Source organism: Orbicella faveolata, unplaced genomic scaffold, assembly GCF_042242905.1.
Source record: "Orbicella faveolata isolate gen_17 unplaced genomic scaffold, um_ofav_v1 contig_3, whole genome shotgun sequence".
Taxonomy (NCBI): domain Eukaryota; kingdom Metazoa; phylum Cnidaria; class Anthozoa; order Scleractinia; family Merulinidae; genus Orbicella; species Orbicella faveolata.
Genome location: NW_028301558.1, coordinates 994,720 through 1,065,102, shown reverse-complemented (window position 1 = coordinate 1,065,102; position 70,383 = coordinate 994,720). Strand labels below are relative to the sequence as shown.

General features: G+C 39.6%; 5 protein-coding genes, 2 long non-coding RNA genes and 1 pseudogene across 9 annotated transcripts; 4 read left to right on the top strand and 4 right to left on the bottom strand.

The window, feature by feature from the left end:
- Positions 1-28,339: 28,339 nt before the first annotated feature.
- Positions 28,340-31,268, top strand: LOC149106004 (uncharacterized). Its single transcript, XM_089297324.1, has 2 exons — positions 28,340-28,692; positions 30,826-31,268. The coding sequence occupies exons 1-2, from the start codon at positions 28,624-28,626 to the stop codon at positions 31,111-31,113; spliced, it is 357 nt and encodes a 118-aa protein (XP_089153450.1). The 5' UTR covers positions 28,340-28,623; the 3' UTR covers positions 31,114-31,268.
- A 147-nt stretch (positions 31,269-31,415) lies between these two features.
- LOC149106003 (uncharacterized) lies at positions 31,416-35,570 on the top strand. Of its 3 annotated transcripts, XM_089297323.1 has the most exons (6): positions 31,416-31,479; positions 32,254-32,301; positions 32,674-32,730; positions 33,436-33,483; positions 33,730-33,776; positions 34,824-35,570. In XM_089297323.1, the coding sequence occupies exons 1-6, from the start codon at positions 31,471-31,473 to the stop codon at positions 34,903-34,905; spliced, it is 291 nt and encodes a 96-aa protein (XP_089153449.1). In that variant the 5' UTR covers positions 31,416-31,470; the 3' UTR covers positions 34,906-35,570. The 3 variants fall into 3 exon arrangements, with proteins under 3 accessions (XP_089153449.1, XP_089153447.1, XP_089153448.1); XM_089297321.1 differs by lacking the exon at positions 31,416-31,479 and having other exon boundaries at positions 32,084-32,301; XM_089297322.1 differs by lacking the exons at positions 31,416-31,479; positions 33,436-33,483 and having other exon boundaries at positions 32,084-32,301.
- A 1,620-nt stretch (positions 35,571-37,190) lies between these two features.
- On the top strand, positions 37,191-38,584 carry LOC149106002 (uncharacterized). The gene is made up of 2 exons (XM_089297309.1): positions 37,191-37,244; positions 38,037-38,584. The coding sequence occupies exon 2, from the start codon at positions 38,171-38,173 to the stop codon at positions 38,552-38,554; it is 384 nt and encodes a 127-aa protein (XP_089153435.1). The 5' UTR covers positions 37,191-37,244; positions 38,037-38,170; the 3' UTR covers positions 38,555-38,584.
- On the bottom strand, positions 37,609-39,047 carry LOC149106001 (uncharacterized). Its single transcript, XR_016209584.1, has 2 exons — positions 38,805-39,047; positions 37,609-37,774 (listed from the first exon to the last, which is right to left on the bottom strand). It is a non-coding gene; the product is annotated as an uncharacterized LOC149106001 (long non-coding RNA).
- A 1,715-nt stretch (positions 39,048-40,762) lies between these two features.
- Positions 40,763-44,585, bottom strand: LOC110057932 (uncharacterized). The gene is made up of 7 exons (XM_089297306.1): positions 44,403-44,585; positions 43,493-43,558; positions 42,805-42,953; positions 42,495-42,576; positions 42,062-42,264; positions 41,722-41,814; positions 40,763-41,066 (listed from the first exon to the last, which is right to left on the bottom strand). Exons 4-7 carry the CDS (start codon positions 42,562-42,564, stop codon positions 40,812-40,814), a joined length of 621 nt encoding a protein of 206 aa, XP_089153432.1. The 5' UTR covers positions 42,565-42,576; positions 42,805-42,953; positions 43,493-43,558; positions 44,403-44,585; the 3' UTR covers positions 40,763-40,811.
- Positions 44,586-45,812: 1,227 nt separating this feature from the next.
- On the bottom strand, positions 45,813-48,514 carry LOC149106000 (uncharacterized). Its single transcript, XM_089297328.1, has 4 exons — positions 47,310-48,514; positions 46,635-46,869; positions 46,408-46,516; positions 45,813-45,936 (listed from the first exon to the last, which is right to left on the bottom strand). Exons 1-4 carry the CDS (start codon positions 48,315-48,317, stop codon positions 45,813-45,815), a joined length of 1,476 nt encoding a protein of 491 aa, XP_089153454.1. The 5' UTR covers positions 48,318-48,514.
- An 888-nt stretch (positions 48,515-49,402) lies between these two features.
- Positions 49,403-51,682, bottom strand: LOC149105999 (uncharacterized; annotated as a pseudogene).
- A 388-nt stretch (positions 51,683-52,070) lies between these two features.
- On the top strand, positions 52,071-53,970 carry LOC149105998 (uncharacterized). The gene is made up of 2 exons (XR_016209585.1): positions 52,071-52,125; positions 53,382-53,970. It is a non-coding gene; the product is annotated as an uncharacterized LOC149105998 (long non-coding RNA).
- The last annotated feature ends 16,413 nt before the right edge of the window (positions 53,971-70,383 follow it).

Below are 70,383 nucleotides of genomic sequence, written 5' to 3'. Positions count from 1 at the left end.
TAGTAGCAGTAGTAGCAGTAGTAGCAGTAGTAGCAGTAGTAGCAGTAGTAGCAGTAGTAGCAGTAGTAGCAGTAGTAGCAGTAGTAGCAGTAGTAGCAGTAGTAGCAGTAGTAGCAGTAGTAGCAGTAGTAGCAGTAGTAGCAGTAGTAGCAGTAGTAGCAGTAGTAGCAGTAGTAGCAGTAGTAGCAGTAGTAGCAGTAGTAGCAGTAGTAGCAGTAGTAGCAGTAGTAGCAGTAGTAGCAGTAGTAGCAGTAGTAGCAGTAGTAGCAGTAGTAGCAGTAGTAGCAGTAGTAGCAGTAGTAGCAGTAGTAGCAGTAGTAGCAGTAGTAGCAGTAGTAGCAGTAGTAGCAGTAGTAGCAGTAGTAGCAGTAGTAGCAGTAGTAGCAGTAGTAGCAGTAGTAGCAGTAGTAGCAGTAGTAGCAGTAGTAGCAGTAGTAGCAGTAGTAGCAGTAGTAGCAGTAGTAGCAGTAGTAGCAGTAGTAGCAGTAGTAGCAGTAGTAGCAGTAGTAGCAGTAGTAGCAGTAGTAGCAGTAGTAGCAGTAGTAGCAGTAGTAGCAGTAGTAGCAGTAGTAGCAGTAGTAGCAGTAGTAGCAGTAGTAGCAGTAGTAGCAGTAGTAGCAGTAGTAGCAGTAGTAGCAGTAGTAGCAGTAGTAGCAGTAGTAGCAGTAGTAGCAGTAGTAGCAGTAGTAGCAGTAGTAGCAGTAGTAGCAGTAGTAGCAGTAGTAGCAGTAGTAGCAGTAGTAGCAGTAGTAGCAGTAGTAGCAGTAGTAGCAGTAGTAGCAGTAGTAGCAGTAGTAGCAGTAGTAGCAGTAGTAGCAGTAGTAGCAGTAGTAGCAGTAGTAGCAGTAGTAGCAGTAGTAGCAGTAGTAGCAGTAGTAGCAGTAGTAGCAGTAGTAGCAGTAGTAGCAGTAGTAGCAGTAGTAGCAGTAGTAGCAGTAGTAGCAGTAGTAGCAGTAGTAGCAGTAGTAGCAGTAGTAGCAGTAGTAGCAGTAGTAGCAGTAGTAGCAGTAGTAGCAGTAGTAGCAGTAGTAGCAGTAGTAGCAGTAGTAGCAGTAGTAGCAGTAGTAGCAGTAGTAGCAGTAGTAGCAGTAGTAGTAGTAGTAGTAGTAGTAGTAGTAGTAGTAGTAGTAGTAGTAGTAGTAGTAGTAGTAGTAGTAGTAGTAGTAGTAGTAGTAGTAGTAGTAGTAGTAGTAGTAGTAGTAGTAGTAGTAGTAGTAGTAGTAGTAGTAGTAGTAGTAGTAGTAGTAGTAGTAGTAAGACTTGTTTTTACTAGGGTAGCATTTGACAGTAATAAAACTGATAACCTAATGGCCCTCAACATAAATGTACCAAAGTATTTTAACAGGTCTAACAAGAATCAGTTAACAAATTATTTAAGTAGATACTATATTCAAAATAGTAAGATTACATGGCACTATTTCCAGTGTAACAACAGTCAAGTAATTTACACATACGAAGAACTAGTTCCTAGGAAACGCAGCACCTGCGTATACAACAACAACGATAAGAAAGGCAACATTTGATCAGCTAGTCAAGGAGCAAGTCCATAATGTCAATGTATCCCAAACACCTAAACCATTATCTTACCATTATCTTTTTACCCATTATTACAACGAATAAATATGGTTGGGAATTTATATCTTGCTTGCATTTTTATTGTTTTACAATTTTGACCAACTTTGGGTGGAATTCCAGGAACTTGGGCGATATTTCCCAGCCCTAGGATTCTAAACTAATTTGAGAAGACTTTGGTTTTCAGTGAAATGGCCAGAAGGAAAATTTTTGAACGCTTACTTATGGACAGTCTGGCCGACATATTAGCTCACTTAGTGACTATGACTGGAAAGTCGCCGAGAGCGGGCTACGCGCAGCGCTATTTTGACCAACTTTGGGTCAATTTAGAGGAACTTGGGTGATATTTCCCAGCACTAGGGACTTTAAACTGATTTTAGTAAGACCTTGGTTTCTAGAGAAATGGGCAGGTAAGAATTTTTGACCACTTACTTAGTAGCAGTCTAGCAAAAATATTAACTCACCTAGCAACTATGACTAGAAAGTCGCCGAGATTGGGCTACCGGCAGCGCGATCTTGACCAACTTTGGATGGATTTCCAACAACTTGGGCGATATTTCCCAGCGCTAGGGACTCTAAACTAATTCGAGAAGACTTTGGATTCTAGTGAAATGACCAGAAAAATATTTTTGAAGTTTTACTTATGGACAGTCTGGCCAAAATATTAACTTACTTAATGACTATGACTAGAAAGTCGCCGAGACCGGGCTACGCGCAGCGCGATTTATACCAAGTTTGGGTCCATATCCAGGAACTTGGGCGATATTTTCCAGTCCTAGGGACTCGAAACTAATTCCAGAAGACCTTGGTTTTCAGTGAAATGGCGAGAAAAGGTGTTTTGAACGCTTACTTATGAGCAGTCTGGCCGAAATATTAACACACTTAGTGACTATGACCAGAAAGTCGCCGAAACCGAGCTACGCGCAGCGCGATTTATACCAACTTTGGGTCGATTACCAGGGACTTGGGCGATATTTCCCAGCCCTAAGGAGTCTAAACTAATATGAGAAGACATTGGTTTTTAGGAAAATTGCCAGACGAAAAATTTTTGGACGCTTACTTATCAGCAGTCTGGCCAAAATAATAACTCACTTAGTGACTATGACTAGACCGGGCTACGCGCAGCGTGATTTTGACCAGAAGAAAAATCGACCAGAGGAAATCGACTAAAAGTTGGTCAAAATCGCGTTGCGCGTAGCCCGGTCGCGGCGATTTTCTGGTCATAGTCACTAAGGGAGTTATTATTTCGGCCAGACTGCTCATAAGTAAGCGTTCAAAACTTTTTCTTCTGGCCAGTTTATTGAAAACCAAAGTCTTCTCGAATTTCTTTAGAGTCTTTAGGGCTGGGAAATATCGCCCAAGTGTTTGGAAATCGACCCAAAGTTGGTTGATTGGTTGATTGTTGAGTTGTTGAGTTTTTTTCCATAAATAACCAGAAGAAATGTTTGAAATTCATTACAAAACTGATTGGGGGCGAGGTCTATAATCACGGTGAAAAATGGTTAAGGGCTCTTTTTATGACTGGATATGTTGTATGCAAGCACACTAACAAGACTCAACATCTGAGACGTTGTCAGATGTGATACTGTCAAGCAAACCCAACTCTTTAAACAATGTGTGGCCATAAATTTACTTTGACTTTTATCCAGAATGCCTGGGATTTAATGGGCCGGACGTCCATAAATATCTACAAGTAATTAGGCAACAAGAATTGCAAGCTTCGTTAATAAGGGATTTATTACGCAACTGAAAATGTTCAGAAAAATGCCACGAAAGCCGACTAGTCGCATACTCGCGCCTGATGTTAAACAAAACAGAAGGGAAAAAGAGTTGGAAAGAAAACAAAACGAGTGTTTCGTGTGATCAAAGCAAGCTCTTTCAGAAACGCCATAACACTAACGAAAATCTTTAACAGTGATCGTGGGGGATCATTCTGGACAGTGCCCGGTCCAATACTTAGGGAATACTGTGCCAGCAATGAAGCAATTTGATTGGTTAATCTGAGTTCTTAACCCTCTGAACTAACTTAGTGATGAAATATAAACTAGTTATGTAACGTTTTCTCTTGGTATACATTGAAATATCCCACTTGTATTCACTTGGTATATACAAAGAAAATACAAGTGACACAAGAGAAAGCGCTACATAAGCGTTGCGTGCGAAAGGATACCCCCTATTCCCTCCCCGTTTACACCTGCTATGCAGGATGTATACATGGCTTATCATTATAAAAATAACAAAAATATCATTACAGCCGTAAAATAATGTTTTCAGTGACACGGCTGCAAAGGTAACAGAAAAGAAATACCACAATGTACAGCAAACACAAATTAATTTTTATTCCTAAAGCATTCCAAAGCAAACAGAGGATGGTAATATTATCTAAAAAAAAGCTGGAAACACATCCATATCTACGAAGAGGAAAACAAAAGGAGCAATGTCAATAACAGGCCAAAATACTCAATACTTCTCATGAACACTACTATTAAGCTGCATTTAGCCAAGTCTTGCCATCACCTCGAGTATTCGTTTTTTTTTTCAATAAAAGGTCATTTACAATGCGAAACAGCATCTCGGTAATCGATCAACAGATTATTACAAACAATTCCTGCTCTAGCCAGTGCCGGAACCTAAGGATTAATTCACCATGCATATGGAATGTCATTCATTTTTATCTTGTTCAGTGTCAACTAAACTGCAATATTAATTCTCAATACTGATGTTCATTCAGCTCCATCTTGCTCATTTCAGAACTAAGATAGTAATTCTCCACATTAATTGTCATTCAGTTTTATCTTGCCCAGTGTCAGAACTTAAATAGTAAATCTCCATACTGAATGTCGTTCAGTTTTATCTTGTCCGTTGGCAGAACTGATATTGCAATTCTCCATACTGATTGCTGTTCAGTCTTATCTTGTCCAATGTCAGAATTGATATTGCAATTCTCCATACTGATTACTGTTCAGTTTTATCTTGTCCAGTGTCAGAACTGATATTGTTGTAATTCTCCATAATGATTGTCGTTCAGTTTTATCTTGTCCATTGTCAGAACTGATATTGTTGTAATTCTCCATACTGATTGTCGTTCAGTTCTATGTTGTCCAGAGTCAAAATTAATATTGCAATATTCCATACTGATTGTCCTTCAGTTTTATCTTGGTCAGTGTCAAAAATGATATTGTTGTAATTCTCCCTTCTCATTCTCATTCATTTCTATCTTGTCCACTGTCAGAATTGTTATTGCAATTCTCCATACTGATTGTCGTTGAGTTTTAACTTGTCCAGTGTCAAAACTGATATCATTGCAATTCTGCATACTGATTGTCGTTCAGTTTTATCTTGTCCATTTTCAGAACTGTTATTGTTGTAATTCTCCATACCGATTGTCATTCATTTCTATCTTGTCCAGTGTCAGAACTGATATTGTTGTAATTTTCCATGTTGATTGTCGTTCAGTTTTATCTTGCCCATTTTCAGAACTAATGTGGTTGTAACTCTCCACCCTGACTGCTGTTCAGTTTTATCTTGTTTAGTGTCAGAACTGATATTGTTATAATTCTACACACTGACTGCCCTTCAGTTTGATCTTTTTCAGTGCCACAACTGATATTGTTGTAATTCTCATTACGAATTGTCATTCAGTTTTATTTTTTGCAGTGTCAGATCTGAAAATGTTGTAATTTACCATGCTGATTGTCACTTTTTATCTTGTCTACTGTCAGAACTGATAATGATGTAATTCTCCACACTGACTGCCGTTCAGTTTTATCTTGTTCAGTGTCAGAACTGGTATTGTTTAATTCTCCAAACTGACTGTCATTCAGTTTTATCTTTTGCAGTGTCAGAACTGATGTGGTTGTAATGATCTATACTGACCACTGCTCAGTTTTATCGTGTCCGTTGTCAGAACTGATACTATTGTTGCAATTCTCCATACTGACTGTCGTTCAGTATTATCTTGTCCAGTGTCACAATTGATATTGCAATTCTCCATACTGATTGCTGTTCAGCTTTATCTTGTCCAGTGTCAGAACTGATATTGGTGTAATTCTCCACACTGACTGCCGTTCAGTTTTATCTTGCTTAGTGTCAGATCTGATATTGTTGTAATTCTTCATACTGATTGTCATTCAGTTTTATCTTGTCCAGTGTCAGAACTGATTTTGCTGTAATTCTCCATACTGACTGCCGTTCAGTTTTATTTTCTTCGTTGTCAGAACTATTTTTTTTAATTCTCCATACTGATTGTCGTTTAGTTTTATCTTGTAAAGTGTCAGAATTGATATTGCAATTCTCCATAGAGATTGTCGTTCAGTTTTATCTTGTCCAGTATCAGAACTGATATTCTTGTAATTCACCAAACTGATTGTCATTCATTTTTATCTTGTCCAGTATCAGAAATGATGTTGTTGTAATTCTCTACACTAACTCCTGTTCGGTTTCATCTTGTCCTCTGTCAGAACTAATATTGTTCTAATTCTCCACGCTGACTGCGGTTGAGTTTTATCTTGTCCATCACCAGAACGATTGTTTTAATTCTCCATAGTAATTGTCATTTAGTTTTATCTTGTCCAGTGTCAGAGCTGGTATTGTAGTAATTTTCCATACTGATCGTCATTCAGTTTTATCTTGTCCAGTGTCAAAACTGATATTGTTGTAATTCTCCATCCTGACTGTCGTTCAGTTTTACCCTGCCCATTGCCAACACTGATATTGTTCTAATTCTCCATACCGATTGTCAGTCATTTTTATCTTGTCCAGTGTCAGAACTGGTATTGCTATTCTCCATAGTGACTGTCCTCCTTTTTTATCTTGTCCAGTGTCAGAACTGATATTGTTGTAATTCTCCATGTTGATTATCGTTCACTTTTATGTTGTCCGGTGTCAGAACTGATATTGCTGTAATTCTCCCTACTGATTATGATTCATTTTCATTTTGTCCCGTGTCAGAACTAATATTGTTGTAATCCCCCACACTGACTGCTGTTCAGTTTTATCTTGTTCAGTGTCAGAACTGATATTGTTGTAATTCTCCACACTGACTGCCCTTCAGATTTCTCTTGTCCGTTGTCAGAATGATTGTTGTAATTCTCCATACTGCTTGTATTTCAGTTTTATCTTGTCAAGTTCAGAATTAATATTGCAGTTCTCGATATAGGTTGCCGTTCAGTTTTATCTTGTCCAGTATCAGAACTGATATTGATGTAATTCACCATACTGATTGTCATTTAATCTTATCTTGTCCAGTGTCAGAACTGATATTGTTGTAATTCGCCACACTGACTGCCATTTAATTTTTTCTTGTCCAGTGTCAAAAACTCATATTGATGTAATTCTCCACACTGACTGCCATTTCTCTTTATCTTGTTCAGTGTCAAAACTGATATTGTTTAATTCTCCATACTGATTGTCATTCAGTTTTTTCTTTTGCAGAGTCAGATGTGATATTGTTGTAATTCACCATGCTGATTGTCATTTATTTTTATCTTGTCCAATGGCAAAACTGATATTGATGTAATTCTCCACACTGACTGCCGTTTACTTTTATCTTCTTTAGTGTCAGAACTGATATTGTTCAATTCTCCATATTGATTGTCATTCAGTTTTATCTTTTGCAGTGTCAGAACTGATATTGTTGTAATTCTCTATACTGACTGCCATTTAGTTTTATCTTGTCCATTGTCAGAACTATTCATGTAATTCTTCATACTGCATGTCGTTCAGTTTTAACTTGTCCAGAGTTAGAATTGCTATTGTTGTACATGTAGTTCTCCCTACTGGTTGTTGTTCATTTTTATCTTGTCCAGTGTCAGAACTGATATTGTTGTAATTCTCCACACTGTCTCCCGTTCAGTTTTATTTTAATCAGTGTCAGAACTGATATTGCTGTAATTCTCCATACTGATAGTTGTTCAGTTTTATGTTGTCCAAGTTGGAACTGATAGTGCTGTAATTAACTTTCTTATATCTCTTAGTTAGTACACGTGCTGTGATTGGTCAATTTATCAGGCCGTACTCTCCTGTACGGCACACTAAAATTTAAAGCTGGTTTTGTTGAAAAACTGTTTTGTGATTTATCGCCAAGTGTTCCTAACTTTCATAGCAAGTAAACATTTAAGACTTTTTTTACTCTAAATTGTGTATTAAAGCATGCTAACAACTTAAAAACAATTTCAAATTGACTCGTTTTGATTTTGAGGTGCATCAGAAATTTGAAGGCATTCCGCTTAAATAGAAATCATTCCTGAGCCCGTCATACACACAATGGAGATATAATAAATATCTTACTAACCTCGTTTTCTCGGTCTGTACCGTAAGTTACGGATCCTCGTTTTTTCCCCTTCGATTTATGGCCTGCGTGCTTTGCCCTTGAGCCATAAATTAAAGGGGAAAAAAACTCGGTCCGTAACTTATGGTACGGCCCTCAAACTCGGCTAGTAAGAGGTATATACAGATTGTCATTCATTTTGTATTTTGTCCAGTGTCAGAACTGACATTGTTCTAATTTTTCACACTGACTGCCGCTCAGTTTTATCTTGTTCAGTGTCAGAACTGATATTGTTGTAATTCTCCATACTGATTTTTATCCAGTTTTATCTTTTGCAGTGTCAGAGCTGATATTGTTGAAATTCACCATACTGATTGTCCTTCATTTTTATCTTGTCCAGTGTCAGAACTGATATTGTTGTAATTCTCCCTACTGATTCTCATTCATTTTTATCTTGTCCGTTGTCAGAACTTTTGTTGTAATTTTCCATACTGATTGTTGTTCAGTTCTATCTTCTCCAGTGTCAGAATTAATATTCCAATTCTCCATACTCATTATCCTTCATTTTTGTCTTGTCCATTGTCAGAACTAATATTGTTGTAATTCTCCGTACTGACTACCGTTCAATTTTACCTTGCTCGTTGTCAGAAATCATATTGTTCTAATTCTCCACAATGACTGCCGTTCAGTTTTCTCTTGTCTGTTATCAGAACTATTGTTGTATTTTTCCATACTGATTGTCGTAAAGTTTTATCTTGTCCAGTGTCAGAACTGATATTGTTGTAATTCTCCATACTGATTGTTGTTCTGTTCTGTCTTGTCTAGTGTCAGAATTAATATTGCAATTTTCCATACTCATTCTTCATTTTTATCTTGTCTATTGTCAGAACTGATAATGTTGTAATTCTTCATACTGATTGTCATTCAGGTCTATGTTGTCGAGAGTCAGAATTAATATTGCAATTCTTTATACTGATTGCCCTTTGTTTTTATCTTGTCCAGTGTCAGAACTGATATTGTTGTAATTCTCCCTACTGATTCTCATTCATTTTTATCTTGTCCAGTGTCAGAGTTGATATTGCAATTTTCCATACTGATTGTCCTTTAGTTTTGTCTTGTCCAGAGTGAGAACTGATATTGTTGTAATTCTCCATACTGATTGTGTTGTTCAGTTTCATCTTGTCCATTGTCAGAACTCATATTGTTGTAATTCTCCATACCGATAGTCATTCATTTTTTATCCAGTGTCAGAACTGATATTGTCCGGTGTGAGAACTGATGTTGTTGTAATTCTCCATGTTGATTGTCATTCAGTTTTATGTTGTCCAGTGTCAGAACTGATAATGTTGTACTTCTCCACACTGACTGCCATTCAGTTTTATCTTGTCTGTGTTCAGAAGAATTGTTGTAATTCTTCATACTGATTGTCCTCCAGTTTTATCTTGTCAAGTGTGAGAATAAATATTGCAATTCTCCATACAGGTTGTCGTTCAGTTTTATCTTGTCCAGTATCAGAACTAATATCGTTGAATTCACCATCCAAATTGTCATTCAATTTTATCTTGTCCAGTGTCAGAACTGAGATTGTTGTAATTCTCTCTACTTAGTGCCATTCAGTTTTGTGTTGTCCAGTCTCAGAACTGATAATGTTGTACTTCTCCACACTGACTGCCATTCAGTTTTATCTTGTCCGTTGTCAAAAGAATTGTTGTAATTCTTCATGCTGATTGTCGCTCAGTTTTATCTTGTCAAGTGTGAGAATAAATATTGCAATTCTCCATACAGATTGTCATTTAGTTTTATCTCGTCCAGTGTCAGAACCGATATTGGAATTCTCTATACTGATTGTCCTTCATTTTTATCTTGTCCAGTGTCATAACTGATATTTTTGTAATTCTCCTCACTGACTGCCATTCAGTCTTACCTTGTTCCTTGGTTAATCATTTTAACCTTAGTTGGAAGTAGATTTTTAATCCTAGTTCTAGTTTAAAACCTTAGTTTTAGTCTCACGTTTTTATTTTTTATTACTTCTGTATTTTAGACATTAATTTTAATGTATATTTTAGACTTGTATTTTTTAGAGGACCCTCCTGGAAACCACCTTCAGGTGATTGGAGGCCTCCTTTTAAAATATCAGTTTATTATTATTTTTTTATTATTATCATTAAATCCTCAGTAGTTACAAGACATCGTATTGATCACAGTTTCAGGAATATTAATAACATATCCAAATTAGGGAACTCTTTCCTCAATACCAGTGCTTTCCTTATCACCACAAATGTTCCCAAAGTAAGATTTGCAATGCTGTCAGATAAATGTCACATAGCAGATAGCAGTGGCTTCATTCATTTCTACCCATTCATTAAACTTAAAATTTTCAACAGATTTTCCTTCTTTATTAAGGAAAAAACAAAGTTGAGATAACAGTGACCCATAATGTTCTCCAGCTTTTACAGGTATTAAACCAGTCGTGCTAAATATTTTCCTTGACTCTTCTTCAAAATGCCAATTTTCCCTAAATTAACAAAAAATTCATTGACCTTAGAAGAATTTTTTCCTGACCATTTCCTGACCTGGTGTGGCACCCCTGTTTTAACTATTACACAGAAAGCTAAACCATAAAATTTATCGAGAAATGAGGCTCCCAACCATCACCCAATTCACAGATTCTGACATCAGACTTATTACCTTAGAAAAAGCACTTCACTAACAACTGGTTCAAGTTCAGCAGTAACTTTCCTTGAAACCCTCAACAACTACCATCCCTCTATCAAATTCACCATAGAAGTGGACACCAATACAGTTGACTCTTGTTATAGTGCACATCCTTGAGATCGTCATTTGTTGCCGTTATAGCAGGGCTGCCTGCAGTACAGGGGTGAGATGAAAATGACTCAATACAAGTCATATAAACCCACATGCAGTGCACATACTGCTTTGTGCTTTTAAGCAAAAAATTGTAATATATGTAGTATAGGTCAAAATAGTGTACAAACTACCAGTAGTAAACACTCCAAGACAACAGAACAATGACAAATCACTCAATACATTCAAGGTGTCCCTCGTAACGATTGAGAAACACTAAAAGAATCAGTGTGGGATCATATGAAGTGTTCACAATTTTGCAATAGGGATAGGATAATAGCCATAAATCAATGGCTGCTCCATCATTCAACTCTCTGCCAGACAGTGTCAGAAAATTTACAGATTAATTTTCATTCATTAAGGCCATAAGACACCGTCTGTTTCAGAAAGTGATTAAGATTTATTATTAAGATTTAATAATAAATGCTATTTTCATTCTAACACTTAGTAGTTTGTAGTCCATTGTATTAGTTTTAATATTAGCTTTAATGTTTCAGTTTTAATATCCTATTATATTTTTTTCTGAGATTTTTACAGTTGGTGTGATATCACAGGATTTTTACCGACTTAACTAAGTGCAGATGTAGTTATATTCTATTTTGCCAATTTTGACATCTAAATTATGGTTTTTCATATATAGCCTCTATCAGTAACATCAGGCTGTCCATAATAGCAGGGGGTCTGCAAGGCAAGAGTTGTCTGTAGTGTGCTACCAGTTATTGCAAAAGAAAGGCTGCAAACTAGAAAGGAAAGATCTCTCGCCTTATTGTAAAAGCTTTGCCAACTTATTACCACTAAGGCAATGGATCAACACCGTATGCTACACAAAATGACAGCAGCTGCCAACAATTTTTCTCTTAAGAACATGAAAGATGACTGATTGATACTTTCAGCAGGGCTCGACTTTCAGGAAAAAACCTTGGGGCCAGCTGGCCCCTTAGTTTTCATATTAATTTTAGTCACCAGCAAAAGTATTTCAGTCAGCAAAAAGCATGGAAAGGTAGTTGCCAGTGAAAAAATTGGGTTGCATTGGTGACCCCAGCAGTCACAACGTTGAGCTCTGATCAGCTTACAAGCACCAATCCTCGCCCACGCCGAAATCTGGGGAAGTTCTCTCTCTGATGTTGCTGAGGAAGGAAGGTTTCAAGAGCTAATCAGAGAAACTTCTCCAAGCTAAATGCAATGCCACATGGCCAGGGCAAAGGCCACAAAAAGACTGCAAGTCAGATGAAAATGATGACCAGTCTCCACAATGCCCTGTACCCTACAGGCATGATGAGTCCATTGTTGCTAAGACATGTTTTCTTTGTTTCTTCTTTTAGTCTTCGACCACAATTTGGATGCATTTTGTGTTTAAAAAAAATCAGTTCATAGGCCATCATCCTGTTCAATATAACTAAACAAAATCCAGTAACAAAATTAATTAAGGACCATGGCACAGGTGTAGCTTATTCATCTTTTTTATTTAAGTTTGCAATAAATTATTTTCATTTGCATGAAAATAATTGAGTGATGTTTCTTCTATGCACCTTTCATTATTATATACCAGTAATTTGTCATCATGTCATTATTGTGGAAATTATTTCATTTCATTTTAATTGTTATGTGTACCGGTTTGTACCAACTGATTCCTATAAATGGCTTGTTCTTTTCAGGGTGTTTTCACGAAACCTGTGAAGCAAACTATTTCTTGATGAATATAACATAATATTGTCTACTGCATACAATATTTCATAAAGGCAACTATTTCAGTTTAATTATTACTTTAGCATATTTAACTTTGTATCATCTCATTACACCAGAATCTCTCGTTGCCAACAACAATTGTAATCTATTGGCAGTGTTTAAAACAGCTATTTCATCTACCAAAGGCAGCCCTAAAAGCTGATTACTGAATAACATTCCCTAACAGTCCCTGGTGCAGTTGCAATTTTAAGATCCACTGGACAACGTTTTATGTCCAAAGTCAAGCTGGCTTCACCTCTTGACTGCAAGAGAGGAATTATGCACACATTAGTGCAACAGACCTTTGACTTGGGCATGGCTGAAAAAGCTGAGGGTGGGCTGATTGCAGGAGATAGATAAATCAGGTACACAAATGATGGACCTGAAGGGGAATAAAATTGTATGTTCCAATCAAGCAGCCATGTAAGGTGCAAGACTTAGCCAAAGTTTCTGTCAACATCAGCCTGTTGAGAAATATTTTTCACACTTGATTTGCAAAAGAAATGTGACTGTATGTTTCAGCATGCTGCAGTTTGTTGTTTTCTGTTGAAGTCATCTCAACTCAAACGATGTTTTTGAATTAAAGTCAACAAAAGCAAATCATTCTGTAAAAGCTGAACGTTGAGGGCAGGAAGGTTAATGTATATAATATTACTCGGCATTCTTTACCAGGATAATTGAGTCATAGAACGACCAACCACTTGTCGTTATAGCAGGCAATTTCTCAGCTTTCAAAAATGAACTTGAAGTTCACTTAGGTATTTATATAATTTTACTTTTGCAAAACGCTTGCATATGATTTTTACTATCTTACTATTATATTGGTGTTGCTTTTCTTCCCTTCATTCATGTTTGTAATTTCAAGGAAGTTTTCAATTATGGCCAACCTCACTTACTTCCTTGCAGGGTGCCTATTTACTTCTGTTTGTGACTAATCATTTGTCATTGCTTTGTTTTACTCTTTCATCTTGTTACTTCTATTAATTTGTATATTTGTATTGTACTTTCTAGTGTTACACGAGCCCTTTAATTGGTGCAAAGTTTACAGATCTAGAACAAGAAGAAGTCCTAGGTCCACAACCTACAATTACAAAATAAATGTCAAAGAGTTACCTCCAACAGTAATAATAATAGTAATAATCATAATGTCTTTATTCATTTGATAAAAATGCATATCAAGTGTTACAATTAATAAAAGATAAAATGATTAAAAAGATATCTAAAAAGCAGTTTTGCCTCCAGCAATGTCCCCAACAATATATGCTCTCTTTCCATGGTCTTCATGAAGCAACCGACTGTTGACATACTACCCACAGTAATCCTGTGCCTGTGCTGCTCTCCTCCAAACCCCAAGCTTCTCAGCTAAACACCCTGGGTAGTCCAACACAGGAGAGCATAACAGAAACAGCCCCTGAACCAATGGCAGCACCATCTCAAAATATATCAGACTGTCCAGTCGACCAACCAAGTCCAATGTTATATAGTAAAGGGAAAGTGACTTGCCCTCAGTCTGGATCAAATACCCAATAAGGCATGAAACAAAACAACCGAGATTAGATCAGGCTGTATGTCCAAACTACTTGTGTGCATAGACCTGTGCACTACCATTTCAGCCATCAGTATGGGGGCATGAAATGGTGACATCCCAACATTACAATGGACACGGTGTGCAGTATGCATAGTGGTGAGGCAGAGACTGGCCGTTCTCTTAATACTGGAATCTTGAAAGCCAATAACTAATATCTCATGATTAAACTTTCACACAGGTCCTCAAATTCACAGGATTCTGCCAGCTGGCCCACTCACATCATAATCAATCAATAACCTCATGTTCAGCTTGATTGTTGAATTCATCAAAACTTCAGGACAACTCGGATTAATATTAATCCATGGATTATAATAATAATAGATTATTATAATTCAGTAATAGATTAAGGCAAGGCAAAAAAATTGGAAGGATTAGATTATTAAGATCATTTGGATTAATATTAATCTCAGAAATTAAAAAGTTGCGACAGGCCTGCACAACTCCCATTGTACCCAAATGCGTATTTTTTGCCTTTAGCGTTTGTCATGTACTTACGCATTGTTTAGACTCATTTTTATTGCAAGATTTGTTTGAAGTCTCTACATGTTTGCTTTCAAGGGACAAAATACGAAGCTTTCCGTGAACATTTTACTTACTTGCATTATATATTATGACGCCGGGCCAGGCTGTGATAAGAACTGTTTGCAAGCAGTAGGTACATCCTTATCACAGAAATCATACTATTTGTCCTCGAATGGTTTTCTTCGGAGATGCTGTAGCTTTACTTCAAGAAAGCTATATGTTTCTCTAGATACAAATTTTATGGATTGTTGAAGCAGTTGAACAGTTGACATCATTGTCCCAGGTTAGAAGTGGCAACATTCTCATTACAGTGAATAACAAGACATGTATAAAGTATCATTATCAACGCATACAGGATATATTATCAGCAAGGTCACTTGCCAACATAATGCTAGGGTTCTTCCGTACAGCTGAGATTGGTGGCAGCTCTTCAGTAAGTCAGGCGCCCACGTGGACCTCATCAGCTAACCCACCAGCAACAATAGCCCCTTCTATGACATCAATCCTGAAACCCTGTCCTTCATCACAAACTCCTACTCTAAGTCCAGTATATACGTAGACGGTCCATTTTATGAAATGCTCCCAAGGAAATGGCAATCTCTATGGATCCAACTCAGAAAGGCTAAGTCTTTCAGCAATAACTGGAAGGGATTCACAGATTTCCTTTGATGACGTGCGTACTGACATCCATTTCACTTTGTTATTTTTTAAGTTACTCAAGATCTTTATTCTATTCTACATTAAGAATTTTCATGGCCCTGCAAAAAAGTCAGTTGCAACTGTACTGTATTACCAGCAGAGCTGACACAACTGCCAACTTCTGCTACTAAAATATCATAACCATTAATAAAGATTGCAAAAGTTGACTGAGTGTAACAACATAAAAGAGTTTTCTTCACAAACTACTAGCACAAGAAGCATATCCATTGTGGTTGGAATAGAATATTTTCTTTATTGACAGACTTGTACAAATTTGTGCCGCCAGGTCTGTGTCATATGAACGAAATATTTCCACAGCTTATATAGTTATGTAAAGCGATTGATACCATTATTTAACAAATTGCCAAGAGATAGTGATAAGGATGCCTTAGATTGTTAAATGATGTCAATCTTCAGAAGCTTTGGTCAAAGATTAATCCTAGGTAGGAATAATATTAATGCTACAAAGGATTAATAGGAATCCTATGTAGGATTGATATTTATCAGATTAATATTAATCTTACATAAGATTAATATTAATCCTGATTAATTAAGGCATGGCTCGAACCTCAGTAAAGGATTATAATAATCTATTACTGGATTATAATGATCTATTACTGGATTATAATAATCCATTGCTGGATTATAATAATCATTAGGATTAACATTAATTCGATCGATATTAATGCCAGTTGTTCTGAAACTTGACCCCTTAAAATAACATGTTTCTGTGGCATAAAATGGTTGCTTAACTGAGGAATACAGAATCTTTTCAGGGTGTTCCTGATCTGCATCTGTTAAGATAGCAATATTCATAACTTCAAATTCACAGTTCTGGTGCTTTTGAAGGCAAAAATTCCTTGATCACACTCTGCTACTAATACACAAATTTGCTGCCTCTTGTCCCTTCTGACACCAGATTGAAGCTTGAGATATTCAAGAGGTGAGTGACACTAACACAAATAAAACCCAGGAAGCCATAGATATAATTCTGCCCTTTGTTATAGATCCTTTGGGTTAAACATGCGATGCTTTATAATCTTCTTTAATGAAAAGTTGTTGAGATCATAGGATTTGCATAAGAGGGGAGCTGGAGGTCTGCTCATCTACCATGACTAATCTTCAGTAGAATTTTGTTCTTGCAGAGTAATTTTCAAATTCTTTTTGTCTCAAAATTTCTTTTGAGACGAAAAGGCATGATATAAGATTGCTGTTTTTCCACTTAGTTGAAACATACCATTTCTTATATTGAGGCCTTACATTCATGCATTCAAGCATACAATGTGTGGTTATGTGTACATGTACATCTGCGCACTCTGTGTGATCCCTGCCTTGCAGAGGACTTTTCACAGCTTTAGACTATTTGGTCTAACCATCCCTGATTGCTCAGAGCGTGAAATGTTAAACTGGATGATAGAGTATATTATTTTCAAATCAATACTCTATCGTCTCTCTATAAAAATTAAAATAAAAAAAAAGATTATGGGGAATTTTTATCATCTAATCCTTACAAAGACACTTGTAAACAGCTGTTTCTGCCTTTTTAAAGCAACAGTTAGCTTTTTGTTGCATGATCAAGTAAAGGGGAAAATTTTAACACCTGGTGCACTGCAGGTGTTGAAATAAACCCCTTAAACCTTCTTACCAAAGAATAAGCAAATGAACAAGACTGACAACATTAACTTGATCATACAATGCACTTTGAATGTACTGTAATCTACCTCAAGCAACTTAAACCAAACCAAGTATTCACACTCTGCATTCCGACAACGCGCAGGGCTGGTGATTCATTTTGCATCAACTTGATGCTGTTGTGCTGTCCTGAAACTCCACAAGCTCCATCGCCACTTGCAGTTTTCTAATACCATCATCACTGATCCCATCCTATGCAGTTGAATTTCTCAAGTAGTTTCCCATATAGTTGTCATGAATCATGCCTGTTTTAAAATACCTCCAAGAATATTTCATATTAAGTTTCATGTTCCATACTAAAAATGCAAAGTACATTAACATTTGTCACAATCAGAAATATATTCTGCAATAAAATTAGAGCAGAGGAAGGGGAAGGTGGGGTTATCCATCCTGACTTCTTTCTTCACTTTTTTCATTTCAAAGCTGGACCTAAACAGGTTGAAAGGCTGGCCATTTTCTTTCGCATGTGTTGGAAGATTAGACACTGACAAAATATGTTGACTTCGACATCTTGCTTTTGAGTCTTGCAAAATTCTGGTTGGTATTAAATTACAAGTCATGAGAGTTACATGAGCTCTTTAAGATCCAGTCACTACAGACCTTCGATTTCATATTAAACTCCTCACTCTTATCACCATTTTAGATGATCAATCTGATCAAGAACAGACTTAAAATTAATTATGAGTGAAGTATCCACCATACCAATACATGCCAATCTGGATGCACAACTTCAAGTTTTACTAATTTAGAGGTTTTCTGTTTCTCATTGCTATCCCAAACTTAAATCCACCCAAGGAAGGGAAGTTTGCTTAAAAGTTATTTATAATATAAAATTTTAGGTTTGACCAGCAAAGCTGCTTGGAGACTCTTTATTATCTATGGACGTTCCCTTAAAATAGCCTGTGGCAGTCTGGCCAACTTATAAATTTTGTCTTTTCCATATCCATTAATGCTTCCCAAGCCAAAGTCCCATTATAAGGTATAAACTGTACCAGACAAATTAACTGGAAAAGGTGGGAAAGGACTATACTTAAGCGTTACCTACCAGTAAGTCCTAAGTCAATTCATTGCCAGCTGCTAGCATCAGTCAACTACATGTACATGTATCTAGCCAGCTTAAATTTGGCTGCTCGAATATCCAAATTGATGTATGGTCTGCCTTTGAGATGTTGAATCAGAATTCTTCATGATTTAAAGTTGACATCACAAGTGTGCACTGTTGACAATAACTTTTTTGCCAATGTTGGGAAGGGGTAGTGGGAGGTTGTGCGGGGGTAGGAGCTGATGGCCTAATGGTAAATCAGTTGGACTCTGGATCAATAGGTCCAAAATGGAGCCCAAGCCAGAGTTGCTGTGTCATGTTCTCGAGCAAGACACTTGACTCTCCCAGTACCTCTCCCCTCCAAGGAGTGAAAATGGTACTGACCGATTGTAGGAGCAACCTGACAAAAACAAGGGGTAACCTGTGATAGACTAGAATCCCATCCATAAAGAGAGTGGCAATACCCCTGGGCATTTCATGTTGCAGAGACCAAAGGTAAGCACCAGCACTGATGAGCCATCTGGCTCATCCATATCCCGAAGGGGTGGAACAGAGTTCCCTACCCTGCAGCCGGTGAAATAATCACTAGAGTGTTCTCATTCCGAGCCGCAAAGACCAGACGAGGGATTTGATTTCCTGTTTAAAGCAAACCTTTTCCCATAAAAGTTTAACCCCCTTGACTGGATGTACCAACAAAACGTTCAAGTGAGGGAGGGAAAAGGACATTGGTTAATATGCATTTCAAACAGACAGCTACACTGCAGACGGCTGGAAATGTAAAATGACAGCTTGGGACCAGGGTAATGGTGGATCATGGAATGAGGAGAGGACATCGGAGAGTGATGCTCCTCGAGTGCAGCTGTACAGGCAAGTTGATTCAAGAACCCACAATGAAGGATGATCCCCCAGTGGTGATGTGGTTGGCATGTGGTGTTGTGGTAACCAAGGCCACTATTCAGATTTCTGAAGGAGCCATTTCTTATTATAGAAAAAAGACAGGCAGCCTTTGTAACAACAGTTATTCCTTTTGATATTTAAATGCCACATCTGATAGGGATGAAACTCAGCTTTTGATATTTGTTGAAAATTGGGAGAATAATGCATTCCATGCCCAGTAGAAATAATGTTACATGTTCCAAGCCATAATGGCAGTAGGCGGGGTGGAGAGTGAGACATGGTGGCGGATCTTTCCTTCATGTCAGTGACATTTCTGTCCTTCAGGCATTCAGTTCAAGATGCTCAAGTGTATATCTTGCAGGAACTACAGTGCAAGGATTTTCTGGCTGTGATGAAGCAAAATCATCCATGCATTCAGAAAAAGTACCAGGTGATGAAATGACACATCTTGATGAAGAGGTGGCTAACAGCAATCACATGAACTGAGGAGGATTCAGGTTATCTGCCCAAAGGTGTCACAGCAACAAAGATGCCGCACATGCACCCCTGCCCACGCGTGCCAAACTTTGCCTCCAACCATGCGCTCCAGTGCCGCGCCATCACCACATCTGCATTGCCTCCACCTTTGCTGCTGTAACACCTTTGTGCAAAAGCATGGTGAATCCTCCCCACCTCATGTGACTGATGTAAGCTACTTCTTTGTCGAGGTGTGTCACTTCATTGCTTGAGACTTCTCCTAAATACATGGAAGATAATGCTTCATCACAACTAGAAAATCCCTGCACTGTAGTTCCTGCAAGAACACACTCAAACATCTTGAGCTAAATGCCAAAAGGATGGAGACGTCTCTGAAATGATAAAAGGATCACCAACCATGACTTTCTTTCCACCCCATCTGCTGCTCTGTTATAGTATAAAACATGTGACATCATCCCAACCAAGCATGCAATACATCATTTTCCTAATTTTCAACAGCCAATCAGAAGCTGCACATCATCCAAATAAGGTGTGTCATCTGAATATCAAGCACGAATAACTGTTGTTTTATAACCTATCTTTTTCCTATAACAAAAAGACTCATTCAGAGGTCTGAATTCTAACCTTGGTGACCACAATAACATGTGCTAACCAAATCACTACTGAGTAAGTCTCCTTCACTGTGGACTCCTGAATCAACCTGTCTGTACCACCAGACTCAAGGGGTACCATTCCCTGATTTCTCACCCCATTACACAATCCACAACTGCCCTGGTCCCAATCTGCCATTTCACATTTCCAGTCGTCTGTTGCATAACTGCTTGCTAAAAGTGCATGTTAACAAATGCCCTTTCCCTCCCTCACTTAAACGTTTCATGGTATATCCAGTAAAGGGTGTTGGACTTAAATGGTGAAAGGTTTGTTTCAAACAGGACACCAAATCCCCCTGCCAGTCTTTGTGGCTAAGAATGGGTACATTCCAGTGATGTCTTCCCTGGCTATAGGGCACAAAAGTCTGTTCCATTCCCAAGGGAACAGAGAAGCCAGATGGATCATCAGCACGAGTGCTCCCCTCCAGTTTCTGTAACATGAAGTGTCTAGGAGTGTTGCTTCTCCCCTTGGATGGGATGCTAGTCCATTGCAGGTGACCCCCAGCAATTGTCAGGTTGCCCTAACAAATTGGCCAGTACCATTACACTCTTGGGTGGAGAAAGGCATTGCAAGGGTAAGGTGTCGTACTTGAGAACATGACACAGCAACCCCAGCTTGGGCTCCATGTTGGACGTATTGATCCAAAGTCCAACTAACTAACCATTAGGCCATCAACTCACCACCCCAACCTACAACCCCCGGCCGGCCCACCACCCCTTCCCAACATTGCCAAAAAGTAATTGCTGACAGTGCACACTTGTGATAACACCTTTAACTTGAGAAGAATTCTGACAAAACATCTCAGTGACATGCCATATATTAAATTTGATATTCAAGTAGCCAAATTTAGCCTGCCTTGATACATGTAGTTGATTAGTAGAAGCAGTGAGAGAACTTAGGGCTTACCAGTAAGCAATGTATATAGACTACAATTGTTTCTCTTTTTGCTGCCTGGCTCATTCTCAGTAGAGTAACCAGTGAACTCTTAATGTATTCTCTTCCTATGGTTAGACGTTTGTTTTGCTTTATCCTGTTAATTTGGTCAGGGCTTGACACTAATGGTAGCCAACTTGCCACAGGCTAGAGTAGGAATTAAGTTTTGGCTACAGAGCTGGGTGCTATTTTTTCAACTTACTGGCCTTGTGGCTAGTGACAACTTATATGTCACTAAACAAAAAAAAAATTGCTAGCCAAGTGTTGATGTTGACTGGGTGCAATAACAGCAGAATCACTAGCAAGACTTGAAAACACAATGCAAGCGACTCTCTTTAATACATTATGGAATTAATTTTAAAGGAAAAAATACACAATGCAATTTTGCATCTGAAACCTCTTGACCAGTTGACATACAGTTGGCACACCTTGTGTCACGCTTGACTGGTAATGTTAAACAGAAGGGCGAACCAATTTATGACCGAATTGCACTGGTTTTAATTTTGTTCAATGGCTTCATGTTTTCCTCACATCAAATCTCTCAAGCCAACAGATCACAAAGAAAAATCCAGTGATTTTCCTGAAAAGACTTTCAGGACTCTTTGATACCTCCTTGTAAAAATATCCAGACCCCAAGACGTCATTGTAAAAACTGTCGAGACTTCTTCAGTCTCTTCACAGACAGGAGCTGTAGAATTCAAACTGTTTCAAAGGCAGCATTAGCAAAATTTGACTGCTAATAAAGGTCAAAGGAAATAAATCTTTCTCACGTAATTATTTCTGCAGTGGTAAGTTCTGTCAGTATGGAAACAACAACAAATCACCTGTATGTTGTTACGCTAAATGAAATGTAATCCATTTACAGTTCTGCACGATTTTGTACATGATTTTATCAGGGTGCTCATGTTTTGTGCTACTAATTTGTAACAAGAAAAGAACATCGATGTATGCTTTCAGAAAATGCTGTCTTGTTTGTCAAATATTTCTTTCAACATAATAACATGCTCAGTTTTTATACCCTTTCAAGTACCAAACAACGAAAAGTAAACATGATAACACCACAATGAAATTCTTACCTTGTTTCCGAGAAAAGTGTTAGTGTTTGTCTTCATTGAGGAAGACAGCAACTAGTTTGGCCAATTTCATTTTGTTTACTAGCCAAAGTGGAAACCTACTAGCCACAGGGCTCGACATTAATGGTAGACACCTCGCCACAGACTAGGAGACATTTTTGTTTTGGCCAGTAGGTTTCTGATTTCCACTAGCTGCTTTGGGTTAGTCTCAAGCAATGAACTGACACACCTCGACAAAGAAGTAGCTTACACCAGTGACATGAGGTGGAGAGGATTCACCATGCTTTTGCACAAAGGTGTTACAGCAGCAAACGTGGAGGTAATGCAGCTGTGGTGATGGTGCAACACTGGAGTGCATGGTTGGAGACAAAGGTTGGCGTGTGTGGGCAGGGGTGCATGTGTAGCATCTTTGTTGCTGTGACACCTTTGGGCAGACAACCTGAATCCTCCTCAGTTCACGCAATTGCTGTTAGCCACCTCTTCATCAAGATGTGTCATTTCATCACCTGGTACTTTTCCTCAATGCATGGAAGATTTTCCTTCATCACAGCCAGAAAATCCTTGCACTGTAGTTCCCGCAAGAGATACACTTGAGCATCTTGAACTGAGAAAATCATGCACAAAATCGTACAGAACTGCAAAGGGATAACATTTTATTTAGCATAACAACATAAGTGATTTGTCATTGTGCCCATACTGACAAAACTTACTACTGCAGAAATAATTACGTGAGAAAGATTTATTTCCTTTGACATTTATTATTCGTCAAATTCCACTAATGCTGCTTTTGAAACAGTTTGAATTCTACAGCTCCTGTCTGTGAAGAGAGTGAGGAGGCCTTGACAGTTTTTACAATGACGTCTTGGGATATCGATATTTTTTACAAGGAAGTCTCATAGAAAAACAGAGTTCTGAAAGTCTTTTATTGGAACTGGTTTAGTAGTAGTATTGGCATTATTGGACAATCTAGTCCATAATTTTATCGTCTGTTAGTAATTGTACATTTCCTTAAACATTTTCTGAGATGGCTTTGGAGTCCGATTCGTGATCGGCGGATGCAATGACAAGAACCACAGACATAAGTGGAATCAGTGGATGGAGCAAGGGCCCTGGCCTTCTGACGTTCTCTCCTGGTATCCGCTGTGATGTGCAGAAGCTTTTCTCCCTCTCGTAGGGCTTTGGTGCAATTTGTTTTCCATGCACTCCTGTCACTGGCAAGAGTCTCCCATGAATCGATTGGAGCTGGTTTACACACAAAGTAATTACCAACAATAGGTATTAAAGAGAGTCGCTTGCATTGTGCATTCAAGTCTTACTAGTAATTCTGCTGTTGTTTTACCCAGCCAACGTCAACACTTGGCTAGTTAATTATTTTTATTTGACTAGTAACATAAGGTGTCACTAGCCACTAAGCTAGTAAGTTGAAAATCTAGTGTAGAGCAACCTCGTTCCCAGGGTCTCTAATCTTACCGCCCTCTGGAGCGAGCGATGAGAGACCCTGGCTGGGTCTGGTCACATCCCACTTTGACAATTGAGAACATCAGGGAGGGGTCCTCTGTAATCAGCAATTTGTTGCGTTGAGCTTTGTCGAATTCAAAGTATTGCCCTGCGACTGCCATTATCTACGGCGTTTATCAATACTTAGCTTTCAGGCTGAAATTTCGAACAATATCTACTCCAACGTTTACCTAAAGGTTAAGCAAGTCTGTCTCAGGCAATTTAGTGGTCGTGATTTTCAGTGTTGCCGTCTTACCCACTGGATTTATGGAAAGTCACTCATATTTCAACTGTGGGCGTCGAGCAGCACAATTTCATCCCGTAGTACTTGTTGTTTCTCCTCTGAATGCACACGATCAAATTGGTGCAAAAAACATAAGAATGTCTCCAGGAAAACGTATAACTTTCCCAAAGTAAAGCTACGACAGTCTCTGAAGAAAAGCTGGACGAAGATAAATATGATATTCGTGCAACGCACTTTGCAAACAGTTCTAATCAAATAGCCGGGCCTGGCGTCACCTGCGGTGTCACAATATCGAATGCAAGTAAGCAATATCTTTGTGGAATATTTTAATCTTTGTCCCTGGAGAGCCAATACTTAGAGCCTTAAAACATATCTTGCAATAGAAACGAACCTAAACAAAGTATAAGCACGGCATGGCAAATTACAGAGGTGTCAAACTCTGAGAAGCGACGTGCACTTAACAGCGGAAACCATGCAGACCTGTGACCTCTAAAAATGCTGTAACATAATCAAACGACTCCGCTCAACTGATAATTTCCATTTCTTCTTGCAACATGGCCAACCAGGGTCTCTCTTCACTCACTCCAGGGAGCGGTAAGATGAGAGACCCTGGGAACGAGGTTGAGTGTAGAGCCCTGTTGGTAATTTTTTTCATTCTTTTTCAGAACAAGAGCAAGACAACAAAACACAATTTTGCTATTCCATTTTTGGGGGCTATTCAATTTCCTTTCTTCTGCTAACCCTCTTCATTCACCTTCACCTATCTCTTTTGTGACTAGGTGTCACACAACGCCTCACCCCTCTTTATTGCTGTATCTTATCCACAAAAAATTATTCTGTTCCACGACATATGGTTCTATACATGCTAACTTACAGGCAGCATCCACTACCTGTTAAGTACACTAATATGATGCAATATCAAACAATCTAACTATCAGTGAGCAATGGACAATAAACACACTCGAGGCAGGAAAGAATATTTTGCAAATCCACCAAAATGCGAGCAACAGCGATGAAATGCTGCAAGAGAACAAGGAACTTTGGGAAAAAAAAATCAAGAACCGACCAAACAAATATCTACTTTCCATTGAGGTATGATGGATACTTCACTAAGACTAAATTTATAGTTTGTAGTTCGCTCAAGTATATACCGAAGGGCCAAGCTCACAAGTTGATCTTGTGACCATAATTTTCAGTGGAATGAAGCACTGCTCATAAAGCCCATATCCAGATTTTACTTGTTCATAACCATAACCTGCACAATTAAAAACATTTTGTGATCTTACCGTGAAATAGCATTGACAACTTGGGCCTTTCAATTCAAGCTAGGGTTGTAAAACAGCGACAGCTACTGTAGTGACCTGGTTAAACATAGATATCAAAGCTAGACTTCCTTCAACTGACCGTAAACTAAACATGAGCAACATCTTTGGTCAAAAGCACGATGAAATAACTGTAGCTTACTTGATTTAAAAACTCCCGCGTCTTCCGCAAATTGAATATTTGAACACATTCGGACTAACCTCCTCAGGAGTAGGCCTACACCGAGTGGTTGCGAGTACAGTCTCGTTTGACAGCGGTTTCTGACAATGGAAAGGGACGTACTAGAAATCTGACCAATCCTCGTTTAGCTTAAAATTTCCCAATCTAAATCCAACATGGCGGACGAATTTCTACTTATGGGGTAGTTTTTTCCCCTAATCCTGAAGCGTTGAAAGGCTGTTTCTTTCAAAGCTACTTTCCTTGACAGAAGGGGTTCAAGAAGGCAAGCTATTTCTTTGTCCTTAGGCCGTCAGAGTAGTGGAGGAGCGTTTACTACTCATGAAAATCGCCGAATACAGCAAGAGATAAAGTGGACTAAGATCAGAGATCGCCTTGGTTATGTTGCCATTGAGAAATCTTCCCTTCCAACTGGGGCAGTTTGTACTTGGTGCCTGAAAACTTCAACTGCAATAAGATGCCGTTACTGTGGGCCTCAAACGTTTTTGTGTCGCGAATGCGCTAGGAAACTTCATTCCAGTATCACCACATACCATGTTTTAGAGTTGTAGAAGGTACAGCAATGACCTGATCATCTCTTTATTTATAAAAAATTAACTCACTTTACTTAAATGTACATTTATACGTACATGTAGTTGTTGCAAACTATTAGCTTTAATATATAAGCTTACACCGTGTGTAAAACATCTGTGTAGTAAAATACGTTTTATCCAAGAACAATCACACAGAAATTAATCTTAAGCCCACCTAGTTCAGAAGTAACCTTATCTGCCAACACTATTAATTCAAACTTCAGTCTGCTATCTGGTAATGACTGGCAGCGATGTAGCAGGATACATCCTGCTACATCGTGATAGTTTACGTGTAAGCTGGTTTAAGGCCGTTGACCGTACATGTTAGCCAATGTTATAAAACTAACAAATTGTACTAGTGTACTAATTATAGCTAGAAACAACCAGAAACAACAGATCAGTTATAATTGCTAGCACTATATTTTATACATTGCCACTAAAACTTTTGAATGTTTCATCATAATCTATTTACCCTTGTTTAATCATATGTATTTTTATTTAGCCTAGTATATTACTTACTTCCAATATAGTTGTATGCACTTAGGAGCCTGCCTGATTTCTTGCTAGGTTAGTTAGGTACCCCAAATTACAGTGCAGCTCAGATATATGCAAACTACGCATACGCATTTTATACGATCATATTTTGCATATACGCATACATCAATACGCGCACATCAATACGCGCACATATGTGCATGTATATGCCCACATATACAGGTATATACGTGCATATATGTCTCTTTGTTATGCATTCCCATAGGTTTCTTTATGTGAAGCATTGTTAGTCAAACAAAGGACATATTTCTGGGAATGAAAATGCTTCAAAGCGAAATTTGCATATTGTTAAAACATCGTGCCAATCAATGAAAGCTATTATATTTTGAGTTTTCAATCACTTCGCAAATTCACTGAGAAACTACCGTTTATTAACACTTGCCTGATCTTTAGCTACCAAAAATGGGAAGAAAATTGAAGCAGTCTCTTGAAGTCCCTATTTTAACACGTGAACTCTATGTTTTTACAAGTAAAGATCTATGTTTCAGCATGTGTCGGGAAGTTGTTTGCAAATGTTTCTTTGTCTGAATTAAGCGTTCTGAAGATCCTAGTCAAAAAAATAAAATCTCTGGTTATATTTGACACAGATCATTTATTCAAATGGTAAAATACTCTTTCCTTGACGAAAAAATTGTTTATCCAAGTTTCTATGGTGCGCTGCTCATGTTTAGTTATTTTTTCTGCAAGAAAACGTTCTGTGTTTCGACACGCATTGGCAAGTCATTTGCAAAATGTTTATTGTCTGAACCGTTCTGAGGATCCTTTTTGAAAAAATGATATCTCTGGTTCATTTAAACTGTGAAATAATCCTTCTTTAGCCAAAGAATTGTTTACCAAAGTTGCTATGGCGTGCTGCTCACATCTAGTTATTTTTTTTCTCCAGGGAAAAGTTCTGTGTTTCAGCATGCGTCGGCAAGTCGCTTGCAAGATGTTTATTGTTTGAAGGCTACTTTGAAGTATTCCAAAGACATTGTGGAAAAATGATATCTCCCATTATACATGTACATGTATCTGACACAAACCGTTCATTCAAATGGTAAAATACTGGAAGTTTCTATGGTGCGCTGCTCACATTTTGTTATTTTTAATTTTCTTCAAGGAAAAGTTGGGTGTTTCAGCACACGTCTCCAAGTTGCTTGCTTGGACCCTTGTTCACTTTGCGTCAAAAAAATGTTATCTTTCGGTTGTGTTTGCTCCATGAAGATGAAATTGCTGAAGCGTGTATCTCCGGTTCTATTTGACAAAAAAACAGTAAATTTATGATTTAACGGCAAAATACTCTCTCTTTTAATTAATATTCAGTCAGTTAATTTTGTGTCAAGTGCCCAATTGCAAAATGTTAGTTTGAGCTTACATTTTGCTAATAAGTCGTCTGAAGGCATATGTGCATATACTGTATACATGTGTTCAAAATAAAGAAAACTCTTTCTTGCTCTGGGGCAAGCTGTCAAGCCATTGAAAACAACAATGACCTGTTAAGAAAAGAAAAAAACAATAGGTTAGCTCATACATACATGTACTAATCAGGCATATGCGTATATACTGTATAATTATGTGTATATGCATACGCGTATGTGCGTATATATGTATGTATACGCACATACGCATATTGGGCTGACGCGAATTATGCGTATTTTTTGGTTCAGATATATCTGAGCTGCACTGTAGTAGTACTGCAGCCAGTTAGAATGTGATTGTTATTATTATGATTTTGCACAGGATGGAATGTTTGTTCCTCTTTTTCTAAATCATTTCATTTTGAAAAAATTTAATCACCACTGCTTGTCTGTGGAGATTCAGAGTATCACCTGTATAGATGAATACGGTAAGATATTTTTTGGTATAAATTTGTATATATAATTACAAGTTTTGTTATTAGTATGTTAAAGTTGCATAACTGCAACATGGATAATTATTTACCAGGTTATCAATTACACGGTTTTGCATATAGGTAACCATCATTCCAAGAGAATTGCATTCTCAGTTTCAGGTGTAGTGCATCAAGTATTTTGTACTTGTAATTGATTGTTTCTTTTTGAAATGTGCATTCCAGGATTTTTTCAAGAATAGCAGTTATTCCTATCAGTAAAGTTGGTGGGAAACAAAGGTTGGAACACTGCCTTAGTTTAAAAGCTGAATTACAGCCAGTCCTTGAAAGGACATTTCTCAGTGTAGGGACACTGATAGAGCTGGGATCCTCCTTTGTAACAATGAGAGAAGATGACCTTTTTAAAGAGATGTATGTAACATCATGGGAGAAACAAGACTGGATATGAGGAGCCAAATGAATTATGCTCTTGTTTTGTTTGCAACTGGAAAGGTAAGTATATAGGCAGGTAATGCAACAAAATTCTGACAATCTTGATTTTGTTTTCGGTTCTCTGAAAATACTTTAGAGAATCAGTAAGAGAAATTTCCTTTTTTTTTCAGAGTTTGATCTGTACTCCAATTTTCAATTTAGTTGAACCTAAGGAGTAGAGTTTATTGTCTGTGTTATCAAAATGTCAGTAATATTATAGAAGTGGAAGAAGAAACTTCATAGAAACTTCGAGTATTTTACCATTTGAATGAACGGTTTGTGTCAGATACATGTACATGTATAATGGGAGATATCATTTTTCCACAATGTCTTCGGAATACTTCAAAGTAGCCTTCAAACAATAAACATCTCGCAAGCGACTTGCCGACGCATGCTGAAACACAGAACTTTTCCCTGGAGAAAAAAAATAACTAGATGTGAAGTGGAAGTGAATTCTGGTTTCCATGCCAGGGCAAAGTATGTGAATCCATACCATACTTTTAAAAATATGTGATATTTATGAATGTGGGTCTTATAAAAGTTGTGAAATTTAACAAATTGACACTGGTTTTTTTAAGTATCTGTCCTCTTATTAATGGTAAATTGCATCATAAAGTTCATTGTCAAAGTAGTCTGCAGATCCACTTGCCTTCATCCATACAACTTTGACAATGTAATATTTATGACCAAATTTATCATCAATAAGAACACAGATGCATAAGAATCTGCTTGCTGTGTTTTTTATTTTCATTACAGTGAAACCTGTATTAGGCGGACACCCTTCTAGTGATTGCTAGGCAGACACCCTTACTAGTGTCTGCTTAACACAGGCTGTCAGCTCAAAACAGGTTCTAGTATGTTGTGCAATAATAGTCAATTATTAACCGTTTTGTAACACAGCTTAGCATGTAACATCAAAGAATAGCTAAGACTGCTCATAGCACAATGTCCAGTTGATCACTGCATCAATCTGGAATAATCACTCAGCTTAAAAACGATATTGCTGAACAATGTACAGGAGTCTCAGCTGAACCTTTAGAAGTAAAATGAGCCCTTTAAGTGTCCGCTTACTGCAGGTTTTGTGCAACAAAATGTCTTAATATTGGCGTCTGCATCTGTTTAATTAAGAGGTGTCTGCTGAATGGCGGTTGATTTTTAATTACTGTAAATGTGGGGAAAAAATTTTGGGACTTATTAAAGCTGGTGTCCACTTAAAAGAGGGTGTCTGCTTAATATGGGGTCTGCCTAATACAGGTTTCACTGTTAACAAAATCCAAAATTGTCAAATGGAGGCTTCACTAGAGGAAAACACCGGTTAAAAGCTAAATTGAAGTAAGCCAAAATGATCCATAGAATCACGGCCTTTATTCCACTGGGAAATTCCTGAAAACATACTGAATTATTCCCAAGTTTAGTTTATTTTCATCAAATACTCGAACACAGCAAAAAAAGGGTTCTACTGTATTGCGGTAAATTTTCATGCCAAACTACAATAATTTACCCAATCTTTTTCACTTCACAGTTGAATTCATTATATTCACAAGCTGATCTTCAGGCTAGCTATCTGTTAATCCTGTTTAGATGCAATTTTTGGCTATATTGAGAAAGCAAAATCATATGCTAAATGTCGCTGAAACTGTTCACGATGATGTCAGCTGTGAGTCTGTACTCCTACTGATGATAAAAATACATGTAAGCCAGTGATCGTGCAAGAAAGTAGGCAGTCATTGTGAACAATGAAATGTACTTGTAAAATTGAGTCTCTCTATAACCACTGACAACAGATGAAGATGGGCTACAAACACAAGACTATATATTTTTGATTGTGACTTGATCTTTGTACAGACAGTTTTGTTGAGCAGACATACATTGCTATGGAGATTAAGAATGAGATCAATGGTAGTAATATAGAATGAAATTTATGAAACCTGGGTTTCAAAACTCCCTAGACTGTTAGCTGGGAAACAGTTATATGTTACGGATGTGGTCATGGTATTTAAGAATTGAGTCATAGAGGGTTATTCATTAACAGTAAGAAAATAAAAAAATCTTACAACATGTACTTTTGGCAAATTATTTGTAATAGCTTTACCTTAGACTGACATCAATAAAATACCGCAAGGGAGCTTAATTTTGAAATTTGTTTCCTTGTAGATACTAGGGAAACTCCAATTGAAAGAAGCCTATCTTAATATAGTAGAGAGCCTCTTCTCTGAGAAAGTAGTGCCCAGGCACATGCAGCTTCTGGATCAAGATGAAGGGAGGGCAGACAGTGCTGTTGATTATAATGAGGAGGAAGTGGCAGAGATGACGGCAGTGGTCAACAGGATTGTTCAAAGCTGTTCCGTTGTTCCTGAAAAGGTCTTGCTTAATTTGGTTTTGGTTTATTATATACTTTTGGATAACATGTCAAATGCAATAACTTATAATTTGCTTGAGTGAAAAATAATGTACAAATGACACAATCCTGAGTTACATGTAAGTCAGGCTGCAGGAATTAATCACACATACATGTAAGACACATTGCTCATTATAGCCTAATACTGTTTAACCAATCTCATTTTGGCTATGTAATTGTATTTTTTTTTTTTTTCAGACAAAGCATTTCTTTATCCCAAAAACATCTTTCACCAAATGGAAGTGTGGCGATGTCTTAGGATTTAAAGTACTTGTAGATGAAGCACTTGTTTTCACTGGGAAGAGGATGTGTGGGATGACTGACTTTGCCAGGAAGAGGACAGTTGTCAGGATGCTTGCACGTTCAAAGGCGCCTTTTTTCAACTGACATACTAATCAACAATGATGAAGGTATATGCGTATAGAGAAGACTTGTGACATTCTTTTAACAGTATTTTTTGATGGTGATAGTAAACAACACACCAAAGGTGTCCAGGGCTAGGAACTGAGGATATATGATGTCACAGGTCAATGAGTGACTGCCACTGTGACTAGCATTTACTGTTCCCCTGGTTCCATTTGACTGTTATTAGTTATGCAGCCAAGACAGTGATGTGTTGGACAACTATAATGATAATCTCATGACAATCTGCATGCGTGCATTCACTTTGTCTATAGCTGTCAGAGCTAACTAAATATGATCATGTTGAATTCCAACTTGAAAATTTAGAAATTCACCATTGATAGTGATTCCGTTTTCCTCAAACAGTATGCAGAATTTTATTATTCCAAGTTGTTGTTTTGTACAATGTAGATTGATTTAAGAAATGTACCAAGATTGATAACTCAGATGCAGAGCCCTTATACAGCTTATTGAATCTTTTGTTTGGTGGCATTCGTGTTTCTGTCATGGTGGTGGTTGCATTAGCCCCCTGAGTAATAAGTTTGAACTGTTGTTAAAGTTACTAGATAACATTATCTGTCAAAAATATATTTTCGTTGATGTTTTTGTATTATCATTGTTTTTACCTCCTTGTCATGTTTAAAGCCTTTTTTGAGATAACAATAACAGACACCATGAAATAATTTTTTGGCTTTTTTGAAATGTGGTCTATATACCAACTTGGGAATAAAGTCAATGTACAGAACTCACTTTTTCTGTTTTGTTTTCAAACATTCGTTCAGCATATGAAGAAACCAGAGAATCAAGTTTTTGGGGATGTCCTCAAAGAGGTAAAATAATTAAAATTGATCAAGTTATAACTTACTAACAGTTAGTAATAATCTTAACAACAAAAGAATGTAGTTTCCATTAACAGCTGTGCTGTCTGTCTTTATAAAGTACTGCCAATTAAAAATTAATTTTTAATCCTTCTCTTTTGCCATATTGTGATACATTACACCTGATCTCAAAAAAAAAAATCCAGGACTCATAGAATTATAAATAATAAATTTAAAGTCTTGGACTACACAGTTCCATCACCTATGTAAAGTGCTAGCAATATTGACAAAGATGCTCGTGGCCCATGTTAAATTATCACTTCTTGTAGAATCCATAAATAAATAAAGAAAAAATGCTGTAACACACTGTATGTTGTTTTGAAGAGTGAAGAAGCAGCCAGTGGAACTTCAGTTCCTGTGGATACCATTTTAAATGACAAGGTAATATTTAGCTTCTCACTTTAACCCATTGACTCCTAATTTTTATATTCTAGAACAGGGAAGTGGATGGTTTATTCACTGTTGAAATGACGTAACTACACAATGTTTCATTTATGCACACAGCCTTAACTTGTTAAAGATGTATGATTTTAACAATTTTTCTGGGGGCCCACATGGGCATTTGTAGGTATTTTGAACTTTTCTTAAATTCACAAAACTAAAAATGCAGCAGGACTTGTAAACATAATTTTTGAAAATAGTTTTCCAAGGGGTCTTTCAGGTAAAATAAAATAAATTATAAAATTTCACTCCTGCATGTTGGATGATTCTTCATATTTACAGGCAAGAGCACAAAAGTAATTATATTGAGTATTAATGAATTTTTTATAATCAATTTCTGTAATATGTTAATAAAGTAAGTTCTAGATTATTGTTTTTATAGGTATCAACCCCTTTGGAGACTGTTGTTGATGATGACGAAATTTTACTTCAGAATGTTCGCCAAATACTGAAAATACCTTTTTGGAACAATATTATGCCCTTTTATCGTGACAAAGTTAGAGCAAATTATGTCCTAAAAAGGACTTGACTGTCTATCAAAATTAATGCTATAAATAACAGTTCTCTTTGTAATACGCTTTGTATGTTCAAACCATGACAAATGGTTATAATTGACTGTGGTCTTTTCATCTTTGATACCTGCAGAAATGGAATCTCATAGGTCTTAAGGGCCAGAAACTGGAAAGGAAGAAGGTGATGAATTATAAATTTTATTTGGCAGTATAAATGCACTTTAGAAATGCAATAGTTGCGCTACTTTCTGATGGCAATGATATATCTCTAAGTTATAATAATTAAAATTAAAATATTTATTTCATGATACTTTTATTGAAATGAGAGGTACTGAAAGAAACTATACAGAATTCTATACAAATGTCCAACTAGTGGCTCAAACAACTAAGTATTCTGTCTCAATTTTGTTGATTTCTATATATTTAGGTACCAGCAGTAATGCCAGAATGGACCAGGATGATGTGGACAAATTGGTAAATCTGTTTATTGGGATTAGCTGTGTATTAAAGCACTACAGTACTGACGTTTTTTCAGTTACCACAATGTTTTACACAAAAGGTTTAAGTAAATGCTCAGACAGGCATGTTGGAAAGTAATTCCTTGCAGAAGTTTGTAATCAAATGATGTAATTTGGCAATAAGGTGGATGAAAAGGAATGAAAACTTCTCTTCTAAAAAATGGAAAAACAATACAACGCTTTGTTAGATGGCTTGTGTTTGTAGCCTTTAGAATGCGAGCTCTGATTAGCTTATTATACGGCATTATTCTCCCGTAATGCCCACGGGTCGATTACGGGCCTGCTAAACTAAAGCAAAAAGCCATATAATAAACAACTTATTAACCTCGAACATTCAGTCTATAAGGAAAAATCTCAAGCCACGGCCTTGCTGTATTGACTTTGCTATTACGGAGTTTAAGAAGCTACGACGACGCCGCCGAGGAAAACGTCGATTAAAAAATGAATTTATATGTTACCTACGAATCTCGTGATACTCTTAAGTCATTTACTTTGTTTATGACTGTCAAAAGTATCACGAAACTGAATCTGGGACACAGAGATAAATTTGAAATAGAAATTTCAAACCTTAGCTGTTGTGGTTTACGTTGTTCAGACAACGCGGAATTTGGCCATTTCACGTTCTTGTTTTGCAGGGGACGGCAAAGAAATGTACCAAGAATCATAACGCGCGTGCACAGTCATTGTTCTGCTCATTAAACCTTTTGTTTAGCGACGTTGCCGTTGCCGTCGTGGCTTTCTTAAACTCTCTATTGCTCGGTTAATGCGGCATGGTCCCGGTTTGAGATTTTCCCGTAAAGACCTCACTCTCGGTTAATTAGTGGTAAATATTACCATCCGAATGCGAAATTCATCAAATGTGACTGACTGATCACATGTGATGAGTTTTTAGAATCATTTAATACAAGTGAAAACTTAAGTATGAACTCTGCCTAGTAAAATATCAGTTGTTTTAGTTTCACAGTACTTGTTCATGATTCTTATATCAACATCTGATCAACAGGCTTTGGATGAAGAGTTCACAAAGGCTGCCCTGGTTAGAAAAGGTAAATGTCATAATATTTATTTATTTCTTAATGTATTAATTTAGTCAGTAAGTCAGTCAGTCAGTCAGTCAGTCAGTCAGTAAATCAGTCAGTCAGTCTTTCAGTTACTGATTTATTAAGGTTAGGCTGCGTTAAAAGGCAACAAAATAAGCAATATATTGCAAAATTACCATTTATGTTGTGGTGCACATAAAGTAAAAACACCAAAAGCAGCCTCCATGAAGCATTTTCATTGGTTATTTTTAAGGTGGCTCCCTAGGGTAATTACGAACACCCTCCCTATAGAGCGCGAGTTAGAAAACGAAACTTAGTTAATTTCTCTTAAAGTTTTACCCGAAGAGATTTACCAGTATGGGTACTGTTAAAATAAGGCTTATGTTTTGGTTGTCAACTTTTGGATTAAGGCCGTTACCATGGCAACATCTAATCTAATGACAGGCAGATGTATTCCTCATTTTGACCTAAACTCCTTAATATTTATACTTTCCTTTGGTGAAATTGTTTCATACTTCTCCACATCATGGAAACGATACTGCCTGACACTTTGAATTGGTAAAAAGTCAAGGTTGTTCAGACGGTTTTTCCAATAATGTGTAATTTGTCATTATTCTAAATATATTAGATTAGCTCTGAGAGATTTTCACAAAAATAGGGTATTTTATTGGAATTGTTTGTGGTTAGAACTGAGCCAAATTAAAGAAAAATTCACCCAAGGGAACGCGAGAAAATTAGCATTTATTTGGTCACTCTGACATCAAAAAAATCAGGAAAACACGCGTGGTGTCACGCGTGGTTATTTATTTAAGTGCGCGCTCATGAATGAATGAAGGATGGACTTGATTGAGATTGTGCTGTACGGCATGCGCAATGGCGTGTGCGGCCTCTACGAGTCTTAACAAAAATGGCTTCGTTCACCAAAACCAGGGAATTTATTCTATTCTACCACATAGGCTTGATTAATGACGAGGATTTCTTTCTCCTGCATCCATTTTACATCTGCGAGACCTATGTAGATTTGCCTCTCAGGCTTAATTTCAACCACAAAACAAAATAATACTGATAAAAAGCTCGATTACAGCAGGATCAGGGTGTTTGTACAACGTGATCAGCAAGAAAAAAAGTTTGATCCTAATAAAATACATTTTGAACAGCAAAAAACAGTTATAGCTCAGCTCAGTACATACGGAGCTCGTCATCTGCGACTGTTCGGCCCGGTACAAATACGACTGTCGCTCACGGTAGATGGTTAAATCGTTTAAATTTTCTGCAGAAATGACAAAGAAACATTTATTTTGGACGGAATTTTATGATTCCATACTTTATGTTCGAACTAGGCTGTTTAAACAGTGAAAAAAGCGTTAAAATGAGGAGTAAACAGCTGGCTTACACGCATGACGACCCGCGAGCCCTAGATACTTGACGCTCGGTCATTTCAAGTGACCGAACTTTGATCCCGACAAAAGATAAGACAATAGAAGCTGGTGACAGATCTCACAGTAAGAATCGGGTAAATGCTCTGCTGAATGAACGCGTAATATCACTCACACGTCAACGCTTTGCGAATCTATGAAACCCGAACTCGGCGATTAAACCCAGCGATTTGTGCAATGTAAATCACACGTCAACTTAAAAGAACTCCCAACCCAAAGGAAGGGCGATTTCCGAGACAAAATTCCTAGAAAATGTCTTTGTACGGTCGGACTTTCACTAAACCTGGTTAGTCCTGTTCTTAAAGAGTTTACTTTCCCAATTAGCCTTTGTTCTATCTTTTTGTTTTTCATCTCTTTTGGTTGGCGGCTGGTACGCGTTAGATCGAATAATTTTCTACCAGGCTAGTGTGGTTTACACATCTCCTTTGATTGTTCTGCTCGATATTACGAGTGGAACTTGTAGCAGAGTTAAAATGTCGAGGATGCTAATCATTTAAACAGACTGTCATGAAAGACTGACAGTACTCTTCCCAGTGTAGGAGGCCATAATGTCCAGCCTGATTTTGGTAGAAAATGGTATTGGAAATACAGCATTTCCGGTCACTTAATGCTGACGTAATCAGCTAAACGAAACCCGCGGAAATATATGAAACAGCTGGTATATCAGGGTTTCAAGGCTACTCGCTTTTCACACAATGTCCGTTTACACGGTGGATTGCTCGTCCTGTAAAAAAGTGTTCAAGACGCTCTACTCGTTGACTAAACACGTGAGGGAACGCCATGAAAACGAAAATGAATTGTTACCCGTGTTTAAAGACCAGGAAGGAAAAATGGCGAGCGTTCCGAAACCACGAGACCAACTGCCCCCGCAAATGTTGCAAGGATACAAGATGTGGATTGCCGGCCTAGTGGAAAGGATAAACTCCACATTTCATCCTCGTCTTCCAGGTAAATATTTTACATACTGTAATTACCTTGTACATGAAAACTAGTACCAATATCTTGCATGAATTGCTGCATTGTTTTGATGAAAAAGGAATAGGTCATTTTTCTAATACTAGACTTCAACAGCAGACTATTCCTTCTGTGAGGGGAACCGAAATGTGGGTTTTCGACCGGCTTGTGTAAAACAGCAGATTTGCGATTTGTCAAGCGTCTTTCAGGTTTTGGTAGCGCAAGATTGTTGGGAATTGCGGAAACCGCCTCCAGCTTTTTATTACCTACAACTCGTGTGATGAAGTTTTAAATAGTTCAGAAACTACCGCCCCCCCCCCCCACCCCTTACCCCCCAAACCGTGAAAACGAGTCAGCATAGTCCAAAAAGACAAAACTTTATTTCAAATGGTGGAGTCATTTTCGAGGATGTTATCCAGTGGTGCACTGATGGCTTGTCTGAGACACGGTTGCAAACACAGTAGCTCCCATAAGACTTGTTTACGGACACGGCATTGTCTTCTTATGTACATGGCATGGTACTACTATGGAAAGAACAAAATAATTGATAGTCCTTGTGAGAGGGGTGAGAGGGTAGGGATTTGACATATTCAATGAAATTCTTTGTCATATGCACTACTAAATTGCCAACCGCGAGTTAAGAAACCGAAACAATTAACCCTATCTGGGAACAGCGAGATCACAAGTACCAAGACAACCACTGACTGCTAAACCCCCCCATGCATGGGCAGTTATGCCAACCTCCCTCTTATTTCCTATCATTAAAGACTTTTTCCTGTTTTCTAGGGAGATGGATTAAAATTGACTGCCATCAAGTACCAAAGGCATACTTTGAGTACCTTATTGGGAGGATAAATGTTCAATTGAACTCTGTGCGAGAGGTGTGTCACAAAGCACAGCCCTGTTATCAAGCCTCTACAATGAAGCTTTCGTATAAAATCTGGTATCTGGAAAAATTTTTAGATGCAATAGAGGAACAAGACTTGGCATCCCTAAACACAGAAGTGCTATTCTCAGGAAATGAGATGTGCAAAGAAGAAGAAGAAGAAGAAGAAGAAGAAGAAGAAGAAGAAGAAGAAGAAGAAGGCCTGTCTGCAGAGGAAGAAATTAAGAGGGCCAAACAAAGGGTTTATGTTCCCGGACAAAAAAGGAAAAGGCCCTCATCAAAGTCTTCATTAATTGTTGGGTATGGAGAGAAAAGAGCCACAAGAGAAGTTGAACTTATATGGTGGCCACACTTGTACAATCTAACTGAGCATGGCCAAATGGTCCTGAGACTATATATAGAAAAATGCAATTTTTAATAACATTATGAAATGTGCAGTTCCCAAAAATATCTATACCCACACGAAGGAAGGTCATTGAAAATTCTGAGAGGGAGAGGGTGGGGAGGGGGTTTAAAAGGTAAAAATTGTAACTGAATGTACCAAGCTCAACTCAAAATTTCTGGAGGGTGTGGGCTCAAACCAAAAAACCTTCTGCGTGGATATTATGGATATTTTCTGGAATCACACAATGATATAAATATAATTTAGGTACACCCAATACACTGACCTCTACTTTTTCCATTGAACAATAAGAGCCATTAAATCTTTCCTCAGACTGGCCATGTTCTTAAATGTCCACTGAAATGACGGAAGGCAGTTTCTGCTTTTTATGATATCTCTCACCAAGAAAATCACACCAACACCACAGCTCGCAGATCCCTCTCCGGTTTTAGTTTGATGCGGCATGTTGAGGCGTGGTAAAGGGAGATCCAATTTGGGTTTGTTCCAATTTTCCTCTTGAAAACAGTCATTGTGGAAGAGAAGCTGAAAGCCAGTTAGCATGTTCTTAACAACTACTAGAATGTCTCTTGGTTGGTCAATCTTGAGTCCGTCATCAAAATGGACAGTTCTGCTTGCTACATCGAAGCACAGCAATCCCCAGTGTTGTGGTGAATCAAAATGAAAAGGTGACAAAATGTATGTGGCATCTTGCACAGCACAGTGGCCAAAGAAGGGCATCACCATTTGGCTGAAGTACCGTGGTCCTTGTTTTGCCCAGGTTTGGCTGTACGATGAGAGGTACACTAGGTTAGTGGGCTTGCTGTCCTCAAGAAATTTCAAACATACTGTGTCTATAGCGAAACCATTAACATAATGTTCACAAGCTAGAGTGCTAAAGTCATTAGCATCCATAATGTATGTGCCTTGCCTAATAATCTGCTCATTAGGCCTAGAGTTACACAGTACATCTCTGACTTTGTTAAGGTCTGATACAGGGCTGCTGTTGTTTGCAAGCCACCTTTCTTCTCTGAAACTGACAGCTTCTGAAGCTAGAGTACACATAGTCTGATATAAACCAACTGATTCTTTAGTGAAAGTTCCTAGTCTGCCCATAGTCACTGTAGCTTTGTCATCTTCATCCCCATCATCAGATCTGTCAACATTAATAGTCCCCACAGTTCTAGTACCTGACAGTTCTTTCAAAAGCTGTACGGCATGTGTCACTGCACTTTCTGCTGGACGAAGATTGACTAGCAGTGGGTTACTGACCTCATTTGGACTCTGAACAAGCTGAATGTCTTGCTTTGAAATGAAGGCAACTTCAGGAAGTTTCAAAGATGCTCTTTCACCACGAGTAAGAACATTGAGATTTTCCAAAATCTCTTTACTGTGCCAGGCTACATTATCAGGTTTTACTTGGTCTGAGGGGCAGCTGTTGTTACTGTTTTGCAGAGTTGATGCTGCCATTGCTGTAGCTGTGTGCTTGCTGCTGCCTTGCTGCTGTGTTGTTGCCTCTGCTACAGGTACTGGTGCCACTAGGGCAGTGTTGCTGCCATGCTGCTGTGTTGTTAACGCTGCTGCTTCTTTTGGCATGTCTCTGCCTGTGCTGCTGTCATCCTGTTGTGGTGATGTTGTCTCTGGTGCTGGTGCCACTCCGAGAGTGTTGCTGCTTTGGGGTTTTGGTTTTGTGGCTGGTTTGCTGGCTGGTTTTCTTTCCCACTCTTCATGGTTGTAATCAATGAGTGGAAATTGGCCTGGTACCACCACACAGTGTTTTGTCATCTCTGTGTACTCGTATTCACAATAGTCTGGACCAAACAGATTAGTAAATAGCTCATCCATTTTTCCAATCCATTCTCTGTCTTCTTCACTCCAAACCATTCTTTTAGCTTTCCAGCCACACCCTCTGTAGTAGAACAGCTTCTCTCCTGAAAGAAGAAAGTTAAAGAAGTGAATAATTTGCCTACTTTTAATTGCACTATGTTGATGTAAAGAAAAAAAAGGAATTTTCTGGAATCAGGTCTTAGAGTTGACATTTTCATCAAGGTTTTTTTTATCAACAGTGCATGTTTGGAGGTGTGACTGACTCCTTGGGAACCCTCCTGTAATACAAGCCTATCTGTAGACAATCATGTATATTACCACATGTAATGGACTGTCTAGCCTCTCTGAATGCTCGCCTCATATCAAGTAGTATCTCTGTATAAATATGGGTGAGGATTTGGTCCACTATAGCATAAGAAAAAAGCACAAGTACCTGTTAATAGTAAGAATTAATCCTGCTACTTCCACATCATTTGTGTGAACATTTAGACTGGAATCTCAACTTACCTGAGGAAGTACTGCTTGATGAGTCGTGAGAGGTTGCTCTTAAGTAGAGCAGCCTTTGGAACTTGTGTCCAGCCTCATAACCCTGGTTGGACAAGTGGTGTAATGAGCGATGCATCCGAAAAAGCATTGGTATGTGCTCCACAGTGAGGTGGCCATAATCACCTGTTCCAAGGCTTGTCCCAAACATCTCTAACAGAAGGAACCCCCACTCTTTACACTGAAAAAATTGAACATTACAGTCAACAACAAAGTGTGTGGGCATCAGTTGTTTAACTAAGGAGGAGAGATACAATGTCTTACAAAGTTTTCATGTCACATGCAGTATAGGAGAATCTTTGTTTACAATATTTGTCTCATTAGCATAAGCGATACAGTTTCTGATGGAGCTACAGAAACATTACTTATGAATATTGAAAGGGTATAACACACTTAACTGTCCCAAGGAATTTGCACCCGATGTATGGAATACTTTTTGTGCAACGCGGGTTTAAAAACTCAAAATTTTACAAAGAATGTACGAGCTCATTAGCACTTTTGCCACCCAGAAATTTTGCAACTGTTGAAAGCCAATTTCTCATCGCATATTACACCCAAAGAGCCAAAAATTTCACCAATTACTAAATTTCACGAGCTCTTGAAATGTTTGTAGTCAATTTGTATCTAGCATGATGCCTTGTATGTGCAAAGTCGTATGTTAATGAGGAAAAATGTAATCAATGACATAAGCAAAGATTCACCTACATGTAATCCAGTTTGAGCATATAGATATAGATATATATAAATGAATTTTGTTTATCTATATACATATACATATATCAAGAAGTTTCTTTTAAAGTGAGCAGTCTTCAATCAAAAGAATAGGTATCACAAACCTTTACATCAAAAATATCGATAAGATGTTCCTCATCTTCCTTGAACTCTCTGTCCCTCGTAACATATGCAATTTCTTTCCACAGTGAACACACCTGCAATTAGTATATTAGTAGGGTTCAAAGTTAAAAGTCAGGCTCTGCTATTAGTCTGAAGTGAAAAAGCCTGCATTGAGTTGAGATTAACATATCATTTTTGTGCTAAGGATCTAGAAATATTATATTAAAATAATTATAAATTAAATACTACATAATTATTTAACTACTCTTTTTTTGTATGCTGTGATTTGCAGTATATTCGAAAATTAATCAGTGAACAGAAATTAAATGCAATAAGTCTAACCTTGATTAAAAATTCCTTTGTCAATTTGCCTGCATAGTAACTTAGTTGTTTGTTGGTGTGATCCACTTTCTTTGACTTCTTCCCCTTAATGTTTTGGCCTTTGTTTGACTGCATAGGCCTGTAGAGATGTTTGAATTGACTTTCAATATCTTGTTGTTTCTCTTTCCAGAATTTCATTTGTAATTCAAGCTCCTTGCTAACTCCTGTATATATAATAGGAAAGAAATATCATGTCAAACAGGTCATATTTAAACACAGCCAACTGCAATATCCAGCATTCTATTGCACCATGTAACTGAATTCAAACAGGTGAATACATTAGTTTACATATATTACTAAAATTAATGGCCTCTGGGAATAGGAATAATGGTTCATAACAAAGTGTGACATGTGAAAGGGAATTAATAAAAAAACGTATAACCCATTGTAATACCTGAATTTGTCAAGTTAATTTCTTCGAGTCTGGTGCCAAAGTCACGGACAAAAATCCCACTTTCCATCATTTCCTGATAGTACTACAAGACAAAAGATGAAAAAAGCTTCAGCCAAATACTAAAATTCAAGTAAAAAGTGTATAATTTAAAACTCGACCAAGCCATGTAGAGATTAAAACAAGCATATCACGAGTAACAATACCTAGATATATGATTATGATTGTTGTTCTACCATTTCACGTTGATTTTGTTTGGTTAAAGAATTAATGTACACAAGATCAAAACAGAACAAACAGGACATAATGGCACCTTTTGTCGTGTCTCACAAAATGCTATTTTGTTAAGGATGCAAAGTTTGGCTGCCTCAGGGTCTTGGAAATGGTCAGCTAGTTTTTTATTAGGCAGAGACTCTTCCACAATGTCTTCAATGGATGCCAATAGCTGCCGTTCAGTGTTTCCTGAAAACACAGTTACAAGATTGTTTTTACTTGTACTTGTAATGTTTACAAAAGAGCCCTGTTTACAGGACACCTCATTAATTTACAAATAACCTACCTTTTGCCCTAGGGAAACACTTAAAATACACTTTATTATGAGACAATGCTCCAATGACACCACCCCCTTAATGGGGCCAACAACCACACAGTGAAATTGAAATGTTTATATTCATGTCATGGAACAGCTATTTCCTTTGTAACTTGAGTACTAAAATACAATTTTATCTACAAATTGCACAAAGCAACCATGAAAGTTGACTCTCCCCTGAAAATAAGGCCATTTGTTCATACCACCAAATTTGTAGAAATATATAATTAATACAATAATAATACATAAATATTTATATAGCGCCTATCCATGCCTGCTCTAGGCGCTGTACGATTCGCCAAAATGATCTGTACTAATCTTAATAATTAAAAATGTGCATAATTATTTTGCTCTTGTTTCTTATTCTTCCAACTGCTGTTTCATTTTTGTGTGTTACCTTACAGTATCTTACCCTGTCCTATTCCATATCCTGTACAAGTATTACATCGAACTGCATGAGGCGTGTCACCCGCCAGTTCTGATGGACAAAATATTTTATTAGTATTGCTAATAGACCTAATAGATTAATTATTTCATGGTCATGTTACATCGAACCGTATGAGGCGTGTCACCCGCCAGTTCTGATGGACAAAATATCTTATTAGTATCGCTAATAGACCTAATAGATTAATTATTTCATGGTCATGTTACATCGAACTGTATGAGGCGTGTCACCCGCCAGTTCTGATGGACAAAATATTTCATTAGTATTGCTAATAGACCTAATAGATTAATTATTTCATGGTCATGTTACATCGAACTGTGTGAGGCGTGTCACCCGCCAGTTCTGATGGACAAAATATTTTATTAGTATTGCTAATAGACCTAATAGATTAATTATTTCATGGTCATGTTACATCGAACTGTATGAGGCGTGCCACCTACAAGTTCTGATGGACAAAATATTTTATTAGTATTGCTAATAGACCTAATAGATTAATTATTTCATGGTCATGTTACATTGAACTGTATGAGGCGTATCACCCGCCAGTTCTGATGGACAAAATATTTTATTACTTCCGTTACTTGATTAACTATTTCATATTACATCAAACTGTAGGATGCGTGTCACCCGCCAGTTGTGATGGACCAAATATTTTGTTAGTATTGCTAATTATAATGACTTTTGAGACAAATTTAGTTTTAAAACCATTTTGCCATAGTGATACAGTCTCTTTTGATTCAGTTTTTGACATTGAAAACAGTTGAAATAAAAGTGCTTGGCACAAAGGTGAAGAAACCTAGTGCTGTTTGGCAAGATTGAAATCTTTTGTAACCTAATAGACAAATTAAAATAGTAGAAATTATGATTTTAGAGTAACCTGAACAGGAGGCAAAAGACACATTATTTCGTCCAGGAGCTGTTTCTTGTCCAGGTCTCAACTTAACAGTGATCCTATCTGCCTTGAAGTTGGATGGACCGTAATCAGAAAGTTTGGCATTGCATTCTGGAAGTGAGCCAATCTGATAGGCCAGCAATCCAACACTTTTCAGCACCTGCTCAGTGTTTCACATCTCACAGTGCAAGGCACAAAGACTCATGGTAGAAAGATCCTCGTCAAGGAGGCATGTTAAGTCATCTCGCAGCCCTTTAAAGCTTAAAAAAAGTACATTACATTATAAGGATTAATTAAATAAAGGTACTTACGGTGGTGCACTTCAGCTAAAAAAAAATGACAAGCAGAAATACCCAGCCATATAACACATTATTTCTACTGAATAAATTGTTTATTTACGACCATTTCCTAACCATATATTATATATCATTAATAACACGTTTAATTACTTCTTCATAGTTTGACTACAATAGTTGAAAATAAGAAATAAAATGAAATCAGCAGGACCGTCCGAATACATCCTGTGATTTAGTTACCACAAATTTTCTATGTATATATTACCCGCCAATGTTTGCCTTTGTTTGACTGAAGTGTTCCAGACAGACTTCGTGCATCCCTAAATCACAATCACATGCCTATTATAGTGGAGTAAGAATAGATACAATCTATTAGAATTATTTCAAAAATTCAATAAATGAGGAGACCAGTCAAACTGAAACAGCCACTGGAGAAGGACCAACAAAAAATATTGTGGAAAATGTTGTGTTTATACTAGCTGGACATTACACCTGCTTACAACACCATGGCTCAATTCTGCTTTTAAGTGAGCCCTACTACCCTTTAAAGTATGACCATTGAAACATTACCTGGTAAAATTATCACAGTTTCAAAAGAGTTCTACCGGCACATTCTTATATTTGGACATTTCAAAATGTACTGTACATTCAAAAAACTTACTCTCCATGCCAAGCAGAAAATGCAGAATTCTAGAGCAAGGCCTTGTCCACCAAGCTGAAAATCTTCATCATTGATCTTTGCCATCAGCAACACCAAACCTTTGTAATCAAGAGTAACTGTATACAAAGCAAATTGACGAAGTATAAGTTTAATAACTGAGCAGTTTTCAATGGAGTTTAAATACAGCAATTTGCTTTGGTTTTGCATTACTATTAATGGAGCTCCGTGCAGATTGGTTACAAATACTTTAAATTTTACAGATCACTTGCTTTGCTAGCTTTGGCATCATGTTACATGAAAGTCTCTTAGACAGCTAATGCCATTCAGTATACCTCTATGTATGCATCATCTTGAGTTGCTATTTTTTAATGTTCATAAACAGGCGTCCCCAGTTATTTAATTCATTAATATTGATTAATAAATGGATTTTAAAATCATCTAGCTTTTGGATCCAGTACCTTTAAAGCGTATACGATAGTGTTTGCCATCCACTTTAATCCCCATCTTTTTAAGCTTGTCCTTCTGTTTGTTTAAATTTAAGAACAGCTTCCTGAGATCTTCCCTTGAAAATGCAAGATAGGCAAATAATCGTAGTCACATACATGTACATGTAGATTCATACTCGTTAATAACCTGTCCACCTTATATTGTCTTAATTAAAGATAGTTACTTATTAATAAGACTTGAAACTCTCCCAAATACTATTCACCAACTGTCAGCAGCTTTATGTACACAAACATTCTAACAACCCAGATCACTCATAATAAATTATTGGTTGCATACCCTTTATTGAAATTTCAGTTTTTATTGTCTGCTTTCCACATCATTGTAACTGTAGCAAGTAACACAACAAGATTACAAGATTTGAAACAGATAAAAGTCCTCTATCCTCACTGCCAATAAGGGTGAGGTACTAAGACCGCACAAAATACCGTCAAAATATTATTATTACATTTTTTAAAGAATTATACAAAGTGAGATAATAAAATAGCTTAAATATGGTTCTGGCCTGCAGTGGAAAAGTATAAATTACCTCTTTTCCTTACAGTTGGCTATAGCCAGGGGATAAACTGACTTTGCACTCTGAGAGGACCGATGTTTGGCATCAAGGGGAACAATCCCAACTGCAACTTGATCTTTGCCTGTAATATAATAGAGTTTTATGTAAGATGATGATCCATGCAGTCATTAACAGTTTTAGAAAGATTGACATGTTCTTTTTAATTAAAGCAAAATTATAAATGATAGCCATTCAATTACCAAGGAAAGGGCGTCCATCAACTTTAAGATTGAAAACAATATCATCAGGAAGTGAGCCGTGTAGACGCATCTCTCTGATGATCCAGACAGCAACATTTTCTAGGTTCACCTCATAACCTGGAACTTCATTGGGCAGACTTGCCACATCCATCAACATTCTTGTGACATCAAAAAGACCCTTTCGCAGTGCAGCAATGTTGTTTTTAATCGGGATGATCGGTTCGTCTGATTTTTTCTACAAAAATTAATATTTTTGTCTTAGAAACCCATGCCAAAATTTAATTATGTTTAAAAATATATCTGATTTCCAACAGAAATATTAAAATATACAGTGAAAGGACAAGCTCTGGCTGTCCTCCTTAGAAAGGCGTTTGCGTGTCATTTAAAATAATGCAAGTGAAATTAAACCAGGCCTGCTAACCAAATTGACTACATTGTCCAGGTGTCTCACATCATCACCCAATAGGTGTGTTCCATTAACTGTAAATTTGGTACGAGCCCATTTGCAATGTCAGGTTTTAACCAATCATATGCAAGCAAAAAAAATTCACTAACAGGAATCAAATAGTCAAAGGCAATCAATATGGGAAATGCGGAAAAGCGTTTACTACAATAATTAATCCTTGAGTTTTAATAACCTTACATCATGAAAACACTTTGCTCGACCATACTTACCCCAGTCCTCCCAAGTTGAGTCAGATTTGTCAACTCTTGCCAACCACTGTCAGACAGTCGTGACTTGAGCTTGAACAGCAGGTAAATCCAGTCAGGGACCCTCATACACTCAACTCTTTTTTCCCAAACTTCTTCTGACAAAAGTTTACTGAAAGACTTTTGGACGCCCTTTTCTTTGACCATCACATCAAATACGGCCCTGACTGTCTCCTGGGCATCGCTACCATCTTTTCCTGTCATGAGACAGCATTCTCCGAGCACGGCACCCAGCGTGTCCCCGCTTTCTTCGCACACTTGGCTGATGCTTTTCATGACTGCGGTTGCAGCTTCTCTCACTTTTCTCCTTTTGCTGGGTGGGGAGAGGTCATGGTCAACTTTTAGCTGCTCGATAGATCTTTTCTTCTTCCGAGCTGGTTTGGCCAAATCGTCCGGACTTTGCGCTGTTGGCGGGCTTTCCCTATTTGGCGGGCTTTCACGATTTGGCGGGCTTCTTCCTTCGGACAGTCTTGGTGTGCTTGGTGGTGTCGGAATATCAATATCTTCGAGCTTTCTGGGCTGGGAATCTAGCACTCCTTCCTGGCTTTGCATTTGGGCCAATTTTCCGCTCTCGTCCTCAAGTGAATTGCAGTGTAAGCCACGGGAATTGATCGAAGATACGACCGCTTTGAAGTAATCAGACTTCATGAAATGGCAACTCGACCAAGATTTCAATCGAAGAATTCCGAGCAGAAGGCCAAAGGCTGACGCTACATGAACTTTTTCGCTGCTTCGATGCGAGCAAAACCAGCGGAAAGACGCGACGGTTCCATCTTTGCCGCGCAAATTCCTTAGGGCTACTTGCTTGTATTCTTCGGGAAATGCTTTTGCAGACACAGTAGAACAAAAAACGGATGGTTTTCCACAACACAAATCGGAATTCAAAGCGTACCAGTTCTTCTCTGGGTCTAACTGAGGGGAAAACACTTGATGTAACAACAGTGAGCTTGCAGTCGCGTCTTTGCTCGCCATTACAAGCTGGCCATTCGCTACAGTGTTCACGGGCCGAATATCTGTTGCGACATCGAGCTAACTTTGTATATGGTTTTGAAAAGGGCGCCATGGGCCAAAATAATTCCATATAAAGCTTAATCCAATTATTGTCCTTTGTGTTCAAGCTTGTATTTTAACTAGTGAAAGTGTTTAATCGACTTAGCCGATCCATGGTCAGCGGTCACTTGTTTCCGCTGACCACAACAAACACCAATTTCCAAGTTGTAAACGGGGAAATGCGCAATCTGTTTCAAGTAATAATTGCTTTGACAACGAATTGCGAAGTGTGCACGCGTGACGGCACGGGTCGCGGGTGGCGGACAATTACACGTTGATACGTTCATGCATGATCGTGACCAAAAATACGCGAATTGAATTTGTAATTAATGTGTTGATGTCAGAATCCTTTCTATGGACTTATTAAAAATATATTATTATAGCAAGAAATGGTAAGTAGTTCCAAATTGCACAATAATATATTGTCACTCGCCCTCTGTCACACACATCTTCTCACGTCACGGGGAAAAACTTGGATAAAGCAGTGGTTCTGGACTTCCCAGTCTAGCCTGTTGCAGGCGCTTGGCGTACTTGGGGAAGAGCGAGAGGAAAAACTAGGGGGGAATTACGCCCCCTCAAAGGAGGCAGAGGAGAGAGAGCCTGGGGACGAGGTCAGACTCTTTGGAGCCGCAGAACACCGCGATAGCTGTCATTGAAGTTATCAGCGGTTTGACATACAAACAAGGCGAAAGGGTCAATTTTGCTTTGCATTGACCCGTTCGCCTCGTTTGTATACCTTTTTGAACAAAGGAATGTTTGACCAAAGGCTCAACTGCAATAAGAACTATTCAGCCCACTTATAGTAATGGAAACTCTGGTTCTGGGTTATTGATAGGGTTGTAATGAAGTCTCCCAGGTTTTTTGGACTTGAGCACAGAACCCACGTGGCAATTTATTTGGCACAAACAATTTTCAGGCGCGAAGGCCTTTGGGATATTATTTATTATTATATATTACTTGTGCGTGAGCGGTAGACGGACAACTCTTCGTTAATCAAGCCAAAATACTTCAAAAAACGGTAAACGACACGAACTTCTTTTAAAAACACAACAACTGCTAGCCCTAAACTGTCAAAGCTACCCGCGATAATGGTAAATTAAAAATGGTTCTGAGCGCGCGCGCTATTTACGCGTCAGGCCACTTCTGTAGCTGTAACTGTTTTCTCAACAGTGCTTTTACAATTCTGTGTTTAGAAAATAATAGCTATATAAGGAGTAGACTGTAATGCAAATCACAGGTGAATATCAGCAAGTCTAGTAAGTAATTGGTCCAGTTCAGCTCTATCGGAAGGAGCTTCCATTGTTGCAGATTTTACTACGACGCGTACACTGTGGTAAAATCCCATGATTTTGGACACAGCCTTTAGCATTCGTCCCAAGGAGTACACATCACTGGATGTGCTGTACTGTCGGTATTTTAATACTTCCGGGGCCAAATAGCTTTTCCCGTGTTCATGCGCTCTCTTTTTGTTAGCGGAAGCCGGTGGAAAATTGACAGAAGCTTTGCTACTCTTTCCGAAATCGATGAGGATAGGAGTGCATCTATCGGAATCTGCTCTATTTTCGAGGACGACATTATTAGCCTTGATATCGTTGTGGAGGAAACCTTTTGAATGGACATGCTTTAATGCAGAGCAAATCTCAACAAAGATATCAAGGCATTCTGGAGATGTGATAATATTCGAGATCGCCGCATGATGAAGAGTGCCACTTGTGCCATTTATACCATGGAATTGTGTGACGAGACAAAGTGGCTCTTGTGTAGTGACGACACCTACAATCATAGGTAGTCTTTCATGGTCACCAAGTGCAGTAATCACCTCTGCCTCGTGCATTAAATCCCTTTTCGCCCTCAGCTTGTCCTCTGCAGTATCGCTGTAAATCATCTTCTTCACGACTACGTCAATTCCCCTGTAACGGGCATGATAGCACTGACCGTAGCTTCCACTGCCAATACTTTCTTGATTCAGATAATTGATATGTCCAGGATTAAGTTCTTTTAGTTCTAATTTCATCTCCTTCACAACAAGCCGTTTCTTGACTTTAGGTATTGAGGGCCTTGACAGACCAGGCAATAGTTGTTGTGTTTGAACGTGACTGCAGACCGGCTCAGATACGCCCTTGTCAGCCTTGTGTGGACCGTGTTGAGTTTCGGGTCGTTTGAATTGAGAGATACTCTGCACCGATTTTTTCTGGGACTTTCCTTAAGCCAGGCGCAACATCAACGCGCTTCTCGAGTGCCAGGATTCCGTTTTTGCTGGAACTTTTTTCGCATTATTCAGTTCCGTGTTGACCATGGGTGAAATGCTTCGATTCGGTACAATTCGAGAGGATGAAGCTGCCTTCGGCTGAGCGACCACAGGCGTTTCCTCGTTGTCATTTGGAATCACATGATCTCCTTGAGTCGAAGGTGATTTAACCTTTGCCTTTTTGGCCTCGCGCTTTCTCTTTTTCCACTCCCTTCGGTTTTTTCGTTTCTCTTCTGTCGTATGCTCGCGCGATTTAACTATTCGTTTTTCCCGTTGACCAGTGTCTGCAGTGTCCATCGCTAAACAACTGCTAGCTACTGGTGAGTAATTTTCACGGCATGCTAACTTGAAACCTGTGACACCTTGAGATATGGTATGCATAAGTAATTCGTCAGTCACGTTTCTAAACAAATGCATATTTTCACAGGATGTTCATTGTGTAGAATGTCTATTGTTCTCGCGCCATTTACTTGCGGGGGATAACAGATCTAGAGATCAGAACATATGAGTGTTTATTGTTGCTGCTCCGAGATACGCGCTAAAATATCTAAAGTAACCCTGTCTTTTGCTAAGGCGCCTTAAATGATAACAGAGTTGTTCATCGTTGCTGCGAGATACACGCCAAAAAACGTTTTGCAATCTCACGCAAATGATAAGAGAGCTGTTAATTGTTGCTGCGAAACTTTTGCGAGCACGCGGGAAATAAAAAGACAGTTACTTGGTGTTACCGCCAAATACATGCACTGTGTGTTTTGTTGCTTGTCACTTCGTTACTGGGAGTAGCAGAACGAGTCCGAGGCGATCAACAAAAACGATCAACAAAAACAGGATTATTTTTTAAAATAAAACGAGAGGACTTTACGCTTTGGACTGCCTTTAGACCGTCAACACATATTGCACACGGCGGGAGCCGGAAACGTACATGCATATTTAGTTAATTACCTTTCACACATTTGTAAATTAATAAAAGAATATTAGTAAAGCGTCTGTAGCAACCAAGGCTTCCAACAGCGTCCAAAAAAACCCTCTATGAGGCTCCTCATGGGGAAAAGCAAGGCCGGAAAGTCGTACTGAAACGCGCGTCATGACGTCAATGGAATTGATCTTTACTATTTGCCGCCTTTCTTGTCCCTAATTTATAATTGCTCATCAGGCATTTTGGATGATGGTATCAAAGAAGTAAATTATTCAAAGTGAAAGCATGATGTTCGGACTCCAAAAGGTAGTCGTTGGTAACATGATTTAAAGGAAAATGCATATTTCATTACGCACATCAGTACTGCTATCATAATTAGAATCTACCCTGGTACACATGTTATACGACCCCATTTTTGTTTCTCCTCTGTGGTCGTTGTAAAGGGGTTACATTTTATGGTTTTTAATAACAGTAACAGTAATAGTGATTTAAATTGACTCAGCTCTTTGTTGTTTTAGGTGCTGACAAGCAGTTAGTAGATGGCCTACACCAAGGTCTTACAACAGGTATTTTTACATCAAAGTAAATGTGGAAAAATGAACTGAACAAAATGGCACCAATAGAAAATGAATGGTACGGCAGGGCAGGAAAACAATGAAATCCTGTTGCTCAGTGGGCCAGTACATTTCAGTTTTCAGTTGCCCCCACTAAAATATTAATTGCCCAATAAGTCTGCTTTGTTCATTCCTTATCAACTAAAGGCCGCCGCACACTAGCCGATTTTTTGTCGGCCGACAAAAAATCGGCTAGTGTGCAGCGCCCTTAACAAGACTGCTGAGGCTAATTTCACTTGCCCACCGGACTATCAATCTTCCATTTTCACTAGCCCAAGAGCAAAATTTACTTGCCCTGGGCAATCGCAAGTGGTGTTTTTTTTCCTGCCTTGTACTGAAGCTATCAGCAAGGCTACCTAAAGCAGCTTTCTCCAAAGATAAACGCACTTGGGATTGTTTTAAAAGTATAACGTTTCCAGCAATTTGCAAACTCAACCCATGAAACACCAAACATAAACTCTTTGATAGGCTGTCCTCCCTCTCCTCTTCCAATGCTGTAGCAACACAAAACAATTCCATGTGGGTAATTTTGCAGTAAGCTCAACATTTAAAGGGGTGGAGCAGAGCAAAACTAATTACTTTTTAAATACATAAATTGTCTCTAGCTGTAGAAAGGAGTGGAACTAGTATGGGCACAATGAAGCATTTTGAATTCCAGTATACAGAGATCAACTCAACAGGCCGTTAATTACATGTTAAGACAGGAATAGAACTTAAGTGGACGGTTTGGAGGGCACTGAAATAGAGCTTTGCAAATATTTCAAAATGAAGCCCTCGACCCATTTCTGACCTGCATGGAATTTGGCCACTTCGAAGAAAAATGACCAATCGGAACCAGGGAAGGTGATCTTTTTCGTATACAGACCAGTGTCGTTTAGGAGTCCAGAAAATTTGAAACCAATTGAGAACGAACACAGTTGAATTTGTGAAGCACCGAAACCTCTATGCTGCCTACTCTACGGATCCCATATTTCCTGGCCAACTATGATTCATAATTACATATTATACACAGTATTTTAACTTGAAAGAGCCAAAGAAAAGACACTTAACCTTTTAACGTTCTTGATCCATTTACGAGGATGGTTCCCCTTATTCTCAATAAGCGTCTTCATTGGATACTTTTCTTCAAAGTTGCTAGGATCAAGTAGTCAACAGACACAACAAATAAGAACAAAGGCACTCACCTTTTATAATTTATTATCTTCTAGGCAAGAGGAACCGTAAAGGAAAAAGTTGGAAGAAAAACCTTGAAGAGGATTAATCTTTTTCTCTGACAATTCAGTTCTGGGAACTGTAAATCATTCATCCAACTGACTTTGTCTCGTAATTGTACTAACGAAAGACCTTGCGGAGGATGCAATTAAGGTGGCTACGACTGCATGGTCAAACAAGATTGATAATCATATCTTCCTTCGAATAGCTAAATAATGTCGAAATGCTCTTTTCCCGTTCCCGTTCCTGACAAATGTAGATCGATTTTTACTTTTTTCAGGTTTTGTTTAACATGAAATTGGATTTTTTTACAGTACTGAGAAAAGCGTTAAGTCAGTGATTTATATTAAAACACTAATATTACTGGTTTACTTAAAATCGAATATAAATAGGGCTTATTTTACAACTCCTGGCAAATGTTTTTCAAGAACAGTGCCAATGAGGGATATTGGCTGTTATCGCATTATTCAGCTTGTACTCAATAGTGTTTGTAAGTAAGAGCATTGCACATTCCGAAGAATTTCACACTATCACGGTCTCTGTAAATTTCTCTATTTTGTTATAATAAAGCTTCCCACAATGCCACCTTATTTTAGTGTTGTATTTCCCCAAACTCTTTTCACATAATCAGTATTTAAGGTGCCTCCCTATAGTTTTACGATCGCACGCGCACTGAGGACGAAAAGTCGAGTAATCCGCGCGCGCTGAAAGGAGAACGTCAGTGTTTTTGGATATTTTATGAAGTCAACATGAGCACAAAAAGCAAAACTGACAGTGAATATTTTCTTTTGGTATCAAACATGTGGGACGGCATGGCAATCATTTACTCTTCAGCTGTAAAGCATGTCTTGTCCCCCTCTCCGCCGAAAAGTAGTGCTTTTCCATAGTGAGCCACCCTCCTCCATGTGGACTCGAAATCTCCTATTACAGAATTTTTTTGTTAGAACTTTCAAATTTTAGCTTCAAATTTCGTACTTGAAACCACCAGGGATTGGTGCACCTCCGGTTGGTGTCCAGTGTAATTAACACATGCGGACTTACAGTTAACTGCAAATAGCCTGTTCCAGGCGTTTGGTTAGTGAGGAACGGCGGAATGAAAACATGAGAAATATTCGTTGGTGTTTTATTAATCGACCATCGAGCGGGAGAGCCGCGAATTAATCTAGAACCCAGATCTTCCGAGACCAAGCAGAAGGGAGATTTCACTTCTCAGGGTCAAACAGAGTGAAATCTGGGTATGAGATTAGCCGCGAGCCACTCGAGTTTAATTCTATCATGAAATCTGATTGGCCAACAGGAAACAAAAGTTGCTATGTCACAGAACCGTTTTCTGGCTCGAGTTCGCTGACGTTATTTTTCGGTGTAGACAAGCGACGGGCGGAAATACGTCTGCATTCGCAGGCTGTAGAGCACTTTAAAATAATAAACACTGTAGGCTTCCCAAATACCGGAAGGGGGTGCAGTATTCCTTGGAATCATTGGCAGGCGCGTGCCGTCCAGTTCTCTAAACCCTGACCCCATTTCAGACCAATAAATGTCACTTTTCATACCCTTTTCTAGGCTTGACCTCTAAAATGCTGTTTTCAAATATGCATGACCGTTCAGTGTATTCTGCGAGGCAAATCGCGCTTTATCGTGGTATTAAAATTGATTCCTCTCGTTTTTGTTTGAAGATGATAAACTCGACAAAAAGAGACATAAATTTCAAGTAATGTCTATATTATGGTTTATTTAAAATTAAGCCATACTTTCGCGGACCAAACCGGCGAAATCATTCTACCCATTTTCAAACCAAAACGGTTCACAAGCCATAGCCTTCAAAAAGGCGGCACATACCTTCTATAGGGTAGAAACCCCTCTCCCCACGCCCTGAATTAGCTTCTTCTCAGTAACAACAGCTGGAAAGTAAGGAACGCATCTTTAGTAATCAACGAATTAACAGTACGCAAAAACATCTCGATCGAGATAGCGAAAAGTCTCAAGTATGTACAGTGAAACCTGTATTAAGCGGACCCCATATTAAGCGGACACACTCTATTAAATGGACACCTGCTCAAGTCCCACCTTTTTTTCTTACATTTACTCCAAAATAAACGTGCATTCAGCGGACACCTCAGTTAAGCGGACACGGACACCAATATTAACCCATTTTGTTGCACAAAACCTGTAATAAGCAGACACTTCAAGGGCTTTTTAATTCTGAAAGCCCAGCTCAGACTCCGTCAACATTGAATGACTGGACATCGTGCTACCGGCAGTCCTTGATCTTACAATATGTTCAAATATGTTACAAACGGGTTAATATTATTGCACAATATATTTGAACCTGCTTAGAGCGAACAACCCATATCAAGAGGACATTAGCGAGGGTCCAAAGGGTGTCCGCTTAATACAAGTTTCACCTGTATTAACGTACACCAAGCAAGTAAAGACCAGCAAGCAAGTTAAGTACACCAAGCAAGTAAAGTACACCGAGCAAGTACGGTAAGCCAAGCAAGGAAAGTACATCAAGCAAGTAAAGTACACCAAGCAAGTAAAGTACACCAAGCAAGTAAAGTACACCAAGCAATTGAAGCAAATCAAGCAAGTAAAGTACATCAAGCAAGTAAAGTACATCAAACAAGTAAAGTAAATCAAGCAAGCAGAGTAAATCAAGCAAGTAGAGTAAATCAAGCAAGTAAAGTACATCAAGGAAGTAAAGTACACCAAGCAATTAAAGTAAATCAAGCAAGTAAAGTACATCAAGCAAGTAAAGTACATCAAGCAAGTAAAGTACATCAAGCAAGTAAAGTACATCAAGCAATTAAAGTACATCAAGCAAGTAAAGTACATCAAGCAAGTAAAGTACATCAAGCAAGTAAAGTACATCAAGCAAGTAAAGTACGCCAAGCAAGTAAAGTACATCAAGCAGGTAAAGTACACCAAGCAATTAATGTACATCAAGCAAGTAAAGTACACCAAGCAAATAAACTACATTAAGGAATTAAGGTACATCAAGCAAGTAAAGTACACCAAGCAATTAAAGTACATCAAGCAATTAAAGTACACAAAGCAAGTAAAGTACACCAAGCAATTAAAGTACACAAAGTAATTAAAGTACACCAGGCACGTAAAGTACACCAAGCAAGTAAAGTACATCAAGCGAGTAGTGTACACCAAGCAAGTAAAGTACACCAAGCAATTAAAGTAAATCAAGCAAGTAAAGTACATCAAGCAAGTAAAGTACACAAAGCAAGTAAAGTACATCAAGCAAGTAAAGTACACCAGGCAATTAAAGTACATCAAGCAAGTAAAGTACACCAAGCAAGTAAAGTACATTAAGAAATTAAGGTACATCAAGCAAGTAAAGTACACCAAGCAATTAAAGTACATCAAGCAATTAAAGTACACAAAGCAAGTAAAGTACATCAAGCAAGTAAAGTACACCAGGCAATTAAAGTACATCAAGCAAGTAAAGTACACCAAGCATGTAAAGTACACCAAGCATTTAAACTTAAGTTCCAGAGAATCGACCCAACGTTGGGTCAAACTCACGCTGCGCGTGAGCCGGTCTAGGCTACTTTTTCAGTCATAAAATGAAGTGGGGCTCTATTTTGGCCTAGAAGCTCGAAACTGAGCGTGCGATCCCTTTGCGTCTGTCAATTTTACCGAAAACCAAGCCCATTACGAGTTAGGTAAGAGTCCCTGGGACTGGAAAATTTCCCTCAAGTTGCTGAAAATCGACCGCTGAGACCGCCTTACGCGCATCGTGATTTTGTCTAACTTTGGCCCGATCTGCCGGAACTTCGGGGATATTTTCCAGTCCCAGGGACTCTAAACTAACTCGTGATGGCCTTGGTTTACAGTGAAAGGCAGAAAGGAAAAATATTTAAAGGCTCAGTTTCGAGCTTCTACGCCGAAATATAGCCCCACTTCATGTTAAGACTGATAGAGTAGCCGAGACCGCCTCACGCACATCGTGATTTTGACCAACTTTGGCTTGATTTGCCTGTACTTGGGAGATATTTTCCAGTCCCAGGGACTCTAAACTAACTCGTGATGGTCTTGGTTTTCAGTGCAATGGACAGAGAAAAAATATTTGAACGCTCCGTTTCGAGCTTCTAGAGCGAACTATAGCCCGTTTTTATTTTAACACTGATAGAGTAGCAAGACCGCCCTACGCGAATCTTGATTTTGAGCAAATTTGGCTCCATTTGCTGGAACTTGGGAGATATTTTCCAGTCCGAGGGACTCTAAACTAACTGGTGATGGCCTTTGTTTTCAGTGAAATGGACAGAGGAAAAATATTTGAACGCTCGGTTTTGAGCTTCTAAATCAAAATATAGCCCCACTTTATTTTAAGACTTATAGAGTAGCCGAGACCGCCTTGCGCGCATCGTGATTTTGACCAAATTTGGCTCGATTTGGCGGAACTTAAGGAATATTCTAGTCTCAGGGACTCTAACCTAAGTGGCGATGTCCTTGGTTTTCAGTGAAATGGACAGAGGAAAAATATTTGAACGCTTGGTTTCGAGCTTCTAGGCCGAAATATAGCGCCACTTCATTTTAAAACTGATAGAGTAGCCGAGATCGGCTTACGCGCATCGTGATTTCGACTAACTTTGGCTCGATTTGCGGGAACTTGGGGGATATTTCCAATCCCAGGAGCTCTAAACTAACTGCTGATGGCCTTGGTTTTCAGTGAAATGGAGACAGGAAAAATTATTGAACGCTCGGTTTTGAACTTGTAGGCCGAAATATAGCCCCACATCATTTTCAGAATGATAGAGTAGCCAAAACCACCTTCCGTGCATAGTGATTTTGATCAATTGTGGCTCGATTTCCCGGAACTTGGAGGATATTTTCCAGTCCCGGGAACTCTTAACTAACTCCTGACGGTCTTGGTCTGCAGAGAAATGGACACAGATAAAACGTTCGCACGATCGGTTTCGAGGTTTTCGGCCGAAATATAGCGCCACTTCATTTCAAGACTGATAGAGTAGCCGAGACCGCCTTCTACGCATCGTGATCTTGACCAAGTTTGCCTCGATCTGGCGGAACTTGGGGGATATTTTCCAGTCCCGCGGACCCTAAACTAACCCCTCATGGCCTTGGTTTGCAGAGAAATGGACACATGTAAAACTATCGCACGCTCGGTTTCGAGCTTTTAGGCCGAAATATAGCCCTACTTCATTTTAAGACTAAAAGAGTAGCCGAGACCTCCTAACGCGCATTAAGATTTTTACCAACTTTGCCTCGATTTGCCGGACTTTTTACGCATCGAGATCTTGACCAACTTTGGCTCGATTTGCCGGAACTTGGGGGATATTTTTCACTCCCGGATTTTCTAAAGTAACTCCTGATGCCTTTGGTTTGCAGAGAAAAAGACACATGTAAAACGATCGCTCGCTCGGTTTCGAGCTTCTAGGCCGAAATATAGCCCCACTTCGTTTTAAGCCTGGAAGAGTAGACAAAACCGCCTTGCGCGCATCGTGATCTTGACCAACTTTGGCTTGCTTTCCCGGAACTTGTGGGATATTTTCCATTCCCGGAGACTCTAACCTAACTACTGATGGCCTTGGTTTGCAGAGAAATGGACACAGGTAAGAGGATCGCACGCTCGAACTCGAGCTTTTAGGCCAAAATATAGCCCCACTTCATTTTAAGCCTGAAAAAGTAGCCGAGACCGCCTTACGTGCATCCTGATCTTGACCAACTTTGACTTGATTTTCTGGAACATGCGGGGTATTTTCCAGTCCCGGGGACTCAAAACTAACTCCTGATGGCTTTGGTTTGCAGAGAAATGGACACAGGTAAAACGAACGCACGCTCCGTTTCCAGCTTTTACGCAGAAATATAGCCCCACTTCATTTTAACACTGAAAGAGTAGCCGAGACCACCTTACACGCATTGTGACTTCGTCCAAATTTGGCTCGATTTCCAAAAACTTGGGGGATATTTTCCAGTCCCAAGGACTCTATACTAACTCCTGATGGGCTTGGTTTGCAGAGAAATGGACACAAGTAAAACGATCCCTTGCTTGATTACGAACTTTTAGGCCGAAATATAGCCCCACCTAATTTTAAGACCGAAAGAGTAGCCGAGACCGCCTTGCGCGGATCGTGACCTTGACCAAGTTTGGCTCGATTTCCTGGAACTTGGGGGATATTTTCCAGTCCCGGAGACTCTAAAGTAACTCCTGATAGCCTTGGTTTGCAGAGGGATGGACACAGGTAAAAAGATCACACGCTCGGTTTCGAGGTTTTAGGGCGAAATATAGCCCCACTTTATTTTAAGACTAAAAGAGTAGCCCAGACCAACTTTGGCTCGCTTTCCTTTCGATTTGCTAGATTTCGGCCTAAAAGCTCGAGACCGAGCAAAGATCGTTTTACCTGTGTCCATTTCTGTGCAAACCAAGGCAATCAAGAGTTAGTTTAGAGTCCCTGGGTTTGGAAAATATCCCCCAAGTTCCGGCCAATGGAGCCAAAGTTGGTCAAGATTACGATGCGCGCAAGGCGTTCTCCGCTACTCTTTCAGTCTTAAAATGAAGTGGGGCGATATTTCGGCCTAAAAGCTCAAACCTGAGCGTGCGATCGTTTTACCTGTGTTTATTTCTGCGTAAACAAAGGCCATCAGGAGTTATTTTAGAGTCCCCCGAGACTGGAAAATATATCCCAAGTTCCGGCAACTCGATCCAGAGTTTGTCAAGAATACGATGCGCGTTAGGCGGTGTCGGCTACTCTTTCAGTCTTAAAATAAAGTGGGGCTATATTTGGGCCTAAAAGCTCGAAACCGAGCATGCGATCATTTTAGCTGTGTCTATTTCTCTGCAAACCAAGGCCATCAAGAGTTCGTTTAGAATCCCCGGGACTGGAAAATATTCCCCAAGTTTCGCCAAATTGAGCAAAAGCCGACACCGCCTTAAGCGCATCGTGATTTTGAAAATCTTTGGCTCGATTTGACGGAACTTGGGTGATATTTTCCAGTCTCAGGGACTCTAAACTAACTCGTGATGGCCTTGGTTTTTAGTGAAATGGACAGAGGAAAAATATTTGAACGCTCGGTTTGGAGCTTCTAGACCAAAATATAGCCCCACTTCACTTTAAGAGTCAGAGAAGGTAGCCGAGACCGCCTTACGCGCAGGGCGATTTTTACCAACTTTCGGTCGATTTCCAGGAACTTGCGTTATATTTTCGAGTCCTGGGGAATCTAAACTAACTCGTGATGGCCTTGGTTTTCAGTGAAGTGGACAGAGGAAAAATAGTTGAACGCTCTGTTTGGCTCGGTTTCGGGCTTCTAGGCCGAAATATAGCCCCACTTCACTTTAAGAGTGAGAGAAGGTAGCCGAGACCGCCTTACGCGCAGGGCGATTTTTACCAACTTTCGGTCGATTTCCAGGAACTTGCGTTATATTTTCGAGTCCTGGGGAATCCAAACTAACTCGTGATGGCCTTGGTTTTCAGTGAAGTGGACAGAGGAAAAATAGTTGAACGCTCTGTTTGGCTCGGTTTCGGGCTTCTAGGCCGAAATATAGCTCCACTTCACTTTAAGAGTGAGAAAAGGTAGCCGAGACCGCCTAACGCGCATGGCGATTTTCACCAACTTTGGGCCGATTTTAAGGAATTAGCGAGATGTTTTCCAGTCCCAGGGATTCTAAAGTAACTGGTGATGGCCTCGGTTTTCAGTGAAATAAACAGAGGAAAAATATTTGAACGCTCGGTTTCGAGCTTCTAGGCCAAAATATAGCCCCACTTCACTTTAAGAGTGAGAGAAGGTAGGCGAGACCGCCTTACGCGCAGGGCGATTTTTACCAGCTTTGGGTCGATTTGCAAGAACTTGCGTTATATTTTCCAGTCCTGGGGAGTCTAAACTAACGCGTAATGGCCTTGGTTTTCAGTGAATTGGCCAGAGGAAAAATAGTTGAACGCTCGGTTTAGGGCTTTTAGGCCGAAATATAGCCCCAGTTCACTTTAAGAGTGAGAAAAGGTAGCCCAGACCGCCTAACGCGTACGGCGATTTTCACCAACTTTGGGCCGATTTCCAGGAATTAGCGGGATATTTTCCAGTTCTGGGGACTCTAAACTAACTTGTGATGGCCTTGGTTTCAGTAAAATAGACAGAGGAAAAATATTTGAACGCTCGGTTTCGAGCTTCTAGGCCGAAATATAGCCCCACTTCATATCAAGAGTGAGAAAAGGCTGCCGAGACCGCCTTACGTGCAGGGCGATTTTCACCAACTTTGGGTCGATTTACAGGAATTTCCGGAATATTTTCCAGTCCCGAGGACTCTAAACTAGCTCGTGATTGCCTTTCTTGTCAGTGAAATGGACAGAGGAAAAATATTTGAACGCTCGGTTACGAGCTTCTAGGCCGAAATATAGCCCCACTTCACTTTAAGAGTGAGAAAAGGTAGGCGAGATCGCCTTACGAGCAGGGCGATTTTCACCAACTTTGGGTCGATTTCCAGGAAGTTACGGAATATTTTCCAGTCCCGGGGTCTCTAAGCTAACTCTTGATGGCCTTGGTTATTAGAGAAATTGACAGAGAAACAATGTTTGAACGCTCGGTTTCGATCTTCTAGGCCGAAGTATAGCTACACTTTAATTTAAGAGTAAGACACGGTAGCCGAGATCGCCTTACGCGCAGGGCGATTTTCACCAACTTTGGGTCGATTTCCAAGAATTTCGGGGATATTTTCCAGTCTCGGGGACTCTAAACTAACTCGTGATTGCCGTGGTCTTCAGTGAAATGGACAGAGGAAATATATTTGAACACTTGATATTGAGGTTCTAGGCCAAATTATTGCACCACTTCACTTTAAGAGTAAGAAAAGGTAGCCGAAAGCGCCCTATGCGCAGGGCGATTTTCACCAAATTTAGGTCGATTTCCAGGAACTTGCAGGATATTTTAAAGTCCCGGGGAATATAAAGTAACTCGTGATGGCCTTGGTTTTCAGTAAAATGGACAGAGGTAAAATATTTGAACGCTCCGTTTAGGAGCTTCTAGGCCGAGTATAGCCCCACTTTACTTTAAGAGTAAGAAAAGGTAGCCGATACCGCCTTACGCGCAAAGCGATTTTCACCAACTTTGTGTGGACTTCCAGGAACTTGCAGGATGTTTTCCAGTCCCGGGAACTCCAAGCTAACTCGTGACGGGTTTGGTTTTAAGTGAAATGGACAGAGGAGAAATATTTGAACGCACGGTTTCGAGCTTCTAGGCCGAAATATAGACCCACTTCACTTTAAGGGTGAGAAAAGGTAGCCGAGACCGCCTTACGCCTAGGGCGATTTTAAGCAACTTTGGATCGATTTCCAGGAACTTGCGGGATATTTTCCTGTCCCGGGAGTTCTAAACTAACACGTGATGGGCTAGGTTTTCAGTAAAATGGACAGAGGTAAAATATTTGAACGCTCGGTTTAGGAGCTTCAACGCCGAAATATAGCCCGACTTTACTTTAAGGGTAAGAAAAGGTAGCCGACACCGCCTTACGCGCAGGGCGATTTTCACCAACTTTGGATCGATTTCCAGGATCTTCCGGGATATATTCCAGTCCTGGAGACTCTGAACTAACTCGTGATGGCCTTGGTTTTCAGTGAAATGGACAGAGGAAAAATATTTGAACGCTCGGTTTCGAGCTTCTAGGCCGAAATATAGCCCCACTTCATATCAAGAGTGAGAAAAGGTTGCCAAGACCGCCTTACGCGTAGAGCGTTTTGCACTAACTTTAGCTCGATTTCCTGGAACTTGCGGGATATTTTCCAGTGCTGGGGACTCTAAACTAACTCCTGATAGCCTTGGTTCTCAGTGAAATGGACAGAGGAAAAATATTTGAACGCGCGGTTTCGAGCTTCTAGGCCGAAATATAGTCCCACTTCACTTTAAAGAAAAGGTAGCCGAGACCGCCTGACGCGCAGGGCGATTTTCACCAACTTTGGGTCGATTTCCAGGAACTTGCCTTATATTTTCAGTCCTGGGGACTCTAAACTAACTCGTGATGTACTTTGTTTTCAGTGAAATGGACAGAGGAAGAATATTTGAACGCTCGGTTTCGAGCTTCTAGGCTGAAATATAGCCTCACTTCATTTTGAGACTGATAGAGTAGCAGAGACCGCCTAACGCCCTTGGTGATTTTGAGCAACTTTGGCCCGATTTTCCGGAACTTGGGGGATATTTTCAGTTCTTCGGCTTCTAAACTAACTCTTGATGGCCTTGGTTTTCATTAAAATGCACACAGGTAATACGATCGCACGCTTGCTTTTGAGCTTTTAGGCCGAAAAATAGCCCCACTTCATTTTAAGACTGAAAGAGCAGCCAACAACGCCTTACGCGCATCGTCGTCTTGACCAACTTTGGCTGCATTTCCTGCAACTTGGGGGATATTTTTCAGTCGCAGGAACTCTAAACTAACTCCTGATGGTCTTGGTTTGCAGAGAAATGGACACATGTAAAACGATCGCACACTCGGTTTCGAGCTTTTAGGCCAAAATATAGCCCCACTTCATTTTAAGAGTGTAAGAGTAGCCGAGACCGTCTTCGCGCATCGTGATCTTGACCAACTTTGGCTCCATTTCCCGGAACTTGAAGGATATTTTTCAGTCCCAGGGAGTGTAAACTAACTCCTGTTTCCCTTGGTTTGCAGAGAAATGGACACAGGTAAAGCGGTCGCACGCTTGGTTTCGAGCTTTGAGGTCGAAATATAGCCCCACTTCATTTCAAGACTAATAGAGTAGCCGAGACCGCCTTGTGCGCCTCGTGATCTTAACAACCTTTGGCTTGCTTTCCCGGAATTTATGGGATATGTTCCAGTCCCGGGTCCCTAAAGTAACTCCTGATGGCCGTGGTTTCCAGAGAAATAGACACAGGTAAAACGATCGCACGCTCAGTTTCGAGCTTTTAGGCCGTAATATAGCCCCACTTCATTTTAAGACTGAAAGAGTAGCCGAGACCGCCTTGCGCACATCCCGATCTTGAGCAACCTTGGCTCGATTTCCTTTCGATTTGCTATATTTCGGCATAAAAGCTCGAAACCGAGGAAAGATCGTTTTACCTGTGTCCATTTCTCTGCAAATTAAACCAAGGCCATCAAGAGTTAATTTAGAGTCCCTGGGTTTAAAAAATATCCTTCAAGTTTCGGGAAATCGAGCCTAAGTTGGTCAAAATGACGACGCGCGTAAGGCGATCTCGGCTACTCTTTCAGTCTTAAAATAAAGTGAGGCTTTATGTCGGGCTAAAAGCTCGAAACCGAGCATGCGATCCTTTTGCCTGTGTCCATTTCTCTGCTAACCAAGGCCATCAGGACTTAGTTTAGAGTCCCTGGGACTAGAAAATATCCCCCAATTTCCGGAAAAACGAGCCAAAGTTGGTCAAGATCACGACGCGCATAAGGCGGTCTGGGCAACTCCTTAAGTCTTAAAATAAAGTGGGGCTATATTTCGGCCGTAAAGCTCAAAACCGAGCGTGCCATCGTTTTACCTGTGTCCATTTCTCTGCAAACCAAGGCTATCAGGAGTTAGTTTACAGTCCCCGGGACTGGGAGATATTTTCCAAACTAACTCCTGATGGCCTTGGTTTGCAGAGAAATGGACACAGGTAAAATGCTCGCACGCTCGGTTTCAAGCTTTTAGGCCGAAATATAGCCCAACTTTATTTTAAGACTGAAAGAATAGGCGAGACCGCTTTGCGCGCATCGTGATCTTGACCAACTTTGGCTTAATTTCCAGGAACTTGGGGGATATGTTCCAGTCCCGGGGACTCTAAGCTAACTCCTGATGGCCTTGGTTTGAAGAGAAATGAACACAGGTAAGAGTATCGGGGGCTCGAATTCGAGCATTTAGGCCAAAATATAGCCCAACTTCATTTTAAGCCTGAAAGAGTAGCCGAGACCGCCTTACGTGAATCGTGATCTTGACCAACTTTGGCTTGATTTTCCGGAACTTAGGGAATATTTTCCAGTCCCGGGTATTCTAAACTAACTCCTAATGGCCTTGGTTTGCAGAGAAATGGACACAGGTAAAACGATCGCACGCTCGGTTTTAAGATTTTAGGTGGAAGTATAGCACAAGTTCATTTTAAGACTGAAAGAGTAGCCTAGACCGCCTTACGATCATTGTGATCTTGACCAACTTTGGCTCGATTTCCCGGAACTTCGGGGATATTTTCCAATCCCGGGAACTCTAAACTAACTCCTGATGGCCTTGGTTTCCAGAGTACTGGACACAGGTAAATTAATCGCACGCTTGGTTTCGAGCTTGTAGGTCAAAATATAGCCCCACTTCATTTTAAGACTGAAAGAGTAGCTGAGACCGCCTTACGCGCATCGTGATCTTGACCAACTTCGGCTCGATTTCCCGGAACTTGGGGATTATTTTCCAGTCCCAGGAACTCTAAACTAACTCCTGATGGCCTTAGTTTGCAGAGAAATGGACACAGGGAAAACCATCGCACGCTCGGTTTCAAAGCTTAAGCCGAAATATAGCCCCACTTCATTTTTAGACTAAAACAGTAGCCAAGACCGCCTTGCGCGCATCGTGATCTTGACCAAATTTGGCTGGATTTCCCGTAAATTGGGGGTTATTTTCCAGTTTCGGGGACTCTAATTTTTTGATGGCCTTGGTTTACTGAGAAATGGACACATGTAAGACAATCGCACGCTCGGTTTCGAGCTTTGAGGCCGAAAGATAGCCCAACTTCATTTTAAGACTGATAGAGTAGCCGAGACCGCCTTGCGCGCATTGTAAACTTGACCAACTTTGGCTCGATTTTCCGGAACTTGGGATATATTTTCCAGTCTCGGGGACTCTAAACTAACTCCTGATAGCCTTGGTTTGCAGAGAAATGGACACAGGTAAAACGATCGCACGCTCGGTTTCGAGGTTTTAGGCCGAAATATAGCCCCACTTCATTTTAACACTGAAAGAATAGCCGTGACTGCCTTACGGGCATCGTGACCTTGACCAACTATGGCTCGATTTCCCGGAACTTGGGGGATACTTTCCAGACCCGGAGACTCTAAACTAACTCCTGACGACATTGGTTTGCAGAGAAATGGACACAGGTAAAACGATGGCACTCTTGGTTTCGAGCTTTTAGGCCGAAATATAACCCCACTTCATTTTAAGACTGAAAGAGTAGGCGAGACCGCTTTACGCGCATCGTGATCTTGACCAACTTTGGCTCGATTTGCCGGAACTTGGGGCAAAATTTTCCTGTTCTAGGGCTTCTAAACTAACTTCTGATGGTCTTGGTTTGCAGAGAAATGGACACAGCTAAAACGATCGCACGCTTGCTTTTAGGCCGGAAAATAGGCCCACTTCATTTTAAGACTGAAAGAGTAGCCAAAAACGCGTTGCGCGCATCGTGATTTTGACCAACTTTGGCTTGATTTGCCGAACTTGGGGGATGTTTTTCGAGTCCCGGGGACTCTAAACTAACTCCTGATGGCCTTGGTGTGTAACGAAATGGACACAGGTAAAACCATCGCACGCTCGGTTTCGAGCTTTTAGACCGAAATATAGGCCCAATTCATTTTAAGACTGAAGTAGCAGCCAAGACCGCCTTGCGCGCATGGTGATCTTGACCAACTTTGGCTCGATTTCCCGGAACTTGGGGGATATTTTTCAGTCCCGGGGACTCTAGAGTAACTCCTGATGGCCTTGGTTTCCAGAGAAATGGACACAGGTAAAACGATCGCACTCTCGGTTTGCAGCTTTTAGCCCGTAATCTAGCCCCACTTCATTTTTTAAGACTGAAAGAGTAGCCAAAACCGCCTTAAGCGCATCGTGATCTTCACCAACTTTGGCTCCTTTTCCCGGAACTTCAGGAAGAATTTTAAATCCTAGGGACTCTAACCTAACTCTTGGCTGCCTTGGTTGGCAGAGAAATGGACACAAGTAAGAGGATTGCACACTCGGTTTCAAGCTTTTAGGCCGAAATATAGTCCCACTTCGTTTTAACACTGAAAGAGTAGCCGAGACCGTCTTACGCGAAACGCAATCTTGACCAACTTTGGCTCGATTTCCCGGAGGTTGGGGGATATATTTCAGTCTCGGGGACTCTAAACTAACTCCTGATGACCTTGGTTTGCAGAGAAATGGACACAGGTAAAACGATGGCACGCTCGCTTTCGAGCTTTTAGAGCGAAATATAGCCCCACTTTTATTTAAAACTAAAAGAGTATTCAAGACCGCCTTGCCCGCATCGTGATCTTGACCAACTTTGGCTCGATTTCCTGGAACTTGGGAGATATTTTCCATTCCGGGGGACACTAAACTAACTTTTGATAACCTTGGTTTGCAGAGGAAAGGACACAGGTAAAACGATCGCACGCTCGGTTTGAAGCTTTTAGGCCAAAATGTAGCCCCACTTCATTTTAAGACTTGAAAGAGTAGCCGAGACCGCCTTGCGCGCATCGCGATCATCACCAACTTTGACTCGATTTCCCTGAACTTGGGGGATATTGTCCAGTCCCGGGGACCCTAAACTAACTGCTGATGGCCTTGGTTTCCAGAGAAATGGACACAGGTGAAAGTATGGCACGCTCGGTTTTGAGCTTTTAGGGCGAAATGTAGCCCCACTGAAAGAGTAGCCGAGACCGCCTTGCGCGCGTCGTGATCTTGAACAACTTTGGCTCCATTTCCTGGAACTTGAGGGATATTTTCTAGACCGAGGGATTCTAAACTAACTCCTGATGGCCCTTGTTTGCAGAGAAATGGACACAGGGAAAACGATCGCACGCTCGGTTTCGAGCTTTTAGGCCGAAATATAGCCCCAAGAGTAGCCGAGACCGCCTTGCGCACATCGCGATCTTAAGCAACATCTGCTCGATTTCCTTTCGATTTGCTATATTTCGGCCTAAAAGCTCAAAACTGAGCAAAGATCGTTTTACCCGTGTCCATTTGTCTGCAAACCAAGGTCATCAAAAGTTAGTTTAGAGTCTCTGGGTTTAAAAAATATCCCTCAAGTTTCGGGAAATCGAGCCAAAGCTGGTCAAAATTACGATACGCTTAAGGCGATCTAAGCTACTCTTTCAGTCTTAAAATGAAATGAGGCTATATTTCGGCCTAAAAGCTCGAAACCGAGCGTGCGATCGTTTTACCTGTGTCCATTTCTCTGCAAACCAAGACCATCAGGAGGTAGTTTAGAGTCCCCGGGACTGGAATAGATCTCCGAAGTTCCGGGAAATCGAGTCAAAGTTGGTCAAGATCACGATGCGCTTTAGGCGGTCTCGGCTACTGTTTGAGGTTTAAAAGGAAGTGGGGCTATATTTGGGCCTTGAAGCTCGAAACCGAGCGTTCAAATTTTTTTCTGGTCATTTCACCGGAAACCAAGGCCACATCAATTTAGTTCAGGGTCCCTGGGAGTGGAAAATATCCTCCAAGTTACTGGAACTCCACCCAAAGTTGGTCAAAATTACGCTTTGCATAAGGCGGTTTGGGCTGATTTTTAGTCTTAAAATGTAATGGGGCTATATTTCGGCTTAAAAGCTCGAAAACGAGCGTTAAATTATTTTTATTTCTGTCCACTTCAACGAAAACCAAGGCCGTCACGAGTTAGTTTAGAGTTCCTGGGACTGGAAAATATCACCCAAGTTGATGGAAATCGGCCCAAAATTGGTAAAAATCACGCTGCGCGTAAGGCGGTTTTGGCTACTTTTTCAGTCTTTAAATGAAGTGGGGCTTTATTTCGGCCTAGAAGCTCGAAGTCGAGCCTTCAAATATTTTTCCTTTTTTCTTTTTACCGAAAACCAAGGCAATCACGAGTTAGTTTAGAGTCCCCGGGACTGAAAAATATCCCCCAACTTGCTCGAAATCGAGCCAAAGTTGGGCAAAATCACGTTGCACGTAAGGCGGTGTCGGGTACTTTTTCAGTCTTAAAATGAAGTGGGCTATATTTGGTCCTAGAAGCTTGAAACCGAGCGTTTAATTAGTTTTCCTTTGTCCATTTCACTAAAAACCAAGGCCATTACGAGTTAGCTTAGGGTCTCTGGGACTGAAAAATATCCCCCAAGCTGCTGGAAATGGACCCAAAGTTGGTTAAAATCACGCTGCGCATAAAGCGGTCCTGGCTACTGTTTCAGTCTTAAAATAAAGTGGGGCTATATTTCCGCCTAGACGCTCGAAAGCGAGCGTGCCATCGTTTTACCTCTCTCCATTTCACCGAAAACCAAGGCCATCACGGGTTAGTTTAGAGTCCCCAGGACGGGAAAATATATCCTAAGATGCTGGAAATCGACTCAAAGTTGGTCAAAATCACGCTACGCGTAAGGCGGTCTGGGCTGCTTTTTAAGTCTGAAAATAAAGTGGGGTTATATTTCGGGACTAGAAGCTCGAAACCGAGCGTGGAACTGTTTTTGCGTTATGTTTGGCAAAATGCACCAAACTTGGAAAAATGCGCCACACTTGGAAAACTGCGCCACGCTTCCAAAATTGTGCCACACTTGGAAAAATGTGGCACACTTAAAAACATGCGGTTCAGTTGGTAAAATGCGGCAACCTTGGAAAAATGCTCTACACTTGGAAAAATATGCCACACTTGGAAAAAAGCGCCACACTTGGAAAACTGCGCCACACTAAGAAAAATGCGCCACACTTGAAAAAATGTGCCACACTTGGAAAACTGGGCAACACTTGAAAAAATGCGGCACAGTTGGAAAAATGCGCCACACTTGGAAAACTGCGCCACACTTAGGAAAATGGGCAACCCTTTCAAAAAATGTGCCACACTTGGAAACTGGGCAACACTTGTAAACAAATGCAAAACAGTTGGTAATACGCGCAGCACTTGGAAAATTGCTCAACGTTTGTTAAAATGCACCACACTTGGAAAAATGCGCCACGCTTGGAAAATTGCGCAATTTTTGGAAAAATGCGCGACAATTGGAAAACTGCGCAATTTTTGGAAAAATGCGCCAGACTTGGAAAAATGTGCGACACTTAGAAAAATGGGCAACACTCGGAAAAATGTGCCACACTTGAAAAAATGCGACACAGTTGGCAAAATGAAGCAACCTTGGAAAAATGC

Coding starts and splice junctions, on each gene's coding strand:
- LOC149106004 (XM_089297324.1), top strand. CDS start 28,624: ATGGGAGAAACAAGACTGGATATGAGGAGCCAAATGAATTATGCTCTT. Junction 28,693..30,825: donor TTTTGTTTGCAACTGGAAAG/GTAAGTATATAG, acceptor GTTTCCTTGTAG/ATACTAGGGAAACTCCAATT.
- LOC149106003 (XM_089297321.1), top strand. CDS start 32,173: ATGTGGTCTATATACCAACTTGGGAATAAAGTCAATGTACAGAACTCA. Junction 32,731..33,435: donor ATACCATTTTAAATGACAAG/GTAATATTTAGC, acceptor TGATACCTGCAG/AAATGGAATCTCATAGGTCT. Junction 33,777..34,823: donor AGGATGATGTGGACAAATTG/GTAAATCTGTTT, acceptor TCTGATCAACAG/GCTTTGGATGAAGAGTTCAC.
- LOC149106002 (XM_089297309.1), top strand. CDS start 38,171: ATGAAGCTTTCGTATAAAATCTGGTATCTGGAAAAATTTTTAGATGCA.
- LOC110057932 (XM_089297306.1), bottom strand. CDS start 42,564: ATGATGGAAAGTGGGATTTTTGTCCGTGACTTTGGCACCAGACTCGAA. Junction 41,815..42,061: donor CAAAGGAATTTTTAATCAAG/GTTAGACTTATT, acceptor TACTAATTGCAG/GTGTGTTCACTGTGGAAAGA. Junction 41,067..41,721: donor TCGATATTTTTGATGTAAAG/GTTTGTGATACC, acceptor CAATTTTTTCAG/TGTAAAGAGTGGGGGTTCCT.
- LOC149106000 (XM_089297328.1), bottom strand. CDS start 48,317: ATGGCGAGCAAAGACGCGACTGCAAGCTCACTGTTGTTACATCAAGTG. Junction 46,870..47,309: donor CTCAACTTGGGAGGACTGGG/GTAAGTATGGTC, acceptor TAATTTTTGTAG/AAAAAATCAGACGAACCGAT. Junction 46,517..46,634: donor TGATGGACGCCCTTTCCTTG/GTAATTGAATGG, acceptor ATTATATTACAG/GCAAAGATCAAGTTGCAGTT.